At 31.5% G+C, this 67953-nt stretch overlaps 3 protein-coding genes, 1 long non-coding RNA gene and 1 pseudogene across 11 annotated transcripts; 2 read left to right on the top strand and 3 right to left on the bottom strand.

Moving 5' to 3' along the window:
* The first annotated feature begins 10714 nt into the window (after positions 1-10714).
* Positions 10715-11065, top strand: LOC107907578 (uncharacterized). Its single transcript, XM_016834969.1, has one exon. It carries the CDS (start codon positions 10715-10717, stop codon positions 11063-11065), a length of 351 nt encoding a protein of 116 aa, XP_016690458.1.
* Positions 11066-15398: 4333 nt separating this feature from the next.
* On the top strand, positions 15399-18039 carry LOC107913002 (probable glutathione peroxidase 4; annotated as a pseudogene).
* A 4759-nt stretch (positions 18040-22798) lies between these two features.
* LOC107914457 (uncharacterized) lies at positions 22799-26005 on the bottom strand. Of its 2 annotated transcripts, XR_005917502.1 has the most exons (3): positions 24699-25902; positions 23474-24571; positions 22799-23268 (listed from the first exon to the last, which is right to left on the bottom strand). It is a non-coding gene; the product is annotated as an uncharacterized lncRNA (long non-coding RNA). The 2 variants fall into 2 exon arrangements; XR_001688879.2 differs by having other exon boundaries at positions 22799-24571; positions 24699-26005.
* Positions 26006-26751: 746 nt separating this feature from the next.
* LOC107914464 (54S ribosomal protein L51, mitochondrial) lies at positions 26752-29468 on the bottom strand. Of its 7 annotated transcripts, none has more exons than XR_001688882.2 (5): positions 29110-29468; positions 28045-28099; positions 27919-27950; positions 27206-27311; positions 26752-27107 (listed from the first exon to the last, which is right to left on the bottom strand). XR_001688882.2 is itself a non-coding variant. In XM_016843385.2 (4 exons), the coding sequence occupies exons 2-4, from the start codon at positions 28090-28092 to the stop codon at positions 26935-26937; spliced, it is 327 nt and encodes a 108-aa protein (XP_016698874.1). In that variant the 5' UTR covers positions 28093-28099; positions 29110-29468; the 3' UTR covers positions 26752-26934. The 7 variants fall into 7 exon arrangements, 2 of the variants coding, with proteins under 2 accessions (XP_016698874.1, XP_040955769.1); XR_005917501.1 differs by having other exon boundaries at positions 28045-28048; positions 29110-29443; XR_005917500.1 differs by lacking the exon at positions 27919-27950 and having other exon boundaries at positions 28045-28048; positions 29110-29443.
* A 19048-nt stretch (positions 29469-48516) lies between these two features.
* Positions 48517-53692, bottom strand: LOC107914479 (DUF21 domain-containing protein At4g14240). The gene is made up of 13 exons (XM_016843406.2): positions 53219-53692; positions 52923-52999; positions 52714-52797; positions 52522-52635; positions 51984-52067; positions 51833-51904; positions 51162-51229; positions 50664-50751; positions 50454-50527; positions 50006-50378; positions 49691-49737; positions 49466-49547; positions 48517-49083 (listed from the first exon to the last, which is right to left on the bottom strand). Exons 1-13 carry the CDS (start codon positions 53463-53465, stop codon positions 48967-48969), a joined length of 1527 nt encoding a protein of 508 aa, XP_016698895.1. The 5' UTR covers positions 53466-53692; the 3' UTR covers positions 48517-48966.
* Positions 53693-67953: the final 14261 nt, after the last annotated feature.

The raw sequence follows: 67953 nt of genomic DNA, 5'->3' as shown, positions 1-67953 counted from the left end.
TTAAGAGTAAGGTTTCCTATTTTTTCCACGACAAAATCATTGAAACTTCAATTTTGAACAATAGTATATATATTGAAATGGTGGCTTTTAGAAAAGCTTCATTAAATGGTATACCACACTGCTATAATTAAAGTCAATAATCGAGTAGAATGATCACAAGTAATAAGAAAAGAAAATTAAAAACACACAGATTTTACGTGGAAAACTCTCCTGGAAAAAACCACAGACAGAGGAGGAGAAAATTCACTAATGTTGAAAATCGAATGATGCAAGAGGAGTTTTGACTACATTTATTTCAGGGTTGAAAAACCTCGTTTTAATCAAAGTTCAATAATAGAAGTATAGTTCTATACGACCCTCGGCCTCTTGGCCCCACAGATCCCCTTATTTTGTCACTGTATTTATTTATTCAACAAGTGACGTGATACGGGTCACACAAACTCTAAGACACACAAAAGGTGCATAGGGCATACCCAATCCCAAGGCAAAATTTAAAGGGTAAATTATATTGACAATCACTCAATTGTTCATAAGTTTCTTTTTTGGTCACTCAATTATGAAAAGTTACAAAATGCTCACCTAACTATTTGATTTTTTTAAAGTGCACATTCAATAGCTAACATTAAGATGATGCGTTAGCTTTTAAAACTGGCATAATAGTAACTTTAACCCTAAACATTTACACATTTTGTCTATCTAGTCTTGATTCTAAAAATTCAACCCTCAACATTTATACATTGTGTAATTTAGTCTTTTTGTCGTTCCATTTTTCTTTGTGACCTTTTCACCTAAAAATCGAAAAAAAAATTATCTAAGCTTGATAAAAAATATACCAAAAATAGAAACACCCAAAATTTCAATATAACAATTTTTATGTTTTTTTATTCTTTTAAAATTAACCCTCAATATAACAAAGAAAAGCTAAAGTGGACAAAAAAAATCAAATTACATCATATGTATATGTTGAGAGTTAAACTTTTTAGAATCAAAATTAAATTGGCACATGTATAAATATCAAGGGTTAAAGTTGCTATTATGCCAATTTTATAAAAAATCGAATAATTGAGTGACTATGACAAAAAAGAAATTTGCTAATAATTGGGTGACTATTAGTGTAATTTCCCCAATTCTAATCTGTGAAAAAGTTCACCCTCCAACTACAAGTTGTTGAATTCTTGTTTGAAACATCAAAGTGTAAGAGGTCAGTTTTGCTAGTTGGTATTGATATTTTATCACGAGTATTAATTCTCAGGGTGAAATTATTGATACATGTTCTGTAGTACCAATATTTTCCGATAGATTGGTTTTTAGTACGAGAAACAGTAAGCTAGTTTGGTATCGATTTTCCAAGCAGTATCGATACCAGTTGAGAGATTTATCGATACTTCCTTCAATACCTACATAACAATTTTGGGAAATTTTGCTAAACGGTCCTAATGCAAGTTTAGTACTTATTTTATGATTATTTAATGTATGTATGACATGTTTTATCAATAAAAAGTAAATGTATGACTTACAATTCATGTGAATTCTATGTTAACTAAGGAAAAAAAATATGCATGTGTAATAACATGACGATTTGAGATGAACATGATGGGAGACGATGGTGTATTGTCCTAGTATTCAGGCTCGGCGACCGGGATGAGTATAGGTGTTGGAAAAACTAGTTTGAAAAACGCAGAGGAAAATAAATTTAGGGAAAAACTATAGTTTTAATTTTTTTTCCAAAATAAGATCTTGGTTGCAATATCTAAAGTACTAAACACTTAATCAAAATTGTACCTTTTCAATTCGTCTAGGATTAGCACTTTGGCCGAGTAGTGTTCTTTGCTATCCTCAAGCTCACTTCTGCCGAGTGTGGGCTTGCTTCGAATTAGAAAATTTTCATAAAAATTACCAGTAGAGTAATTTTACAATTTCTCTAAACTTTTGGGTCAAGTTGTAAATCAGAAAAATATCTCTAGAAATTTTCTAGAATAATCTCTTCAGAGAATTTTCTTTCTACAACTTTCTCTTGAATTCAAGTGTGTGTAAATAATGATCCAAGGCTCTTTTTATATAGGGAGAGTTTAGAGAGTTCAATTATTATTAAACTGAATCACTTTAATATTAAATTAATATAATATTTATTAAAATAAATATTAGATTAAATTTAACATTAAATGTTATTAAAATAATAGAATGTTTATCTACAAGATAAATATTAAATTAAATTTAATATTAAGACAATCACTTTAATATTAGATTAAGAAACTATTATTAAGATAAGCATTAAATTAAATTTAATATTCAATTATTAAAATAATAATATTTTTTGGAATAATTAATCTGAAATCAATTTCTCTGGTAGAATCTCAGTAGGAGTGTAACCCTTCCACTACTCAACCACTAACAACCAACCGTCGCTGGCCACTGGTATGTCGTCGTCGTAGCCACCGATACCGCCGTGTCCGGTGGTGCAGGTGCGATACCCTTACGGCACCCCAAGCCAGTTCAATTTGGGTCAATGATGACCCGATCGATCTGGTTTAGCCACCGGTTGGACCGTAGGCCTTGTTTCACATATCGAGCCTTATTCAACCAATTTTTGGGTCTTGATCTCGGTTTTGGGCTCCTGTGCCCAATTTACGATCTCAGGTCCAATTTTTAAGTTTAATTACCCATTGAGCCAATTATCTAACTTGAAAATTAATTTGCAAAAATATCATATTAATTTTAAATAATTTGATTAATTTAATTTTACTTCATCAAAATTAATTTTTCCAAAAATCACTTAGATTTTCCAATTTAATTTTTCAAGAAAACTCTTTAATCAAATTCTCTAGTTTAATAATTCTCATGACCACCTAATTTAATTCCGCATCGAATAAATCAACTTAATTAAATTATTTCCAAAGTTGTAGAATTTTCTTTTGATTCAAATGCAGTCCGATTAAGCTTTTGTTGAGCTAGCAGAGGGACCAAATCAAACATATACAATTAGACTCTAGTGATTGCAATTATGTCCAGAAGTATCGTTTCGATAATTCGCAATTTCTCAATCATGGAGTCAATCCACAAAAAGTACCATGATTGAAAACTCCTTATTGTTACTCTTTACGAAAGCAATTCATCCGACTGCTTTGTCCAATGATCTCGTCATGTGTGTGTTACCCTCACATGATATCCTTAATTCCTTTGAGTTAAATCCGTTCACTCAATACAATCCTATTTTATTTTATTGTCACCATAGTGTCTTCTTAACGATTAATATGACCACTGTCAATAAATGATTGTAATAAATTGTTCATTCGAGAACAAGCAACCATGGCCACATTCCATATTTATCTATCCACACAATGCCAATGAGAGGATATCATTAACTATTTCATTGCGTTATGAATTCCACTATTGCTAGTAAAGCCATGCCATACACAAATCATGTACCCAACATATTGGCTATGGGTTTCATCATCTTTAGAGCATAAGCTTCCACTTATATCAAAGCACGTGAGTTGCATACGCATGGTCAATAACTAACTCAAATTTAGGTAAATCACACCATGAATGTCACAAGTGAATTAATTCACAAACGGATTCAGAATTAATTCATCTTGGGTCCAGTCCAATATATCATTCTATCAATGAATACATCCATGTCTCTACTCGTGGAGTCAACTACTCCGATAGTCAAGACAAGCCATCTCCCCTATTGGAATTGTAGACGGCATAATAATCCATCTTAGTATTTGAATCAAATGCTCACTTTGATTCTTTTACGGGATTACGTGTAACGTCCTTATCCCGTAACCGTCGCCGAAATAGGTAAGGGGCATTGCAGGACCTTTAATTCAGTTCGGAACAGTAAAACATTGAACATTTACTAAATACCATCTCAAACATACTAAATTCAATGTCAATTTCATATATCAATTTCATATCCAAACATATGTTCACATCTCATTTCAATACACTATAAAATATACCATAACCTTGTTATACCAAATCAAAATCTTACCGAATTCACAAGTGTACACATACCAAAATGACATTTCATTTGGTCATACATATGTCTCATTTAGGCCAAAATATCATTTATCAAAATCACCGCAAAATGAGCATAACACATAATGCTTCCACACCAAACCAAACATTTCCAATTCAAGCCATATCACATGGCTTGATCAAACCCCAAAATTCATACCACATTCACCAACATAAAAGACCATATAATTCAACCCATAAACTAACTTATACATGCCATATTTACATTATTTACATAAGGTCCAATAGTACCAAATATCGTCTGGATAGTGTGATAGCAAATATCCGACCTCGTCCAAAATCGAGCTAGCTTTTGAAATCTATAGGACATAAGAAAATGAACTAAATAAGTATTAAGCTTAGTAAGCCTGTATTAAACTTACCAATTTAACATTAAACATTAAAGCAATTAAAATCAATTCATTTGTCCACAAAGCCTATTCACACCACCATTCGCATGTTAGTCATTTCACATCTATATATTCATCCATTCATAAAGATGAAACCAAACATATAACATTCTTTTAACATCCAAATTCATTCCTCAATTCTTATAAATCATATATCATAAAAATCAATCCAAGGCATATAGCTAAATATATCATGCTGTCCTTATAATTCATATATTCATAAAACAAATAATTCATGTAAATCAGGTATTTCATATAACATATTAATCATGTAAATCATATAAAATTTATATGAATTTGTTCCTATTCGTATAACATGTAATTCATCAGTAATAATAGAAATTTATATGTATCAACAGTAACCTATACATATCAACAGTAATTCATCCATACAATCAAGCCACACAAGTGTTGAATGGTTTAAGCATTCAAAACCCTATTCTTTTCTTTATTTTCGATTCAAAAAGATGAGAAAATAATGAACCATTTTGTTATGGTTTATTATAATTAACTTAAATATATAATTACCACTTTAACATTAATGAAATAAATGCATAATTCACATATTTTAAGGTCATTTATGACCAACACCACTATCATTGGTCCAATAACATAATAAGGATCTGACATTCAACTTATCATAGCAAATAAATACTCTTAACTTATAGCATGTTACTTTTGCATTTTATGCGATTAAGTCCTTTTACCAAATTAAGCATTTAAACGGTAAAATTTCTTAACGAAATTTTTATACTATCATTCTATCATGCTCTAAAATCTATTAAAATAGTAAAATAAATATTTTGATTTGGTTAAGTGGTCCCGAAACCACTGTTCCGAACAGACTCAGAAACTGGCTGTTACATTACGGACTCATTTATATTATCTATTGAAGTAAGTTGTCTTTATCGCAATGTAAATGTTCTTTACAATGCCACTTATCTTCAGTTTGAACTTTGGACAATTAATGAGCTAATATTTGTTTGTCACAATTTGAAAGACAAAAAAATATAACAGACATAATAGTGAAATGTGAAATTAACTTTATTTATTTATTCATCGTTCAAATAAATAGAAAACAGTTACATGTTTACTACAATATGGGAGTGGAATAAATGTGTCATGTTTCGCTTTCCAATATTCTCAACGTGTTTATTAAAACTCCCAGTCACAAGTGTCTTAGTAAACGGATCCACAATGTTATTTTCAGAAGCTACTTTCATTACATCTACAATTCCTTCTACTATTGTCTCTCGTATCAAGCCTCTCGTATCAAGTGATACTTTCAATGAATGTGTTTCGTTCTCTTGTGACTTCTCATTTCCTTGGTATTTGCTATTGCAACACTATTATCATAATACAGTGTTATAGCTTTTTCCATACCAGGAATAACTTCAAATTCGGTGAAGAACTTTCGAAGCCATATTGCTTCTTTCGTTGCCTCAGAAGCAACCACATACTCGGCCTCTATAGTAGAGTCAGTAATGCAAGTTTGTTTTACACTTCTCCATACTATGGCTCCGCGGCCTAGAATGAATACATTTCCCGACGTTGATTTACTCGAATCTTTATAGGTTAAGAAGTCTAAGTCTGTATATCCAACAGAAGTAAGGTCCTCCCTAGAATACACAAGCATATAACCCCTGGTTCTTTTAAGATACCTTAATATATGTTTTACAACTTGTCAATGCCAAAGACCTGGATTTGCCTAATATAGACTAGCCATTTCTATTGTGAAATAGATATCTAAACGTGTACAAAGCATCACATACATAAGACATCCTAGTATTCAAGCTAGGCGACCGGATCGGGTATAGGATGTTACACTAAATTAAGCAATTTCTTTACTTAGCACCTTGATCCATAGAAATCCCTAAATTATGTTAATATCTCTTTCGAGCATAAAAGCAATTGACTCTAGGTTGATTAATTGAAATTTCTTTCTAATTAAAACCTCTATTATTGCATTAACTCAATTTATGGATTCCACTATTAGATTTGACTCTAATCTAGTAGATTTATATCGTTCTATTTCTAGTATTGCATGCAACTCCATTCAATTACGCAAGATCTACTCTTAAATAGGTTCTATTCAACCACCGATTTAAGCACATCAAATCTGGATTAGTAATCTAAAAATATTAAACCAAGAATTAAGCACACATAATTAAGAACAATAAACTAAGTATTTATTGCGTAAAATTAAAATTAAAAGACAAAATTCATCATAGGGTTTATCTCCGTTAGGTGTTTAGAAAATTAGTCCATGCTTAAAAATAAAAACATCTAATATACAGTATAATCGAAAGAAATACAGAAACTCATGACAACTTCTTAAGAAATCAACTGGGAATCTTCAATCTTGACAGAAATCTGCTTTAACGTTGGCTTCATTGGTGTTTTCCAAATTGTTTTCTTGAATATTTTGTAACGACTCTCTTCTATCTTTTTCTTTTGTCATGTATGTCTTAAAATACCTGAAAAACCTAAAAATTGTGATTTTTCGAAGTTTGGTGTGAAATCTCATAAAATTGACATGTCCTACCACATGCCTGTGTGGGTCACACGACCGCGTAGTTTGGCCTATGGAATTGGTTAGCTCGTGTGACACCTATTGCTTGCTCCAACATTCTGATTTTCACTCTTTTTACTCTCAAGTACTCTGTTAAGCATCAAAACAAGAATTTAAAAGGATTAGAAGTATAAAATTCAAAGTTAACATCGAATAATCATTCAAAAACATGTTAAGAATAAAGTCAAAAAATATTACTTTTAACACTTATCAGCAACATTCTCTGCAGGGCTTAGACTCAAGGCATCAACTTCTTATAAGTACATTGAAAAAGAAAAACATAAGGCTATTTGATAAAACAAACTACAAAGCGAGAATGAGCAGTTGATGTTGCAGATATAATTTTCTTACGAGGCATTATTGCAGATTTAAATAGTAACAACCTTATGATTGGGGTCTTGGTTAGATTTGGAGGAGGGAGTTCTGGGGAACCCCTATTTGGAGAGCTAGTTGTTGGGGGTAGGACTATTGACTGATAAACGGATTGATCATTACATGACATATTGTGCACATTCATGAAAAGTGCATAACGTATCGACTGAATTGATTATGATTGATTGTTAATGGCTGCTTGCTTGAGTAGCAAACCCGTTTTACCGTATTGAATTGAGTGATATGCGGCACTGTTTATCATTGTACTAAATTGTTTGATACGTGAAATTGTTAGATATTACTATACAGTTTCGAATTTTGAATTGGTTTATTGTAAAAGCACTCACACTGAACTTTCATAGCTCACTCCTCTTATTTTCCTTCTTTTCAGATAACCCAACAGACTAAGACACGGACTCAACATACGAAGGGTCTCGGCTTGTTCTCACCAATGAATTATTATTGCGATTATCATTTTATTAAAAACCATGGTATGGGTCAAATACTTTCAATTACATTAATTAGGATTCATGTTATTAATAGGAATTTATATAGATTGAATGGTTCATAGTTAACATTATTCATTAATAATGATTTTAGAATGTTGTTAATTTATTTATTTTCCGCTGCTGAGTTAATGTTAGTTTTTAACTAATTAATATGAGATATTCACTATTATAAAACAAGTTTAGAATTGACAATAGATTTGAAAAAATACATGATCATAGGTGATTAATGTGACCGCTTTGGCTAATACGAGCAACTCAGTCCAATTCAAATACCATAATAGAGATGGACTTAGTTATCCTCAAGACCCAATTACGATATCTAAATTCAAGCAGCTAAAGACAAAGCTCAACTTATTCATTCAAGACTTTATCACGAAAAAAATTTGAGAAAAAAAGTTGAAGCTTCAAGACAATGGATTTTGGAGCAATGATGAATTAGAATGGACTAATTTTGTGCGCGGGCCTAAACTTTCAATCTATTATGACAACCCATGTGGAAAATGTTAACAAGTTTAGGCACTTCACTTCAAGGATCCCAATCGATCCCACAAGCCTAGACGTTTCATATTGGATTCAGGTTTTAGGCTTAATTTTTATTATATATGATCTCAATATTGTATTTATCAGCTCTTATTATTTTATTTTGAATTTTTTATAATTATTAAGTATTTTAAGTTATTTAGGAGTTTTATGTCAACAAGAAAGTTCAGTTTAAAACTACTTCTTGTTTAGATTAAATTAGAATTTTAGCATACTTGAGAATTTTATTTAGATTTATTTAGCTAGTCTATATATAGGCCTTTGCATTGTACACAAATCATGCAATTCATTATTATTCAACTTCTCTTTTGAGTTAATAAATTCTCTTTAAATTTTCTTTTTTTAAGAATTTCTCTTGAGTTTCTTTTAAAAAAGGTTTAAAAATATTTTCAAATTGTGGGGATCATCTTCAAACTTTTTCTTGTCAAGTTTTCTTTCTTAGAGGGGAAATTAGAGTCGCTTGAAGGGAGTAGTAGATTCTTCTTGTTTCCAAGACTTCTTAGGACTTCTACACGCCACATGCTATCTTTTCCATCTATATTCTTTACTGTTCTATTCTTTGAGTTATTATTCTATTTTATTTATCTTAGTTATTTTAATTATTTTTTATCTAACTTGGATTTGATTGTGTTTCAGGTTGTTTCAAAATTCAAATTTCTTATCGAACGTCTAGAGCCCTAAGTCAAATCCGTGACTTGGACAAACTTTACGATCCGCTTTCGCATTCATCCACATTATCTGTATCATTTGGTATCAGATTTGGGCATTTTAGGTGTTCTTTGTGTTCTTATAAAATAGATTTCTAGCAAACAGCCTCAGAACAAAATTTTTTACCCAGACAATTTTTAGAAAAAAAAATTATTTTAGTGGGTAAACGTTTTTAAAATGATATAAAATTTTACATAATATTTCTTGGAACTATTTTAGAATATTAAAAAATATTTCCCACGAAAAAAGTGATCGAAAAAGTGAAAAATTAGAAAAATACGAAAAAAAATAAAAATAAAAATAAAAAATATTTTGTGGGTTGAATTTTGTGCCAAAAATTTCCAGATCAAATATAAAATATTTTAGGAGGCTTCAATTTAAATTTCGTGATTTTTGAAAATCAAGAATACCTCGAACGAAATTTATCAAGTTGCTTCGCAATTTTTTGGGTTTCAAGGGTTTTAATTGACTCTTAGCCTTAGGTTTTCATTTTTTTTTGCTTTTTATTTTTCCTTTACGCATTCTAACACTTTATTATTTCTTATGTTAGTAGGTTAAAGCATGTTGCACATTCCTTCCTCCGTGCAACACAATTCTTTGGTGTCTAACCGATTTTGGACTCTTACTGCTATTAGGTTTGCTTTGTTAGTTGATTCTAATACATTCTGATTGATTGATATAGACACTTTTTAAAAGACTCACAAGATTAATTCTTACCTCATTAAGAATTTAATTTTATTTCTGATTACATAAAGGTGAGGTTTGCTTAATTTTTATTTTGAGTGTTGTGTTTTTCCAGGCTTTCACAATGACTCGTGCCACTCGTAACCGTAAAAACCATGATGAGATACCATCCGATGACAAAGAATAAGATGTTACATTTGAGAATATTGTGGGGATGGTAAATTTTCAACATCAACAATTGAATGAGGTACGTGATACATTTGAGGCCAATTTGACTAAGTGTCAAACGGAACTACAAGCCAATTTGACTAAGTGTCAAACGAAACTACAAGAGAACATAAATCAACTTTCCAATTAGCTTACCGATCAATTTCATATGCTAACTCAAGTTGTTGCTTGTTTGGAGACTTCTTCGAACTTGATGGTCTCGTGCTCGTCATAGTGGTGATGATAAGGACAATGAAAAACTTTGTATTCGTTCTAATATTGGTAGACGATGATATCATTACATTGATGAAACTTTGGGTATTCCTAATCGAGGCCAACCTTTTGTAGCTAAACCAAAGTTCAACATTCCACCATTCCGAGGGAAGAATGATCCAGATGCATATTATGATTGGGAGGCTAAAATTGAGATCATGTTTTGTTGTTATAAATGTTCGGAGGAGGAGAAAGTTCCATTGGCTACATTGTCATTTTTGGATTATGCATTGAGTTGGTGGACTCAACTTGTCTTAAACCACTAAAGGAATTGTGAATGAGATGTTGATTCATGGGACTAGTTGACACAAATCATGAGAAAATATTTTATCCCACCTCACTATTATAGGGATATTAAATGGCAACTTCAACACCTTATTCAAGGTAATCGATCTGTTGATTAACACTTTTAGGATATGAAGATGCTTATGCAAAGAACAAATGTACAAGAAGATGATGAGACTACCATGGTATGGTTCGTATATGGCTTGAACATTTCGATAGCCGATGCTCTTAATCTTCAAACCTATATTGATCTTGAGGATCTGGTACACAAGGCCATTGAGATTGAGCAACAATTTCAAAAACGTCAATCTCGTCCATTTGGTGCATCACAATATTATAGAAGTACGAGTTCTAATTCTACTTTCAAGAATTCAAAACCTCCTTATACTACTAATAAATTGGTGCCAAAACATGATGAGACTAAACCTTATGAGTGGAAAAGTGAGGCTCCTACAAAACCTTCTTCTACATCTTCTAAGTAGTCCATTTCTATTACTTCTTTACCAAAACAACAAAAAGCTCATAAAATTGAATGTTTTAAGTGCAAAGGGCGTGGGCACTATAGTCGTGATTGTGCCAACATGAGACTTTTGTTGATAAAAGAAGATGGTGAGTATACCTCTGATTCAGATGAAACAAATACAGATATGCCCGAATTAATTGATGATGTCGATGATAGAGGTGAGTTTTATGGTGAATAAGAGTTGGTGGAACCACTAACTCATTCTCGTTGTCTAGTTGTAAGGCGCACCCTCAACATCCAATTGAGGGATGATCATGATCTTCAAAGGAGTAATATATTCCATTCGATGGGTTTGATTAAAGGTAAACTTTGCTCATTTATCATTGATAGTGGAAGTTGTGCTAACGTTATGAGCAGCTACCTTGTGGATTCACTTGCTTTGCCATTGTAACAACCCGATTTTGACCCTAATCGGAATAGTAGTTTCGGGACCAGAAATCTAAGTTCAAAAAATATTTTAATATTTTTTATGTGTTAATTATGTGTGAATTTAGATGTGTGAAAGTTTCGTGAATTTATTTTATTGTTTGTGTGCTTAATTTGAAAAAAAAGGCTTAATCTCGTAAAATGAAAATTTGATGGTTAAATAAGAAAGTACTTAATTGTTGTTGACTTTATAAAATGGAGGCTTTATGTGGCAATTAGACCATTTTATTGGTAGTGGGTGGCAATGGTCAAGAATGACCTTGAATTATATGTTATATATATTTTATATTAAAGGTTAAGTTAGTAAACTAATAAATTGTTAATATATATGTTATAATAAAATTAAACAAAGCCATGGTTATTATTTTTCTTCCTTAGCCGAAACTAAACAAGAGAAAAAGAAAGAAAACATAGTTCCATTCGGCAATATTGAAGCTTGATTGAGGTTAGTTCTTTGTTCGGTTTTTGATAATTTTTACGTTTTTTAGATCGTTGCCTTGTGTTCTTCAAAACCCATGTTTCAATTTTGTGAATTGATGATGATTTTGGAATATGCCATTGATGAATGTTTGAGTTTTATGATGTTAGTTGATGAAATATGAAATATAGGTGTTAGATTAATATGTTTTGTCTTTGAATTTTTGGTGAAATTGAATAAATAGGGTTAAATTGTGAAAATAAATTTTTGAGGGACTAAAACATGAAATAAAAGAAATGTGTGGACTTGTATGAAGTATATGAACATTCGGCCCTAGCATAGTGTGGGAAAATTTTGTGTATTTTGTGTTTTATGCAATAGGGACTAAATTGTAAAAAGTGTAAATGTCAGGGGTAAAATGGTAATTTGCCTATTTATGTGTTTTTGGACTAAATTGAATGTAATAATATTTAAACTAGCTCATTTTAAATATATTTAGATCAAGAACCAAAGAAATCGGAGTTTGATCGGGAAAAAGCTAAAGTCGTCGACTAATTGCTCGATTTTGATTTTTACACTGTCCGAGGTAAGTCTATTAGCAATTTAATATTTTTAAATCAGTATATATATATGTATATTTATTGTATTCTTAATGAGCTGTGATAAAAAATACATAGATTGAATTTAATTAAAGTATGAATGATATATATATACATATTGTTCGAATATATATATGAATACACATATATAAGTTCTTGAATTTAATTGAAGTATGGAAGTTATAAATTTATATATATGAAGTCCCAACATATATATGTATATATTTGTATGATTTTTTGTAAGATGTGAAAAACATACATGGAAATGTATGAGGTTAAACATAGTTGTATGTACATATATAAATTCTTGAAATGAATTTAAGATATGAACTATATATATATATATATGAATGTGTGTGGTTCGAATGGATATAAATGTATATACAATTACTTGAGTTGAGTTGAAAGTATGAATTTTAAGTACTGATATAATTCGACTATGGTTTGCCAATTTCTTGAAGTGAGATTAATGTTACATGAATTATACATAGATGTTTTGAACATGTGTATTGCTAGTAAGAGTTATATGAGAAATTATTTTCGTATTTGTGATATTCAGGTTCTGTGCCTAGCAGGCTTAATGCCGGTGAATTTTTCAGACTTAATGTCTAGCAGGCTTAATGCTGGTGAACTTTATAGACTTAATGTCTAGCAGGCTTCATGCCGGTGTTCTGAGTCAAGCTTCAAGCTTAACAGACTATATGTTGGTGAATCATTTTGAATAAGTGATATTTTTATCTCAATTGAAATTAGATGATCACGTTGATAAACTGTAATAAAAAAATGTGGTTGTGAGTATTCGATTCTATATTTTGATGTGTATGTGCATTCGGCTAAAAGTATTTGATAGGTACATATGGGTGATATATATATATACCTTGAATGAGTATATGCATTTGAATATAAGAGTTTGATAAATATATGTATGCATTTGGACAAATGCGTTGATGTGAATACAAGTTAAGTTAAATATATTTGTGGGTAACATATATACATTCGGTTATATGTTCTTGATGAATATAAATATTTGGTTATAAGCATTCGAGGAGTATATATAAATATTTGATTATCAATAAAATGATTATAGTAAGTACATGTTTAAATAGTGAGCATAAGTGGTATTTGTGTTTAAAATAAATTGGCTTATAAAATTTTATGATTCTTTAATTTGATTGCTAATAACTTATTGAGCTATCAATGGCTTACTGTTTATGTTTGTTTCTGTTTATTTTCTTTGTTTTATAGATTTTTGAAGTTGATACGAGATCGGGGATCGTCAGAAAAGCTTATCACACTATCGATAGATAATGGTATTTTAAGTTGAAGTTCCTTTTGAGTCTATGGCATGTATAGTCTAAGACTAGTTGAATTTGTTATTTTGTTAATATATCTATATTAAAGCCATGTAATGTGGCTAAATTAGTTGTTTTAGTTGGTTTTGGTTTGATTGATAAATTACTCATATTGTGGTTGTGGTTTGGTATTATATGAGACTTGGTATATTGATGCATGGTTATGTGGTATGTTTGAGTTAGTTCTATATGATTATATATATAGGTATATATATAGTATACTTATAAATGGAAGTATTTATGCGAAATTTTGGAATTATTTTACTAACATATTCTAAGTAAATTAAATGAATGTTCAATTATATATATGTTTAAAATGTGCTATGAAATGCATTGTTATCTGGTAATAAAATGAAAAACTTTTTGTAAATAGTTTTTGTATAAATAATTTTGAACATGTACATACGGTTTTGGTATTTATAAATAAATTTGATTAAAAAAAATTGGTTTTGTGTCTATAATATTTTGAGATTAAAATGATGTTTGACTTTGCATTTTCGGTTGATGTATTTTATGAAGTAAAATATATTTATTTCTTTAAATCACTTTGTGAATTATGACTTTGTTTTAATTATACTCAATTGTGCTATATCTGTTCATACCTAGTAACCCTAATCTGACGACGGATATGGGTTAGGAGTGTTACAGCCATGTAGCAAACACCTTACACCATACCATCTTCAATGGCTTAACGAAGGTTCAGAAGTCCGTGTTGTCAAACAATGCTTGATCCCTTTTGAACTTGGGACTTACATTGATGAAGTTTGGTGTGATGTCATTCTCATGCATGTCGCCCACTTGTTACTTGGTAGGCCATATCAGTATAATCGTGATGTTATTCATCATGGTAAATTAAATTGATATTTCTTTGTTTTCCATTGGAAGAAGTACATTTTTGCCCATTTGAATCCGAAAGATGTTCACAATAATCAGATCAAGATAAAGTTCTATAAAGAAGTTATGGAAAGTAAGACACAAATAGCCAATAAATGAGCTTTTAAACGAGTTTGTTCGTGAACATAAATGAACCGAACACACCTATGTTCATGTTCGTTCGTTTATTAAACGAACATAAAAATTTTGTTCATGCTCACTTATTTAACTAAATAAACGAATATAAGCAAACGTTATATAAACGATTCACAAACAGTTAATTTACACCCTTACATAGATCTAAAAATTTAACGGAGAGAGAGATGTGAAAGGTTAATATTTGGGGGAAACAAAAAAATATGAATAATCCAACCGTGGAAATGGGGGGATAAAGAGCTGGCGTGGGGTTGTGAGTTTTAAATATCATTAAATGAGGATTTGCTTTCTGGCTGGCTGCTTCATAAAAAGTCGGCACTCCAGTTTTTCAACATTTAATTATACTTTATTTACGTACTATCAGTCCTACTAATACCAAGTTTTAAGACTTTTTAGATGCTTAAACGCGTTTTTCAATTATCTTATAAATGCTTTAAATTATTTGGTGATTGATTTTAAATTTGACTTTGGCAAAGAAAACTCTGCGTGATTATATGAATGTGAACACACCTTTCCCAAAATTCAATTTGCATCATCATCAACCTCAATAGTTATAACTAATGCCTGCAAAAACCCACAATTAACTTTACTTGTCAAACTCGACCATTTTTATTTTGTCATCACTACCAAAAATAGCTATCCTTTTCACTGCCAGAACCCACCTTTACTACCCCATCTCCTCCTTCCCTTTATTTAAATATCCAAAAGCTTCAAAAACCTTTTTCTTTCCATCTCAAACCGTGATGGGTGCGTCTGAATCAGTTCCTCAGAAATCAATCCATGAATTCACTGTCAAGGTTCTTCTCTACCCGTTACATTTCTTTGATAATTCCTCTTTCTTTTGATTGGGTTTTATGCTTTTGTTTGGTTGTTTGTGTTGCAGAATAGCAAAGGCCAGGACGTGGACCTTAGCACGTACAAAGGAAAGGTTCTCCTTGTGGTTAATGTTGCTTCTAAATGGTCCTTTTCTACCTTTCATATCTTCTCTTCTTTGAACTCGTCGTCTTTGTTTTCTTTCCCGATTCTAAATTGTTTACCTTTATGATTTTAAACAGTGGGTTTACGGATTCAAATTACACCCAGTTGACTGAGCTTTACAACAAATACAAGGACAAAGGTTGGTTTCTCTTTGCTTAGCTGTGTATTTCTTTTTTTTTAGTTGCTTAAAGCTTATGAAATCAGCAACCATGACTGCACAGTCTGCATAGCCAGTTCAAAGCTAACTCTTCATCTTTTCTTAACACTCGAAAGTTCAAACCTTAGCTAAAATTGGACGTTATTGCAAAAAGTTGCCGCTTCAAATTATGTCGAATGTAACTTTATTTTAACCCTTTAAGAAAGGGTACAAATTACATAAGGAAACAAATTAATTTTTATGCCAAAATCTACTTAAAAATCCCAATTGTGGAGTTCTAGTTTGGTTTAAATCGTAGAGGGTAGTTTGTAATAGGAACTAGCAGCCGGAACAGGACTGTGGAAGAAGAAAGGGAATGGGATTAGGGTTTTCTTTTTGAGGAAAAATTTGCATTGAAAATGGACTTTAAACTGAAATTACATGTGCAGACCTGTGGAGCCAGATGACATTTAATTCACAATGATGGAAACTTTGACGGTAGATCAATGATTCAGAACTCTGTTATTAGTTTAGTACTTGTGGAAGACCTTTCTTAAATTCAAGCATCCCTATAGAGGCTTCTATTATTACTCGACATTTATTTTTTCTTTTCCCTAGTGGCTTTGTACTTTTTCTCATAGCTCTGTAAACAAATACCTTTTCAATTATCAGTTTAGCCAATTTGATCATAAGAAAAAAATGGTCGAATTATAGTTTTGCTTTCGGTTTTCTTCCCTAGATATGTTAGGACTTGATGTTTTTTATTTTCTGATTGAAGGGTTGGAGATCTTGGCATTTCCTTGCAATCAGTTTTTGAAGCAAGAACCAGGTACCAGCCAAGAGGCAGAAGAGTTTGCTTGCAAAAGATACAAGGCTGAATATCCTATTTTCAAAAGGTAATGGGTTATATTTAGCATTGGATAATGGATCTCTTTTCTTAGAAGTAGCGCAAGATGTTTTTTCATTGAATGTGATCATTGATTGGGTTAATTGTGATTGTAGTTGTTGATTGGATTTTGCCTTTTTCGGATTAATTTAACAACTCTGTCGGGACTGCTACCATAAGAAGATAGAAATAGGTGGAACTATTGATAGAACTCTGCTTCTTCATGAATAATATATGAACTTATTTGAGACTTTTTGTACATGTTGATGTTCCTTGTGAATGTTTGTGATTGTTGTTGACTGGAATGGAGGTCAGCTCATTTGCTGAGTCTTTGTTTTCTATGTACATAAACTAGCTGCATTTGGTTTGCATTCATTGCATCTTCAATTCCAGGGGGACTTTGCATTTTAACTGGTTACTGTTTGCTGCTAAAAATTTTATATATATAGGTTCGTTGCAACGGGCCGAATACCGAACCTGTCTTCAAGTTCTTAAAAGCAAAGAAATCTGGTTTCTTGTGATCTAGGATAAAGTGGAACTTCACTAAGTTTTTAGTTGATAAGGATGGTAACGTCCTCTCTCGCTATAGCCCAACCACCACACCACTGGCCATAGAGGTATTCCCTACACCCTACTGGTACCATTTTATCCTTGTTTCTTTTTAATTTTTTGAGGAGGGGGAATTGAACCCGAAGGTGACCATGCACCAACCGAGTCAAATGCTCAACTGCGGTGCATGTGTGCGAGACATTAATTTCGTGTTGTGCTGCTTTGGTTGCTGTTGCAGGGTGACATCAAGAAAGCATTGGGAGTGGATACGTGAAAATATAGGAGGTGGAGGGAAAATGGAAACTAGAAACAATGTAAATAGGATGAAAGTGGTAGACGTGGCCCATAATAATGTGTACCACTGTGAGACCTCATGTGTAATGATAATTGCTGCTCGAGTTTGTAAAAAGTAGTAGTTTTACCACTGTGATAGTTTCTTTGCTGCATTTAAGCCTATTAATTTCCTCTTTGGAATTTCATTGTTGTTACTTATAAACTGTTTCAGAATCAGACCATTGTTACTTAGGTTTTGTGATTGTATGTGTTAATTATTTTAATTATTTTGTTTTTTGTTTTAAAATTTGTGACAATATTTTTAGTGGTTTAAAGACATTTTTTAGGATAAAAGTTTATTTGAACTTAAGTTATTCTAAGTTATTATTGAGGTAGATGAACACTCGAAGGTTATTACCTTACATTTAATTTAAAGACATATAAATAAATATTTTAATTTTAATATTTAAGTATTAATGTGTTCTAAAAATATGATGCTGAGAACTATTTTTAAAATTTTAAATTTATTTAATCTGTTTTATATTTTTATTTTGCTTTTGCGATGGTATTTTATATTATTTTTAAAACATTATTTAATTTGAACTTCTTAATAATATTTTTTGGTTTAAAAATATGATCTCTAAAAAATATGTTTGTAGGCTTTTTTTTACCTATTTAATATAAAAAATATATCTAAAATAGGTTTACCTTAAATTATTTATGGCAATGGTATGTCCAAGTTGAAGGAGGGTGGTGGATAGGCGGCACCATCACCTTTTTTTTGATAGTGTAAGGTTTCTGTTATTAAAAAATAATAATAATTTTTTAAGGGGAGGGTAACTTGTAGACGGCACCAAAAAATAAAAATACAACATGTATAACTCATACACACCACACAACCTGAGAAAGCTGGTCAAGCCTACCTGACAGGTGGCACCTGTAGTGATTGTGCCTACCTGATAGGCAGCACAGATCTGCTGTGATGGGATGGAATGAGCCCCCTGCTCTACTACGTCTGTGAGATAGGACGAGACCCTTAAGGGTCTCGTGAAAATGGGTTTTTGGGGACCTTATAATGAGCCCCCTGCTCTACTGCGTCTATGAGATAGGACGAGACCCTTAAGGGTCTCGTGAAAATGGGTTTTTGGGGACCTTATAATGGTCCCCCAATGTGAAAGAAAGAACAAAATAGATAAGAAGAAGAAGAGAACGGGAAAAAAAAAGGAGAGAAGAGTAGCAGAATAGGGAAGAAAATGAGAAGGGAAAAAAAAGAATGGTAGAGAAGATATAACAAGAGAAGGATAGGAAAAGCAAAGGAGAAAAGGAAAAACATTTGGGGCACGTTTGATTCGCTGAAATAGAATAGAGGTGTAATGGAATAGAGTTGTAATAGTAATTCAATTGTTTGGTTGAATGGAATGAAATAGAAGCGTAATAGTAATCCTGTGTTTGGTTGAGTGTAATAGAGGTGTAATAGCATAATGAAAAAACTAAAATGACTAGAATACCCTTAGCAGAAATTTATTTTGGTAAATGATTATTGTTATTGTTATTTAAATTTTAATAAGATTATTATTATCAATAATAAATAATTTAATCATATTTAAACATAATTATTATTAAATATATTTTAATTAAAATATATAATTTAATAAAATTCTTAATAATTAGCATAAATTTGTTTTGGTAAATTATTATTGTTATTGTTATTTAAATTTTAATAAGATTAATATCAATAATAAATAATTTAATCATATTTAAACATAATAATTATTAAATATATTATAATTAAAATATATAATTTAATAAAATTCTTAAAAATTAATATTCTTATATGAATTTACTCAAATCATAATATATGATACTGTAAAATATAAATTAACATAATTATTATTAAATATATTATAATTAAAATATATAATTTAATAAAATTCTTAATAAATAAAATTCTTCTATGAATTTACTCAAATCATAATATATGATCTATAAAAGAAAATTTCAAATAATTAATATTAAGTATGATTTAATTAAATATATGATTTAATAAAATTTAAAATTATTATAACTAATATGATTATAGTTTATGAATTTGTATAATTTAAAATAATAATTATTACATATAATTTAATAATAATATATAATTTCATAAAATTCTTGATAATAAAAATTTTCTTATATGAATTTATACAATTTAAAATAATTAATATTAAATATAATTATATAGTGATATATAATTTCATAAAATTCTTAATAATAAAATGTTCTTATATGAATTTACTAAAATCAATATATAACTTGAGAATTATATTATGCATAAACATAATTAACTTATATTAAGAAAAGGTTAGATGAAAATGAAATTGTACATTAAAATCCATATGTTATATAGTTTTACAACATCAAAAAGTTTGAACATTGATATTTAATGGTAAGAAAGAAATCTCCTAACCCATTCCAATCGGGCAACTGAAGGTAAACTAAAGAAAACGATCATTTGAGTTGGATGGTCGGGAAGTTTACTCAATGCATCATACCGCTGATCGTCGGTTAAACCTTCAATTGACCATAAGGCTGAATATAAATTTGAAGCTCTCTCTTCCATATGTTGTTCTGACTTCTGCTGAACTACCACCTCGGAGGCAAAACTCCTACTGATTTGATCGCCAACGGCCTGGATTTTCTCCCCGAACAAAGTGGCAGCCTCATTAAATGAAGAAAACACATTATCACGAGCATCAGATTTCTTCTTTCTCTTGTTTGAAGATAAGGAACCCCCTTGGTCTCGATCTCCTCGCGGATCCGTACCAGAAACATCCATGTCGTCTAAAGAGACGTCAGCTTCGCAGTCATAGAATGTGTTTCTCTCTTCATTCATCAGCTTGTTGGACAAATAATGAAACTTGAGATCATAAATAACAAAAATGGAATACGGAAAAAACCAAGCCCCTATACTGTACAGAAAAAGAAAAGCAAAATCTGCAAACAGTTTCCTGTTTATTCTTTCTCCAACTCATACCAAAGATCAATATACACAATAATCTGGATGAAATAAGCAACAATGAATAAAATAAAATAGCAATTTCAACAGAAATTAATCGGTCACAACCCCGTACCAACAATCCAACAGTCAATACTTCCAAGCAAAATCAATCATTAAGAGCTCTAAATTGAACTATCCCAAGCATAATTATCAACGCGGCGACTAGAACATGGGCGCTCAATGCCTTGCTAACACAACCAAGGTCTCATTCCCTTCTAAAACAGAAACTACTGCTACCAAAAAGGCTTAAAAACAACAACGCAACCAGCTTCACATGATGTAGTCTAATAGAGTTCCCAATACTACCCCAGAGTCAGTAGTTCGAAATTTACACAAGATTTCCCTTGCATAACATCATCAAATTAATGCCAAAGCCAGAGAGGATTCATGATTTGATATTATATACATGGAAAGCATAACCAATACATAAATAACTTGTAGGAACTAAAACAGGTGACGATTAGGCTTAAAAAAGTAAAGAGAAAAGCATGCAGAGGGGTTATTTACAATTGGGAAAAACATTGGCAGATTAATTTAGGTCAGAATTGGCAGATTAATTTAGGTCAGAATTTAAAACTCACCCGATATTGGATCCTACGTGATGACCCGAAAAACGCTTCACTCTTTCTTCAATGGATTAAGCTAGAATTTCCAATTTTGTGAATATATTGAAGAGAAAAAGAGAGGGTTTTGGTGTGCGGAGCAGATAGTGTTGGGAGGAAATGGGGAAGGGAAATTTGATGCCGAGACGAGAAGAAACGATGACGACAGATTAATCAACGGAATCAGTGGGAAATGGGAGGAGAAAATGATTAGGACGGAAGAGGAGAGGGTCGGGTAGGGAGGGAGGGTAAAACAGAGAGATGGGGAGGGAGGCCGGGCGTAATGGCTAATACAACGATTTGGGAAAGGATTGTAAAACACGGGAATTTGGGGATTAGGGGCGTAATGTAATACGCGCGTAATCGGGGCGTAATGGATTGGGTAATACGGCGAACCAAACACGCTGTAATAGTATTCTTATGTTTGGTTGAATGGAATGATGTGGTAATAGCATAAGGAAAAAAACTAAAATAACTAGAATACCCTTAGTAGAGTTTTTTTAGGTAGATGATTATTGTAATTGTTATTAAATTTTAATAAGATTATTATTATAAAGAATAAATAACTTAATCATATTTTAACATAAATATTATTAAATATAATTTAATAAAAAATATATAATTATTCTTATATGAATTTACTAAAATCATAATATATAATAATATATAAATAATATATAATCTACTTTATTATTTTTAAACTGTAATACATATTTAATGTTCTAAAATATCATTAGTGAAACAAATAATTACAATTAAAAAAATATTAGAAGTAATAAATAACTTGAGAATTATATTTTGCATAAACATAATATTCATATATTAACAAAAGGTTACATAATTTCTTTAGTTTATATGTCATAATCCATATGTTATAGCAACTTGAAATTCATTTCTTTATTAATCACCCAAAAAGAAAAGAATGTGTTTTTGTGGATTTGATTAATTGATGACTGACATTTAATAAATTTTTTTTCAAAAATACCCATTGATTAATATAGTGTGTTAAATAACAAACGGTATTTTATTGACATATATCTACCTATTTCTTCTCTAGATTACTTACCACTATAGCCCCCTTTTTTTTATTGTAAAAAACCGTCAATGTTGCCAAATGAAACTATATATGTATTTTATATATCATCGAAAACAACACTATCATCATTTAACACATTAGAATTTACTAATATATTGATAAAAGTAAAATTGAAATTTCAAAGATTTTAAACATCCATATTTGAGCTATACGTGCCGGAGTTGGTTTGAGTTACCGTAAATTTTGAAGTTAATTATTGCAGGTTTATAATAATTAATTTTGATGAAAACTATTGTTAGATTTTTAATAAGAGCTGATTATTTAATATATTGATAATAAATTATTTTTTATAAAATAAAAACACGTAATTATAAATTCTCAATCTCGTTTATGAAATTACAAATGGTGTTGACTCGAAAGAGAGGTTTAAATAAATTACAAATATATTACTTCGAAGCCTAGTAGATTTGATATAATTTAGGACAAATGCAATGATAGATAAACATATATGGAAGCAACCAATTGAAAAAAAAAATGATAGACAAGGCTAGCAACTCACAATGTCAAAGGACGCAAGCATCAAACACTCTGCAGTCTTTAGGATTTTGTGCATTTCAGTAAGGAGAAAATCTTAAAGAGGGTAAAAAAATGTCTCGAGTGGTTTCATTCTCCCATTCTACCTCTTCCCACCAATCTTTTCTCCCTTCGATAGTGATATGGTTCCCTTTTGCACTGTCAGAATTGAGAGGAAGTTTCTTCAATTTTGAGCAATCACCCCATACGCCAAAATGTTTTAGAAATGGGAAGGGTAGGACATCCCAGTATATGCTCTTCAATTCTGGTAGAACACATAACTTGAGCATTTCAAGCTTCAGAAACACACTTGCATCTCTCCATGCTTATCTATACTATAGTGATTCAGGACAAGTTTGACTCTATTGTATTTTTGTATCATTAAGCACATGTTAAGATCAGATAAGTCATCAAAATAAACAAGAAAACCATATTGCAGCAAGCACAACCTATTCTAGGGCAGTGACTACCTTTTGTTTTGGCAGTTACCGGCTCCTCTATGATGTACCAAGTCCTGGTTCGGAGCCAGACACCACAATCTCCTCTCTAGTAATTTCTCAAGGTTAAATAAACCATATTCCGGGACATCTAACGTGACTACCATAACTAATCAGACTAACAAGATAACATGGAAAAATAAACAATAGTTTAGAATCTAATACAATATTGGAAAGAAATATCAGACACATAATTACATAACCAAAAGCTCACTAGGAGTAGTCGGGTCCTATGTTACACGAATTTGGGTGAGTATCGCATGTGGGTAAACTAATAAACTGGACTCTGCAAATGCTATGCATTAATTATGTTGCTGAGACTCCCTATTTTTCTTAAAGTACTTGTGTCTAACACTCATGTTTGACAAATAGAGAGAAGATACGACCTTTAAGGATCCTCCAAATACATGAAAAAACTTTTAAAAAATCCATACATACTCGTAACCAACACTCGTATCTGAGTACAAGTATAGATGCATTTGTATTTTATCCCTCTTATGGTTTCCACCCTCAAAAACCAAATATGCATTTGTACAGTGTCTGCGTAAATCCAAATTCTACAAGAGAATACTAGTAAACTGGTATCTTAAGGCTTCCACCCTCAAAAACCAGCATATATGGAAGTGTTTTCTCCGACCACAATATTCGACTAGAAGTAGTGTTGATAATAATAAGCGAAACACAAACGAGTTTAAATTTTAAACTATCTTGAAGCAATATTAGGGCATCATTTATAACCAAAAACAAGAACATATATTAACTTCATCCCCAGAAAATGTATCAAGTAACTAAGTGTCAACCAACAATAGCCTTGTCCATCCTTGTTCAAAATTTGAAGCAACTCCTCAAAAATAAACTAGAGAAAAACTAAAGCATTCATCCTTGTTTAAAATTTAATGCAACTTCATAATCATAAACTAAAAACAGCTAAAGCATTCAATGTAATGACACCCCTCGAGAGTAATGTTCTCGTAAAAGTTTTCCTAAAAAGAGAAGGCTTCATCCAAAACAACCTTGTAATACCTCAAGCAAAAGCTGCTGCAACCTTCTTCCTCGGTGCTGCTTCAGTACCTAGATCATGATCCAACACCGAAATTGAAAATAGAAACAAACTCCAAAGATATGCTTTGAACAAAAAAGAATGAAAAGAAGCTTAAAATTATAAACCCGTCAGCAAAAAGAATTAACAACTCATTACCTTCTCTGAAACCAGTCTTGAACCTGCGAGGGACATGGCATAGATACCTGATCCTACCGATTCCAGTGGTCTTTCTTCTGATTGCCTTCACACTCAAGTTATCTGAATCCCACAATAAAGTAATTCCCCTTAGATTTAAGGACCAACACCAAATTACAATCCAATCGTATCATATAAACACATCAAAACGCATGTTCATTCAAAGTACTTGAAGTATTACTAATGGTATAAGCACATTTCATGTAACATTACAACTAACAAATCTATGGTTCAGGAAGAAAAAACATTGATTCGAACTACAAGTCCATAGTTTTATATAGAAACATCTTAAAATTTCAATCACACCATTTTTCCCACCATATTTAGGAAATTGAATTCTTATCTGAATAAACGCATTCAAAGTGAAACCCAAATAGATATTCATGTCAAAGATATTAGCTTTGATATATAAGCACATAAAGAAAGAAACCCCACTAGTCAATCCGAGAAATCTAGTTGCAAATTACACTTAGGAACAAAGTTAACAACAAAAACGAAAAACACAATAAATGATCTTGATAACAAAGAAAAAGCGGACGAGGCACTTTCATGTCCTCTTACGAGCAGCAGAGAAAGCACAGGCAGAGCAACGGCTCTTCTAGATATGGAAGCTACGGCAGCCACAACTAACGCAGAGAGTGTGGGTCTTGTTCCTTCTTTTACCAAAACTCCCTGTTCCATTTCCGTGCACACTACCACTTTTTTTAATTTCATTTTCAAAAATACAAGTAGATCAAGGGGTGGAAAAAGAGAAATAAACAAAGATAATCCATGAAGAAAATAAAATAAATGAACGAGAAGAACTGATGGAAGGGAAAAGAAAGGGAAACGTGGGAGAATCGGAAGCTTGATGAGGGCAGAAAATGGAATGGAAAATATGAAACGCGGGCGGAATCCTAATCGGCGCTGAGTGGGCGTAATGGCTATTACGGGTAATGGAGGTAATAGGGGCGGAACCGATTAGGGTTGTAATAACATTACAGCCAACCAAACGCCCGCTTGGTTGTGGGCTCGCGGAATAGGGGGAATGCATGCCTATTCCCCCAACCAAACGCCCCCTTGGGTTCTTAGTTTAGGGTTAGTTTGGGGTTTTGAAAAAAGGGTTTGTGAAATCTGTTTAGGGTTTTTAAAAAAAGAAGTAAGGGTAAGTTTGGTTCACTACAATGGAATAGAGCTGTAATGGAATGGAGCTGTAATAGTAATTCAATTGTTTGGTCGAATGGAATGAAATAAAGTTGTAATAGTATTCTTGTGTTTGGTTGAATAGAATGATGTTGTAATAGCATAAGGAAAAAAATTAAAATGACTAGAATACCCTTAACAGAAATTTTTTTTAGGTAGATGATTATTGTTATTGTTATTAAATTTTAATAAGGTTATTATTAACAATGATTTAATTAAAATAATAAATAATTTAACCATATTTTAACATTATTATTAAATATAAGTTAATAAAATTTTATATAATTTAATAAAATTCTTAATATAATTATTATTATATGAATTTACTAAAATCATAATATATAATACTATAAAAAAATATAATCTACTTTATTATTTTTAAACTGCAATACATATTTAATATGTTAAAATATCATTAGTGAAACAAATAATTTAATTATTCTACAATAAAAAAACAAAATATTAGAAGTAATAAATAACTTGGGAATTATATTTGACATCCAAACATAATATTCATATATTAACAAAGTTACATGATTTCATTAGTTTATATGTCATAAACCATATGTTATTAAGCATATGTCATAATTTATTAAGCATCTGTTGCAACAGGCAATTGTTCTTGAGACGTTATCTTGAACCTATCATAGGCCTGAATTTGATCCTGAATTTAGTGATAGATGTAATAATAGTCCTAAAGAGTTAGTTGAAGAGGAAATTTTTAGCTTGCCTAGAGTTTCCTCTCTTGTTCATATATTGTTTCATTAGACAAATTATTAGAAGTTCAAAACCTGAGAAGGTTGAATGCTATGATGTTTGGAAGAGGTACAGATGCTCTAAAATTATTAAATATTTGGGTCCAATCATCTATTACAACATCATTCGCCTTTGTTCATTACACAACAATTTCATTCACCTCCAAAGAGTGAATGTTTTAGCAAAGTTGCCATCATTACTACATAGAACAATAAAGAAACATACAGAAAAATTGTGAAGAACTTGGTACTACTGTGTCTCAAAATTTCACATCAGTTGTCCATGTACCTTGCACACTAGGGTGTTTAGTTACATGCCTTGTCGTCAATTTCACCACCTTTCTTCCCAATGCGTTTCTTAGCCTGGTTGCATAAAGAAGGATATCTTCAGGAGTCATATTCTTCACGCATACCACCCGTTCGTTTTTGTTCTCTGAGAAATTGGCAAGATACATGTTTTGAGACATCGTTAAAAACATCGCATACGTGAATGCATCATGTCTGAAACTCATCCAAGAAAGAGTAACTTACTGTAAAAGCCTTTCAAATGTGGATGCTGCCCATGAATGAGTTCATTAACCACCTCCAGCTGAGGGTTTTTCTCTTTAAAAGTTGGTAACTCTGACTCCATAAATGCCTTGGCATAACCATGTCAAAATTACCATGAGTTTGAAGAATTCAGAATCCATTTAAAGGAGAGAATTCATATTTGTACATGCTTCTTGTTATTATTAATTATAACAGAGTTGAACTTGAGACTACCATGGTATATGAGTCAAAAATGAAATGTTAACAAAGTATGACCTTTTCATTTACCTTACTTGAATAATACCTCAAGTTGAAATGCAAATCTTAAGTAACTGTTTTATTTAGACAGGATAATATTATTACCAGACTGTCACTCAAGGCCAAAACAACATTTGAGAAAATATATCATTGGTAAGCAATGACGTTTTCTCCATCACATATATCAATATGATAATGGTACAAAACCAAGAGTAGATTGGCCTAAACAAACAAATAATTAACTGCAGTTGGATCATTGCAATAAACCGCATCAACATGTTGGCAGAAGCAGCTTGCTATTAAATTAAAACCAAGGAACCAGATATCTATTGGTTATGCTACTCCACTCTCTCTCCATCACTCAGCTATAACAATAAAAGAACTATCTGCTACATTTATTTTTTTCCATGAATAATATGTATTGTATCAAAATTTCAATTTTCATAATCTTTTGCTACCTTTATTTCCTCACATGCACTGCACGTCTCACCTATAAGATTGGTAAGGAACATTACACATATGAACAAGAACGCACACATACACGCACAAAAGAAAGAAACATTAAGAATAGACAGATAACTTACCATTCTTTGATCAATCATAGAGCATCCATTAGCACAGATCATAATCATTTGCTAACTGTTTAAGGTTCACAATCATCACATTGATTACATACAATATCAGCTCTCAAATAGTTATAATCACCATGCTCAATTAACGCATTCATTTAACAATGACTCAGCCTAGTCTGATCTCAGCAGATCATCATCAAAGATATTCTTTTCACCTTTGCACAAAAAGAGATCATCTTGAATTCAATGCAAAACAATGATACATTCTCAAACAGATATATTTTTATTATCCTTCTCATCGAGTGCTAACAAAAGTTTATTAAAATTCCAAAATCAAACATTATAAAATAAGACAACCAACCAAATACTAAAATCAATGACAGAGTCAATCAGATAATACCAGAAAATAGAAAACAACTCCTTATATAACAAAATTAGCATAAATAGAGAAGGAACTAAATAAACAATCAAGCAACAACCTTTTTCCTGTATTTGCAGAAAATAAAAAATTTCTTGGAGAGGGAGAAGAAACACTGGGAGAAGGAAGAGAAGAAAACCCATTAATCTTAAGCGAGAAAGAATGGTTTTTGGGGATGAGTTTGGAAGAAAGAGAGGGAAGGAAGCATTTAGAGGGATTGTTTAGAGGGAAGAAAGAATGGTTTTTGGGGATGGTTTTTGAGGAATTGTTTGGAGGTCACGAAAATAGTAGTTTGGGAGGCAAAAGAGGAGAGATTGCGAAGGAGGAGATGGAAGCGTTGATTGTGGGAAGGAAGACGCAACATCACTCAAATATTCATATGCTTGCTTGGCTACCTGCCTGTTTTTCCCTCACCGGAGTTGAAGGAAGGAAGGGAGTGGCTGTCGGTGAGGCTGAGTCTGAGCATTTTTTAGGCGAGAAATTGATGGGGGTAAAATTGATTTTCTTAAACAACGAATCAGCATTCGGTGGAGAGGAGAGGGAATAGAAATGCTAATTAAGCAAACAATCAATTAAAAAAAGAAGAAGAACATGATCAAAAAGCACAGAGGAGAAACGTTAAAAGAAGGAAAAATCAAATAAGGAAAAAACGCCATTACCTGAAATATGGGAACAGAAGGAGAGAAAGTTACAGATCTGTGGGAGAAGATGAAGGAGAATATCTGAAATATGGGAGGAGAGTTTGAGGGCAGAAATTGTGTAGAGAGTTTGACGGCAGATGAAGGAGAAGATGAAGGAGGGCAAATTTTGGAAAATGGGAAAAAGAGAGCCTAAAGAATAGCTATTCAGTTATGTGGGCAATAAATGGCTATTACAACCTTTAGTTGTAATAAGGCCTGAATGGAATCAGGCTGTAATCCTTTTACAGGCAACCAAACGTTGGTTTGGTGGTGGGCCCACTGAATTGGGGGAATGCATTCCTATTCCCCCAACCAAACATGTTGTAAAGGGAATTTTGTAGAGGGTTAAAAAAAGGAGATATTTTTTAGTATTTATACATTTTTTTTGTTTAGTTTAGGGTTTTTCATAGGTTATAAATGTTATTTTTCTGTTTTTTTTTTGTTTATTTTAGAAATGTTATAATTCATATTCTGATTTTTTTTGTAAGGTATTATTTCGGTAAGAAATGAAGGTTGTTTGATTTATTTTAGAAAGTGTGCACATATGTTTATGTTTGATTTTTTACTTCTTATGTTTTTTTATGTTTTTTATTAGATTCAAATAACAACATTAGTCCCATTAGGTTTATTTTGTTGAGATAATTTATATTGTTTTAACATAATTTTTTTTATTTTTTTATATAGGTAAAAAATGAGACCATTGAATTGGAATTGATGAGATGTTTCTGTTATATTTTTTAATGAGCATTTTTTTTGTTTATTATTAGATGCACATAACAACATATAGTCCAATTAGGTTTATTTTATTTTGATAGTTTCCATTATTTTAACATAATTTTTTTGTTGTTTATGTAGGTAAAAGATAAGACCATTGAGTTGGAATTTATAAGATATTTTTATTTTGTTAATTACTGAACCAATATAAATAAGTTTTTTATATACTGCAATAGTATAGCAAAAAATGTGATGTGGGCAAAACTGTTTAGTATTTTTGTAATGAAATTTTTGTATTGTATTTATTGTAATAACTATTGTATTAAATTTAGGTATTTTGATAATTATTTAAAATGGACTACCTTAGAAATTAATTATCGAAATGTGCTATTCGCAATTCCGTGTTAGGGTATTACATTTCTATATTTTAATAATATTTTTTATTAGTGGCATAAAAATGTCCAAATACAAATTAAATATCGAAATGTGTTTTTGCAACAAACTAATTGAACTCTTTGTTTTAAAATTGCAGATAACCAAATGAGTTCTTTGATTAACGATAATGATCACATATCAAACATGGTTAATAAAATGGTAATAAAATTGTTATTTGTTACTCATGAGTTCCCTTATAAAAAGTTTCATATCATTTACGAAATTAAATTAAGTTATATTAAATATTTCTATAATTTAATAGTGTCAGAGCCCGTACCGCGTATTGAGGGTCGTATGAATGGCTTAAGATATCCTCCGGATGAATGAATAATGCCATACTTGCAATCAACCGAATCCGGATCAGTGACATTGATCCAGACGTTTGATTTCGATACGACTTAATATCTGCTTTGGTCGAGCGATGGCCCCCGAAGACCCACACTTTTCATTTGTCATGTGGGGAGTGTTCCATCACTTTAGAGGATGTTGCACTACAACTCGGGCTCCCAATCGATGAGAGTGCAGTAATAGGCATAAAAACGATCTCTGAGTCGGTCGCCCTTTATTATAACCTACTTGGAGTCTCTCTCGGTGATGTTGAGTCAAAATTTACGGGTTTAAGGTTTTCATGGTTGAAGGCCAATTTCAAACATTTACCGATTAATGCCACTGAGCGGGAGGTGATGTGCGCTGCTCAAGCGTACATTATGCACATTATAAGGGGTATACTCTTGTTGGATGCAACAACAACAATGTCTATTTGATGTGCTTACCCCTGTTAACTGATTTGCATAATGTACGTTCGTATAGTTGGGGTTCTGCAGTACTAGCTATGTTGTATCGTGAGCTTTTTCGAAAGACAAAGCCTTTTACCGTGGACATAGGTGAATGCTTCATATTGCTGCAGTCTTGAGCTCTTTACTGGATTCCATTCTTGGCATCAGTTAGTCACCAAGCATATGTATTTTCACTCGTGAATAGGTGACAAAATTTACTCATTATAGTAATTATTTGACATTTTTTCTAATGATATTATTCTAACAAGTTATTTGTTTTCAAATATGGAGTACCAATCAGGATACCGGGAGGTCATACACGGTTCCGATATACCGTCTGATGATTGAAAAATGTATCGGGAAAGGGGTAAGCTATTCCAATATTCGTGACATGAAATTACTTTATATATCTTACTCGAACCGTGTTAGAATTTAACCATATTGTTAATTATGCGGTTCATTTGGATGCCCTATTCCTTCCCAGAAATTACGGTTGTTATTCTCTCGTTTGCCCACATCCACTCACACCTGTGGTGCATTATTATCAATTTTTAGACATTGGAGTGGTATAACGGGGATCGAGTACTCCGACAATTCAGTTGCATACAATATATCCTAACACCACCAACGCAATTGGGGAAGATCCATGAAATTAACAAGAAAGGAAAATAAGGAAATAATTGGGTGGTAGTGCATCAATAATATATTGCAATGTAGGACAACTAGATGGGTTGGAGACCTCAAATAGATCTTTCTCTCAATTTGTCAATCGTTAGAGTACATATAGTGGTACTTCGATATGGGGAAACTGTATTTATTTGGTGGGCAATCGATTGTAGTCCCCCTGCACATGCGCCAACTTAGGCAATCCGCCCATCCTCTTTTACATACGTCTCCTTCACTCGAGCCAAAGCCCTCGCCTGAACCCGAGCCTACACCCAACCCCAAGTGGTCTTATACACAGTTTGGGGATAGTTATCATCTAGACTTGGGGGTCGATAACTATTTCCTAGGCTCATCAGCCCACAAATATCATTTAGAATCTCCTGGATCCAATTCTGGTATACTTGATTTGAGATCAACGACGACGTTTGATATCTTCAGCTTATTACCACTGCAGTACTCCACTCCTCCCAAGTAAACATTTGGGGCATATAATTTTTCTACTATGTTTAGCACACCTTCAAGTTTGGGTGAGGAGAGCGTTGATCGCCACAAGCACCCACAACGTGAACGCTGCCCATAACAAAAATTTACCCCTAGGACCACACCATCAAACCATCAATTTTGGGGGTTTTTGTAATTTCAATAGTCAAGTTTGTATTTATTTAATTGTAGTAAAATATAAATGCAAAAATACAAACTTTATAATTTTAAATGACATGTGTTGGAACAAACTTGGAACATATAAATTATCGACTTACATACAGGCAAAACATACATGCAGAAATTAGATTCATTGCACCAAACTTGGAACCAACTATGTAATTTAAATTAGATTCATTTTAACAAACTTGGAACCAACTTTGTAATTTAAATTAGATTCATTGGAACAAACTTTGTAATATAAATTAGATACATTGGAGTACATTAGCTCAATTCCTACTCGATCGCGACGATTGTCTAATATGGTAAGTTCTCTATGGGCATTTACTTCGATTATGCCCAGCTAATCTACATACGCTACAAAATTTCCCATTGATTTTCTCCCTAATATCTATTTCATTATGGATTCTGGTTGATTGGGGATGATCTTTCAGATTCCTACGCAACTCTTTATTTAGGACAAACTCGTTGGAGGCACCTCTCATATAGACAGGTTAGGAGGACGGGGAACTCATTCTTCCAGACACGCAACGTGTGCTCGAGAGTGTACACATCATTGATAAACTATTCGGTATTGAGCGAGACGTGAGCATAGGCTGCCACGACATGCGCATAGGGATAATGACATGTCTAACCTCTTGCAATCACACCATTTGTTTCAGAGATCAACTCCGTAGGACCTATGTGATATACTGGGTCGACGATCGATGGTCTCCGTAACTTGAAATGTTTCAAAATTTTGTGAATAAATTTCTACATTCATCAACCTCGCCCTTCGATGGTTCACAACCATTGCATCCCTAACATCTTCGACAAACACGTGTCCCACCTCTATCTGGTTGACTTGTTGTTTCCCTATTTTTGGCATCAATGTAGCCAACCTGTAGAACGTAGTCGAGAATACAAATGAAATCGAAAGATGTTATGTTTTCCTCAACATGGAGTTAACCGCCCCTAATAGGTTGGTGGTCATATAACCATATCAAAACTCGTCGTCAAAACTTTAATTCTATTTCCACGGCTCCATGGCACCTAATCATTGTCGGAAAGGTATATTCGGTTTACCTTTCCTGTCACTCTCAAGTCTGGTCATCATTTGCTGGAAAAGGTGACTCTAGCTCATACATTGTGTATATATTAAGAAAAGATAAGTTACAATCTCGAATTAAAACATTAACACATATATTGAAAAGATAAGGTCATCCTTTACCCATTTTCACAATTTGTCTTCGCTAGTCTGGATTCTTATACTCTCGGTGGAAGCTACTCGCGATGTGATGGATACAGTAAATAGATTTTCATGGTACACCAGAACTCCTAATGGCAGCAATTATTACCTTTCCTCTATCGGAGATGATACAAATATTATCGTCACTAACAACATACCTTCGTAGGTTCGTGAGGAAGAATTCCCATGATTTCATATTCTTCTTGTCCACAATGCAAACGCTATCAGGATCACGTTCTTGTTCCTGTCTTACGCAACCATAATAAGTAGGATCTCCATCTACTTACACAAATGACTTACAGTGGGGAAATGCTCACATGCATGGATCAAACATCCAGAACATCCAGTGGAAATTTCTTTTTCTCGATTGTAGTTGGTCATTGGGACCGTAATAAGGCCGTGTCTCCAAATCAATTACAGTCCCTGGTACGTACTCCTACATAGCGGCTATCTATCCCTGTAGCTCATTGTACGATGCATCCCAATCTCCGTACAACTGCTCCATTGCTATATATTTAGCTATCCATACTTTTCGGTATGATACTCGATATTAAAATCATACTTGCATTTCGACAATCAGTACCGAAACTTTAATGGTCGGCATATCATTCATCATTAGCATGATGCATATGCAGATAGTTTTAGAATTAAGTTTTCGGTAATCTTCTGTCATACATGTTAAAGTGCATGTGTGAGGCCCAACAAATTTTCTTATCTCCCACATATGTAACTTCTGGAAAAATACAGCTCATACCCGCCAATTGCAGCCTTCTGTCGACCTCCAACACTCTCCAATATATAATGTTGGTTTAGACACAACAACTTTGTAGTCTACCGACACATTCATGTTATATTGCTTAATGAAAAATATGCATTCTTCCTTACTTTTTAATTTCTGACCCACGAATAACTCCTCAGGTTCGAAATCTATAGCCAACTGGTGAGCAAGTAGCATATCAGGGTACTCTAGAAACTCGGTTGCATGAGTCGCATCTGGCTCCATGTGTTACATGTGTGCCCCAAGACTATTGCGTATCACAATATGTTGAATATGGTTCTCGACTAAAGACACATTAACATTTCCATCATCATTCGCGCCTTCGTCGTTAATATGATCTAGGACCTTGTCCACATCGAGAACACTATCACTATCGACCTCATGATCAGAAGGGTCACTACTATCGTATCCATCATCACCAACCACATTAGTCTCGGGTGCAGCATTAAGATCAATGTTGATCCCGCATACAATCAATTGACTATCAACGTACGATATCAGAACCACCATACACGGCTCTTGAGCTCCATGTTCTTCACCTAATGAAATGGGATTTTCAACTGGCTCCACATCAGCTACCTTAGCAAATAATTGAATCAAAGCATTTTGGTCGCTCCGATTCCCACAATAAAGAGCGACTATTGTCTCTACGTCTTCATGATCTACAAGTTCCATCTCAGTAAATTTGATGGGATTTTTCGAAACTGGAAACTTGTAGAAATATTTTGAAATCTTTCACCTACAATGTCTAACAATTTTTGCATTGATCATTTCTTTCATATCATCAACCGAGACATTTTTATTAAATCTCATTACTATTTTTTGGCAATATTCAAATATATATCCAATTGTTGTTGTCAAAATTACTTCATTGAAATAAACGTATACGAAAAATTGATTATCCATCTTCAATACTAAATCTGTTAAAAAAGAAATAAAAATTCTCAATACAATTTCGAACAGCAAAAATATTATTGTAAAAAAAATTAATTTTATATCTATTACCCTTTTGTGAACTTTTTTCTTCTCTATTTACTCTTCTTCTACAAAAAAAAAATCTTTTGCTACTCTTGAATCTTTAAAATTTACTTCAAATTTTCTTACGGAGGATCCGTTAAATAGGCCAATTGGTGCCACCTACGTGAAATGCATCATTGGTGCCGCCTATGGGAAGGGCACTAGTAGTGTCACCTATGGCATGGGCACGACTAGTGCTGCCTATGCCATATGCACTACTAAATATACGTATATATGTGCTAGACCCGTATTTAACCTAGTTGAATATACCATGAGTGGTGCTGCCTATCAACTAGCCTTCACCTATATAATATTATTTTTTTGTTAAACGTTGACTGACATGTGTCAAAAAAAGGAGGTGGTGCTGCCTATCCACCACCTTCCTCCAACTTGGGCATACCATTGTTGTAAAAAATTTGAGGGGAAACCTATTTTAGATTTTATTTTATTTTTATATTAAATAGGTAAAAAAACCATGTTTATAACTTTAAAATTTTATTTTTTAAAAGTTTTTTATAATATTTAATCTCTTTTTAAAAAAAAAATACATTTTCTGATTTGTTTTTAAATATTTTAATTCTTAAATCTATTTTAGAGTTATATTTCGCTTTTCACATTATTTTAGATTAAATTTTTAAAAATTTTATTTAATATTTAAATATCTACTTTTTTACCTACATAATACAAAAAAAATTAAATACTTAAATGATATGTCAATACCATTATTTACGAAAATGGAATGTTTGAAACAATACCAAGGGGTGGAGGAAGGGAGATGGGCGACACCCAATTTTTTCCTGACACAATCATTAAAATATCACTACAAAATGATGTGTTCTTAAAAAAATTATTTTTTAAGTGTGGAGCCGGGAGAGATGGGCGGCACCAATATTTTATGGCGCAAAAATATGGTCTAGTTGTTGAAGGTAAGAGAGAGTTGACATTGGCGGGAGTGGAGGGTGAGAGAGAAGCGGCAATGGATCTAAGCCTATTTAAAAGCAGTGTTTTCTTAACGTTTTCAAAAGGATAAGAGTAGAAGGGAAACAAATTTGGTTGTAAAAGGAGAGAAAACAAAGAAGAATTCAAGGTTAGTATATATATGATTTTTTTCAGTATATTTTTTTTGAAATAAAATATTTAAAAATTTAATTATTTTTTTATAGATTTATTATTGAAGATGGATAATCAATTTTTCATATGTGTTTATTTCGATGGAGTAATTTTGACAACAACAGTTGAATGTATATTTGAATGTCACCAACAAATAGTAATGAGGTTTAATAAAAATATCTCGGTTGATGATATGAAAGAAATGATCAGTCAAAAATGGTTAGACGTTGTGGGAGGAGGATTTTAAGACTATTCTAAAAATTTTCAATTCAGACAGATCCGATAAAATTCACTAGATGGAACTTGAAGACGATGAAGACGTGGAGACTGTTAGAGTATGCCCAAAGATCAATCATGAGATGGTTGTAATAACATACTTGATTTATCATGTTTATTAATATAAGGCGTTACCATTATTATTTCAGTTTCTTTTCTGTGTGTATAAATAAACTATTTTATAATAATGTCCTGAGAATAATATGATTATTCTTAAAAGGTCCTTAGTCAAGTATTATTGTTGGCTAGGACAACAATAATGCATTAAGACTAACATGTAGTTGATTGATGATAAAGAGTTGTCATTGATATGGAATGTCAAAATCGATGCATGAATATGTGTGTTAGAGAACAACATATTGGATTGACCCGTTATGAGTATGTTTCTTGGATTATTGTGTAATTGTCACAACATTACTCATAGTGATTAATATGTATATGATCCTCAGACTTGAGATCACCATAATCCCAACATCGTGAGTTGTATATTTTGATACAGTCAAACGTACACCGTAACTGGTTGTCCTATAAAGGCTGATGTTGGATATACCACGATCTGTGTAGAGGGATATGGTTGATCGATATAGGATAAGTCCCTCCTACATAATGGGAGTAATATCTTAGGCCACTTGATTGAGTGAGACTAGAAATGTATGGCCATGCTCAAATAAGCTGATATGAGATGTCATACTTATTTGTATATCATAGCCTACTTAAGATATCAAGGAACATGAAATGGACTATGCAAGTGTGACTATTCCATGACTTGTGTCCAATCCAGAGATAAATGACTTAAGGATTATTGCATGAAAGGTTAATCTTAAAAAGGTTATGTCGAATCATGATTTCTTGTGACTTAGGTAGCAATGATGCATTGCTAGGTGCCACTCATTGTTTGTAACATTGGAATCGTTTTAGTATTACTGCTAACGTTACAAGAACCTACAGGGTCACACCCTATAGTTGAAATGAACAGAATAAAACATAGTTGGTATTGTGTTTGGTTGTCGCTTGAATTAAATTAATCATAGAATTAATTTAATAGGGTAATCAAATATTGAATACATTATATGTACAAGGTTGTTGTACGCATAATGAGAACATGAATATGGTTCATATATAAATTCAAATAAATATATAGTTTACCGAAATCATTATTATAATTAATGTAATTATAATTTTCGGTTTAAAAACATTGTTATATTTATTTAATTTATAGAAACCCTAAAAATAGATATAAAATCTCGTTTTTCTTTGCTTGGTGGGTCTAGCAGTCGTCAAAGCAAAGTCTTCTCCAAAACAATTTTGGGGATTCCTTCTGTTCATTTTCAATTGGGTGGATTACGTAGAGGCCGGAGTCATGATAGATTGCGGCTTGTTCGATAGTAGATCAGATTACTCGTTGCCGAGGCGTCTCTGTCTACTCAAAATAAAGATTCGGTAATTTTGAAACCTTTATTTCACCTTGATTCGTTCCTCACACATGGATCCATGGTTAGGATCGCCGGATGTTTTATTTTTCGGCTGCGCCGTAAGGGTGCCGGCGTCCCAACAGAGACAATGGTCGCACTTTATTGCTAGTATTGGAGTCATCAAACTGATCTGATTCAGTTGTTTGCTGAGTTGGCTAATGTGCAGCCAGCTGAAGATTCCACTCCATTAGGTGAAGAACGTGGAGTTCAAGATTTATGTACGGTGGTTTCGATTGCGTACATTGATAGGTGATCGACTGTAGGCGGTATCAACATTGATCTTAATGCTCTACCTGCGTCTGAGAACCTTAACCTGTGTCCCCGCTTACAAATACATCTGGTGGTGATTGAGACTGATGCGGATGGTGATGATGTATATGATAATAATGGTTCTTTTAATCACGATGTTGAATATTATAGTGATCTCGATCTAGATGAGGTCTCGGATGATATCAATAACGAAGATGCGAATGACGATGGAAATGTTAATGTGTCTTCAGTTGGGAATCCGAATCAAGGCATTGTGATACGCAATGATCCTAGGGCACACATGTCGAATATAGATCCCGGTGCGGTACATTTGTTTGAGTTCTTGATGTACCTTGATATACTACCTGCTCATCGGTTGGCTGCAGATTTTGAACGTGAGGGGTTGTTCATAGGCCAAAAATTCTCAATCAAGAAAGAGTGTGCATTTGCCATTAAATGGTATAGCATGAATGTGTCGGTTGGCTACAAAGTCGCTGTGTCTAAACCAACATTGTATATTGGGGAGTGTTCGAGGTCGACAGAAGGCTGCAATTGGCGGTTACGAGTCGCATTTATCCAAAGGTCGCATATGTAGGAGATTCAAAATTTTGTTGGGCCTCACGCATTTATCAATCGTATTTGATGTGTGATTCGTTTTTGTGATCAAAGAAGCCATTTCAATATCTGCAGTTTCACGCAAAAAATTTAATCATCACCTTAGCAAATAACGAAAATGAGTTGTGTACTGTTTTGATATCTTTTAAAGAATTACTAATATTTTACACATATAAACAATTCAATAACAATGTAATTTGGGATACACAAATGTAAGTCTATTGTCTACTTTCTCAAAACCATCTCTTTTTCTTTTATCCAAATAACAAAATTTTTATTATGTAACATATATTCAACATTTGTAAAATGTAGTTCTTTTAACACAATAATAAAAAATTAAATACCAAAATGGATCACCGTAAAAATTTCAAGCAAACAATCCATTTCGGTATTTATTTTTGTAGCAAACGATCCATTTTGGTAATTCATTTGTATCAAACGTACCATTTTGATAAATAATCTCTTGAACATACCATTTGAGTTATTAATTTTTTTTGTATTTTTGGAATAATTAATCCAACAAATAAATACATATTAATTACAAATAAATATTTGAAAAGTCACATTCTTGGACATAATAATTGTCTTTAAAAATAATAAAATAAAACTTTCTAAAATTTCAACACAATGGGACCATGTATTAAGTACAAAAAAACAAAAAATTAATGGTAAAATAAAAACTATCAACAAAACAAACTATTGTTATTTACATTTAAAAAAAATATCAACAAAATTAATGTCTTTATACCTAATCCTTTTCTTGAAAACACCCTCTCTACAAAATAAACTATCAACAAAAACTAAACTAATTTACATTTAAATTAAAAAATAAAAACAAATATTAAGAAAAAAAATTAGAAACATACATGTCTTTCTTTCAAACACACCTTTTCTACAAAAAAAAAAACCCCAAAAAAATCAACACAACCATTTATGAAAAAAAAATACATACAAACTTTCTTTCTCCTTCACAGTCCTACCAAGTAAAACTAATTTTTTTTAGTTCTTCCAATACAACCACAAAAGGTGGTCCATGCAACTCATATATATATATATGCATGCATAAACTAAAAAAAAAAAAAAACACATCTGATTTGGGCTTAAGGCCCTGTGACGGAGTGGTCACTTCAGCTGGTGGTGCCTCCCATGGACACCCCTCCATAGCCCTCCACCCCTGTGCACCAAGTCCCGATCCCATTAATTACCAGCACCAACACAAATTTTTTTTATTTTTTTAATTATATTTATTATTTTATTAAACCATGTAATAAACCGTATTTCTATTTTTTTAATATTAGTGCCACCTATCTCTTTCCTTTTAACTTTAAAAAATATTTTAAAGAAAAAAACATATCATTTTGTAATGATATTTTAATTATTGTATCAGAAAAAAATAGGTACCGCTTATCTCTCTCTTTCCGCTCTTGATACTGTTACAAATATACCTGTTTGGTAAATAATGGTATGTATTTAATCTTTTTCATTTGTATTATATAGGTAGAAAAAGCCTTAAATATCTTTAGTATTTTTTTTATTGAAAAGGAAAAGGACAAAAAGCTTTAGAATGAAATCAGCCTAGGTTAAGCATGATGAACGGTATCTACTTGTGAAAGTAGTGGAACAGCTTCAGGAGGTTCTCTCAAATGCACGGTACCAATGTCCAAATTAGTTCCCCACCCAGTCAACGCATCAGCACATTTATTATAAGATGATAAAAGTATTTATATTAAGAATTAAATTGTATTTTATCTTTTATTTACAAACCCGTCAAGCCAAGTATCACTGCCGTCTCTAATGGCTCCTCCAGCATAGGCAAGAGACGACGGTCCCTTGCGAGCACCATTGGTATCGACTTTTAACCAACAAATAGAGGCAAACAATGTATCCCAGGTGTGGCCATCCGTCGCCAAATATGTAGGCTGCGTGAGATTCACAAACAGCCAATTCCTAACCTCCAAATGCAAAAACTCTTCTAGTTTACCTCGTTTAACTTAGTAAAAGCGCTCATTGCAGGAAAGCAATATCCTGAGACGCTTTCTACCTCTCTCAAGGTTGGTGAGTAATTTATAATTCTAACACCAAGCCGTAAAACTTTTATATTAAGAGTTAAATAGCATTTTATCTCTTTTATTTAAAAAATAAGTAAATTAGTCCTATTAGATTAAAGAGTAAATTAATCATTCTATTAAAAATTTCATTTATTTCTACGGTTAAAAATCAATTCCCGTACGTCAACATGAAATATACATGATATGCCACATGTTACTGTATGGTTAGTCCGTTAGCTACGACACTTTTAATAGAAATGATTAATTTACTCTTTAATCCAACGTACAAAAACTAATTTACTCATTTTATTAAATAAAAAGAACAAAATACAATATGACTCTTGATATAAGAACCTTCATGATATTTTTAACAACACCGACCAAAGAAACAAACATTGAGGACCCTGGAAACCCCGTGTATGCTTCCAACAAGTGATAATATACACATATATCTATAATATACAAAAATAGAAGGTATAAATGTTATTTTAAATGTCTTTAGTTATTATCTTTAAATTTGTAGTTATTTCATATGAATGCATATTTATTTATAAACAGGCGATAATATACATATATATCAACATATGAACTAACAAAGTTTTAATATCGAAATAGAGGTGTTTATGGGTTGAATTGAGTCGGGTCTATATTGTGATATTAGCACACTTTATGTTTGTTCAAGTCCGGTTAGACTTGAAATATTACTTTCAAGTTTAGCCCAAATCTACCCATATTTGGAAATAGCTACCTCAATCTCGTTTTAAATCTATCCTTATTTTTGAAAAATATTATTTTTAATTTAATTTTTTTGTGAATTTTTTATTAAATCTTAAACATAGATAACTTAAAATATCTTTCAATGTTTACATTATAATATTATGTATTTAATTTAACTTTATATAAATTTCATACTATATAAAAAGTATATATATATTAAAAAGTAAAAAAAATAAGTTAGACTCAAGCCTTTAATGATAGAGCCTAGACTCAACTCATTTTATATGAGTCAAATATTTTTGTCCAAACTTATTTTTCAGACGTTATACTTTTGCTCAAACACTCTCATATTTCGTGTGAACCTTTATATTTGTGCAAGTAATCTGGCCTTTAAGCAGGTCCATCTCCAAAAAAGAAATTACAAAAAGCACATAATTAACAACTAGAATTTATCACAAATGTGAAAATATAATATACTATATATAAATTTAAATTTAAAAAATAAATTTCATATATAATAATGGGCAATTTAGTTTTCCACAAAAACAAATGAATAATTTCAATTGAGAAAATGATTTTTAAGTAGTTAGTTTAAGAGTATTGAATAAATTTAATTTATTTTTATAAAATGTCAATTATTTTTATATTTTAAAAAACCGTATTTTTACTAATTGAGCTAGTGTGATACTAAATTTAATCAAAAATTTTATTATGGAAAAGAATCTACTTACACCATATTTAATTTTTTTTTATTTCTTTATTTCTTAACCAGGCATAGAATCAACAGTTTACCGGTTGACTTATCAAGAAACTCAGTCTGCATGGGTAAATTTGAAGAAAAATGCTATTTTTAAAATATAATTAGTGATTTATGCTGATTTTTTCAATATTTGGTAAAATAAGTTGATTTAAGAATAAATGTGAGTCCAATTATTAAAAAAACGCATTGACGTACTTCCAAGCAAGTCTTGCTAATTAAGCGGAATTTGTTTGATACCAATTAAAAACATTTGGAATGCACCTGACACTCTTTCCCGCACATGTACTGCTCAGTAAAATCTACCCGACAACTAGGATTTTTTTCATTGAATTTTACAGCAACATTCTCATACATTAAAACCCCACTTTTCTTTCGCTTTCTCACCTGTCCATATATTTCCTAATCATCACCACCATTGCTGCCATAGCTTGGGACTTTAATCATTCCATATTTGCATATCTGTCACAAATTATATCCACCCAAAAACCAAAATTAATAAATAAAAATTGTCACCTGATTTTTATTTTTTTGCCTTTCTCCTTTGAATCGGATAAGCTCATAAAAAGAAAACCCCTTTTTTGTTTATCCTCTCCAGATCTTTAGCACCAACAATAGCACACCCCCCCCCCCAATCATCTCTCATTTTCGAAGAGCAAACGTGGCGTTGGTCATGCCCACTAGCCAGAAAAGAAAATGGCAGAACCGGACCCTATATGTTCACCAAAGTGGTCACATAAGAGGGGTTGTGAAGTTGCTGGGAATGAATGAGTAGTCAAAGCCTTATTGCCCTCCCTTGAGGATAAGTAGGACGGCAATTTATGAAACATGAGGTGTATGTAAAACTTGCTTTGAAACGGCCGGCATGTCGGGTTGACTGGACTTTATATCGGTTGGCCTTACCACGACACGGCACACGTGATACCCCACGATGTGCAAAGAGTTTTTATTATGGTTTGGCCCCATTCATCAGCTTTTACATGCTATACTACTACTACTACTATAATCCAAGTTGAATTTCAAATTTCTACCTACTTGATTTTTGTTTTACCCGAGAGTTGCAAGAGTTCGTTTTAGTTGGCACATTGATCACCTCTTTTATGCTATTCATTTCTTAAAAGCCAAACATGGAAATATATTTTGGATCACAAATTTTTTCACCCGTTTATGATTTACGATTAACTCATCTTCTTCTCATTGAAAGATTAATCTCACTTTCAAATTGAATCTCATCACTTTTTAAAAAAAAATAAGAGGTTAAGGTTGTCCAAGAATCGAAATCAAGATGGGTGTTTAATTGAAAACTTGAATACAAATTTACCGTGCACATTAGGAAACAAAAAACTAAGTGCTTGAATGATCAGTTATCGAACTAACTGAAATTTTAAAATGCTTAACCATTAATTGAAACTTGATTGATTTAATTGGTTTTAGATTTAAGTGAACTAAAATTATAGTGTTATGATTTTTGAGTTCTTTAATTTTTAGATATTTTATGTTTTTTTTAACTTCTAATTCTTTTTTTCTTTCACCACTATATACAATTTACATTTAAATTTCTTGGATGTATTGAAATTATAAATAATATCTTGTTTTTTAATAATTTCAATTAAAAAAATACGCTATTTTTTTTATTCTTTCATTTTCTTTGTTCGTCTGTCTATTTATTTCATGATTCTTTATTAATTGTTTTTCTCCATAAGTTTTATTTAACAATATTACACACATTAAAATATCCTCAAATCACGTAGAGACTTATCCTTAGCCACTGGCCACTTGAGCAAGGGTCCTTAACTATTAAATTTCTTCTTTTTTTTCCCTTCACCATGCCTTACCCCTTTCAAGCAACAACCAATGCAATAGCCAGTTACTCATTGTCGATTGCCTTCTAGAGCTACTGCTATTTTAGTCTTTAATTGATGCCTGCGCATTATGAGTAATCATTATGTAAAGAAATTTATATAATCCTTACGTGGTGTGTTTTTCTCCTTTGCTGATTGATTTTTGATAAAATTATTTTATGAAAAATATTATTACTTTAAGGTTTCTTTTAAACTAAAATTCTTTTATTAAATTATAGTATGTATGATATTTGGATGATTAGAATTTTTTATGATTCAATTATTATTAAATATACTTGAAATTATTGTATTATATCTTTTAAATTGAATTTATAAATATTTGATTAGAGCATCATAAGATTTTATAACATATATGTGGTATTGAAATTTGGTACAATGTGTATCGGATAACTTTCAAGCATCATACACGAAAATTTTGATTTTATTTATTAAATTATTTTTTACTATTAGATTATAAATGTTATTACAAAAATAAAATTGTTTTACTACTTGTTATAGTGCTTGTGATAATAGTCAGGGTGATAATAATGATATTAAAGAATCTCAAGTATATTTTACTATGTTTTATTTATTATATTACCTTTATTATAATTGGAGACAAATCGTGACAACATGAATAGATAGATTTTAATTTAAAATTCACGTATGTTTGCGATGGTGATTATGAAATAAAGAATTATTTGGGGCGTTTATAAGTTCGTCCTATTAAATCTATTACATTCCCCAAAGTGAACGCAAAAGAAAATATAAACCAATAATATTCCAATATTTGGTAGTACAAAATTAGTCAAAAGCTCCAAAAGAGCTAATATGTTAATATCTTGTGATGGTTAATCTATTGATTTTAAAAGATATTTATAATTAATCTCATATTGAGCTTGCGAATGAAGAAAAAATTATATTTCATATGAATCAATGGAGGATTGATTTATTAATTACTCTTATTATTGAATTGAATTGATTGTGACTATTTTTGTGATCTTTTGTCATCATCCCTATTAAGAGGTTGAAAGCAAAATATTTGACTATAAAAGATCTACTTATGAGCAATAGAATATGGTAATTCCATCTAAATCTTGTTATGGTTGGATGCACCTAAAGTTGCAAGTTTTTTTTTAAACTATGAGTAAACTCTACAATATTCAGAATAAGTTCTCAATTAAAATTACGTGGACAAATATTACTGATGAGAACTTGTAAGAGAGAAAACTTATGTATGAAAAATCATTGGTTATGCACCTATTGTACACCTGAAAAATACTTTTATACTTATTTTTTTATATATTTGAAGATTTTGGCATATTCCCTGAGGTGAATATTGCATATAATTGTTTAAAAATTATATTTATTTTGTTGACTTAGTAGCATTATAAACTTCACATTGATTTAGACATTTCCAATAGTAAATGTCACAATAGTACTTATATGTAGATACAAAGTAAAAGGAATGATAGTAAAATTATCAATTTGTCACAATTTATATTGACATTATTAGTTCAATTGAAATACATGTTAAAGTAAATCAGAAGTTTACTGATAAAAATGCATTTACTACTTGGCGTGACCAGTTAGACCCTCCTCGATCATATATGATGCGAAAATTAATTGAGGATTCATATAGACATTCATTAAAGAATCAAAAGATTCTTTAATTTAAAGAATTTTCATTTGTTGCTTATTCTCAATGAAAATTAATTCTTAAAAACTTACTAGCTAAAGTTGAGATTTAATGTCTTGCATTTTTGAAATTAATATGGGATCATTTATCCACCATGTGGATGATTTTGATATTATATGATTCCTAATATATGCATCTACAAAATAATCACATATGTGTTATCAACTTGCAACATGTCGTTTGCAAGATTGCTTGTTTAAATAATTAATTTCAAATATGCAATTAAGACAATTCATCTTGCTAATACTGATGAGTTTATATCTCAATCTTTTATTGATTGAGTTTGAAATTTTTTTTGTAAAAGTTTGTTATTTATGCACATAATGGTTTAGATAAATTATTGATTGAACGCATCTTATTAATGTTTAAACCATTACTTATGAGAACTAGACTTTCTATTTCAACATGAGATTATGTTGATTTACATGTTATACACATCAAGTCAATAAGTTACAAATACTCTTCATTACAATTGGTTTTTAGTCAAGAGCTAAATATTTCTCATCTTTGAATTTTTGTATGTGCATATATGTTCCAATTGCTCCATCACAATGCATAAAGATGAGTGAATCCTCAAAAAAAGTTGAGAATATATATTAATTACAAGTCTCCTTATATTATTAGATGTTTTAAATGTATTGGAGATTCAATTATGATATGATTTGTAATTACTATTTTGATTCGATAGTTTTCTTAACATTAGGGGAGACTAATAATAATTTGTAATGAGTTAGGGTGAGAGTAATTTGAACTAGAAGTTCAACAAGAATAACTCGACAAGTTTGGAGAAGTTTCATAGATATTCCAATTGATAAAAAAAAATACACTATTTCTTTTACTCTCCCATTTTTTTTATTTTTTATTTTCTGTCTATTCATTTTATAACAATTAATTTATTTAATTAAACGCGAATTAATCAATTATTGCAATTTCAAAAAATATGATATCTTACATACTTATTTTACGTTCATATTCAAAGTTCTTAACTTGCTTGCTCAACTCTACCAAATAGAATAATGCTTATTGTATCATTATTAAAAATTGTATAATAAATAGCATTGTGCATGCATTAGCCTTCAATTATGCTAATTTTATCAGCAATTTTGTGGATTACAAATAGTCTCAAACCCCTGTCATATAACATTTGAATAGTCTTTAAAGCTGTTGTTATCAGTTCATGTTGGAACAAGAAAACATTATTTAATAACCTTACAATGATTGATGCAGTATATTCTATTCGCTTCTGATTTTTTGTCCCCCAAAATTTAAATAATAACTATGAAATCCTTATCCTGTCTACGGACAAGGGGTTTTCCTTTTTTAAATTAAGCTATTTTTCCATCTCTTTCTCATGTATGTATTTCAGTATTTTATTCAATAGTTATTGATATATGATTAGCATGTATACATAACAAAGTACACCATATTATGCTCAGAAAATTTGCTTGTATCAATCTACAAACACATAAACAGCAAAATAAATATCATATTAAAAACCCTAAACATGTATATTAAAGTTATCATGTTAATCATGTATTAATTGTGATTATTATATCATATTTTCTCGTGTTATAATTATTATATTGCATTTTCGGAGTCGAGAGATGGACCCAAGATAAAGTCCTTTTCAGGATAGTTTGGCAAAGCCGACACACTTTAAACTGCAATGCTTAGTACATTGTATCCTTATTTGAAAGAGTGGGACAAACACCAATGACTCAAGCAGGGGGCCAATGTTACTTACCCACCACATGTTTGCTTCACTCATATCTTCAACTGCTTTCTTCCTATAAAATGGATTCAAAATTTTCCACAGCCTCAAAACAACTTCAGGTTTCAGGTTCATCTTCCTCTCCTTTTTTTTTCTTTTTGAAAATTCAGTTTTCGGGTTGTAATGGGAGAAAGCTCGTTCTCGACGAGGAGTATGAAGGGTCGTTCATGGCAAAGGTGTTCAAAGCAAATTAGAGAGCAGAGGGCAAGGCTTTATATTGTATGGAGATGTACTGTGTTGCTACTGTGCTGGCACGATTAGTTTTCGGGTTTAGAGTTCAAGGCTTGGATCCACTCCAGTTCAATCTATAATCTAATTCAATTAGGCTCTGCGAGATTCAGAGGCTTCAAAGTAAATGTATAGTTTAGAAGCAGAAATCACACTTTCAATTGGGAAGTGGAGACTTTTTTCTTTTGCTTTTTCTAGTATTTTAGGTGGTTGACAATGAGAAATCAAATGAAGATGGTATTTTGTTTGATTGATGAATGATGCTTGAATTTTATATGATTTATAGATGAAAAAGCTGATAAGTTAACTTTTCCTATGTTAATTTGCAGTTGCAGAAATCCCAAATTTATATCACAAAAATCATGCAGTGCACGATACATTCATATGCCACCATAGCAGATGATACATTAGTAGCATTTTTACATCATCAAGATGCTCTAAACATGAAAAGGATGAGTTTGACACTGAGCAAAATGCTCTAACCAAAAAACTGTTCGTAAAATTTTTTCATCAAGGCGTTTAAAAGTAAAATTATCCTAAGAAAGCACCATTGTTACCTACCATATCTAAGATTCATGCCTAACATAGCTTGTTTTCTAGTGGAATTTTTAACTACCATTAACAAAATTTGCCCTGATTTTTATTTTTACAGTAAACAACCCTAGTTTTCTCACTTTGAACTACATGCACAAGCTGCAATATACCCAACCTAATTTGAGAATTTACAATAGATGACAATGAGAGTAAAATGCACAAATTTGATTCTCTGCTTTGCGTGGTTAAGATCGTTCGATACTGCTGGGAAGACATTCCCCTGGGTTAGCCAGAGATCTCCCTGTTTGTGAATCGTCATCCATTGATTTCCTTGTCATTTTCCCTTGCTTGCTTTGGACACCCTGAAGGATATGAAAAAGTAAATTGATGATTAAACAAAGTTTTCCATCAGACATCAGATATCAGCTCATAGCTGTAAGCAGAGAGTGGGTCATGATACTAGTGAACATTCTGTAGGTCTTTAAAGTCCAGAAAGCTTATATCTGGCAATGTCTCTGATAGGACAAAGTATTGTGTCAATCAATTTCTTGTCGGTGAGACCTATGTGTAAACATGCACTTCCAATAAAGAGGTTTGGTGAAATCTAAAAAGGTTTAGGAGATAGAATAGATGGAGGATGCCCAAAAGTTTCCTTTCTATGCCCTATTTTTAATCATGGTTACTCCGCTAATGGTCTAACGATGCAGGCAAGAGAAACATGATATTAAGAAGTAAACATCTTACTGAAGGCTTTTGACCAATCAATCTACGATTGGATGGAGCACGTGCTACAGATGAAGCAGCGGCAGCAGCAACCACTCGTATCCTTGAAAAAATATGGGGAAAAAGATTATTTTCAAAATTCAATGAAGCAATTAGCATATTCTTCAACATTCAGTGAAGCAATTAGCCAAACTGAAGAGTGTTAAGTGAAAACAAAAAAAATATGAAACCCAAACAGCATTGTACCTTTTATGTACGTCAATATATACATCGGTCTCATCAACAATTTCCTCCTACAATATAGAAAGGGTTTAGTAAGTACCAACTATCCAGTTTGTCTAATTTATTTAAAGAGAAACTATATGAAAATTCCATGATAAAACACATTTTCAAAAAAATTAGTTGCAAACCACCAACCTTTAATAAAATGAAGTTAGAAGATAATGGGGGTCAAAAAAAGAATTTAGTTGGCATGTTATAATATCTAGAACTATGGGGCATGGCTCAGCCAAGAATGTTACAGAAAGTGACAGACAGATGAAAGCAACTGAAACAGCATACTTGGAGAAGTTCTTCAAAAACATCTTCGAGTGTAATGATACCAATGACTTCCCCGTCTTCAGTATCCTCTGAAAACTGTTGCAAGCTATTGGCTGTGACACCATTAGCTACAGGAGTTGCCTTGAAAGTGGTAGGCCTTGAAGGTTTCTCAACATCAACAACAACACTATCTGGTTTAGTGTCATATTTGGTCAGCAAAGGGGTGGTTAGTTGAGAATTTCCATTGGTAACTTTGTGCTTGTCAAATTTCTGTCCATCAACAAAAAATTGAGGGTCTTCGGTCTTTCCTTTAACCTTCACTACAGCTGCCATATGACTGCTGCCCTTTTGAAATTCATTGAGGATATCATACAAAGGCATATGTGCTGGGACCCTGAGATATTCGTGAATGAGAATTCATACTTCACATATGGAGAGAAACATTAAAAAAGGGAGTACAAGTCTAGACCTAGGCATTCTCCTGATGGAAACAGCACTGACTGGAGTCTCGGTCTCTGGTCGTACCGTGAGAAGACTTTTCACCTAAACCTCATAACAAAGGAAAATTCATATGAATTTCTGGACAGAAAACATAGCTTCATATTGAACTGGCAACCATTAATAAGAAGCTTTCAACATAAAGAAAACAATTGGAAAGCCAATGGGTAACTGAACACACCAGTAACAACCCGATGATATTTTTTGGATTCCCAGCATAGACAGGGATACGACTATGACCTCGTGCAAGAATTTTGCCAATTGATTCCCTGCAACAAAGACAGATAAAATCTTTTTATAACCTAACTTAAAGAACATGGATGATCCTTTTAAGGTCAATCATGTTCAAGTAGTACAGTGTCATGCTCCACATCAGGAAGGCTCTTAAGCTATGCCTATAAGTGTGATATTCCAAATTCTAGATGAACAAGAAAATTTCTCCACCTATCACAAAATCCATCACTCATCTGAAAATTCATTTCCATGTAAACTCTCATTAAACTTCTGAAAAGCATAGTTTGTATCTGACCACTATAAAATACAAATTAAATTCAACCCTTTCCTCAAAATCGCAGTTAGAAGGTTTCTCAATTTTTTTTCCCAGAATAACAAAACTATTTGTATCCCCTCTAATTTGTTTCAATGGCAAGATGAAGAAGCCCATCCAGCTGAAACTCACCAATCCAATTTCGAATTAACATCCAAGGAAAATGTTGATTCAATGGGTGTCATAGCCTCCTCTGCAGTCTGCATGTCCAAGAAACATCATGATTGCAACCATTTTACAAAAGACAGTTGCAATATCAGCTTTAAAGCTATCTAAAAGTGGAAAATTGGAAATAAAACTAATAGACGTCAAAAAGACCAAGCACTTCAAAAAGGGAGAGAGAGAGAGAGAGGAAGCAGCTTTACATCCCTTAGAAGATTATCACAACCTAGCAGATTAAAACCTAAGCATTCTGGAAACTATATCTTCAATTCAAATAAAAAAAATAAGAACCAGAGCCATAGTTCTGGGATGTTTCCAAAACATTAAAGGCAGCAGTTCACCGTCCAAATATAAGATCATGAGGTGTATGCTTCGAATCTATATAATACTGAAACAACATATCTTACCATTTGACTATTAGAACTAATTAAGTTTAATGAGAGCGTTTGTATGTTTATAAAACTGCTTTTGTGTAGATATGGTCCAGATTTGAGTACAATTTTTCATTGTGTATTGTCAAAACAAATATTCATCTTCCAGAAAATGAAACATCTTAATACTGGAAGTATCTGTCATAGATAGAAATGTAAAGACAAAGGTGATTTTTACTCATGAAATACTATTCCAATAATAGCATTTACCTTTTCAGTTAAATCCAGTGCACCACTAATGATGGTTGTCTCATCATGTGTTAGTTCACCACCTTTGCCAGCCTATTAAGGACAGAAATGACAAGCCACCAAATACTTAACTTGGTTAAGCAATATTATCTAGTCTGGTTTAAGCAGTTACCTCTTGGCTGTGGATGGAGACTAGGGCTTTTAACTGAGCCCGTCTAAACAAAGCATCACTATGGCCAAGCACAGCATCCAGAACCTGAAGCCATACCAATGAATGTAGGAGTACAATTAGAAAAGCACATTTCAGAAGTTTGTGGTATTAAAACCTCTAACAGAAGTTAATATCCAAGAAAACCACAGCTCTCAAGAAATATCATATATCTAAGGTTATTACAATTTCCAAATTGTACGATTGTCTGAATGGAGTCAAAAAGTATCAAGACTTGGTCATCATATACCCAAGGTGCCAAGGCACATTGAGCATTACTCAATACATCAGAAGTTGTTTCTTTGCTCAATGCAAAACCTCCTAAAAGACCCACTAATACTTTGACTCTTATTGAACTAAATGCCTTTGAATAACCAAAAACAAAAGCTTGCTATGTGATATACGTAGAACAAACTACAAACACAAAAGGAAACTACCCGTTTGTCTAAATAGTGCTAGTGTATTCACAATTTTTAACCCAGGAATTTCAACAGGACACTACCTTTCCAATAGGGTAAGCGATGGGATAACAAATTATCATCAGAATACGCACGAGCCACACAAAATTTGCACCAACAGAGAGTCCATATCTTGAACATATCGCTTGTGGAATAATCTGATCCAAAACAGGGATTACATTTCGAAAGGCTTAAATAGCTGAGATTGAAACAACAAAAAACACAATATATAAGACCTCTCCAAAAGCCAGAACAAAAGTAACAGACAGCAACACTGCAACAAAGGGGTGAAAAATTTTATCAAGGGTTATAGGAAGAGCCTGCAAAAACACAAATCAAGAGTATAAGGAAAATTCAAGGAAATGCAGTAGCTTCTTAAATACAAATATATATATATGGCCATTAAAACCGTTAATAATTTTAATAACAACATGTAAATGCTCACCTCCATGGCACAAGCGTTACAGAGAAGCAGAGTTACAAGAAGCTGATGCTGCTTTTTAAGAACTGGTAAGATAACAGCTGCAGACATATAATTATGTAAATAAATGATAATCATAGGGGACAAAAGAAGGGCAAAAAAAAAACAGGGTTTTTTTCTCTAGTGTATGATATCAGAATTCTATAAATTGAAACAGTAAACTCAGCATATTTAATTACTTGGAACTGTTACTAATTGTACTGTTACCATTGACTAGTAAAAGAAAAGGGGAAAATCGAAATGGGAATTTAGTAATTTACCAGCTTGCTTCTTCTCGGTGATAGTGCCGCTTCTCTGAAGAATTTCGAGGTCAACGAGGCCCAGAGACATCAAGCCCAAGGTAAGGCCGGACATTATGCCGGCGAAGAGCACAAGCAAGCAGGAAACTCCCGCAAAGACGAACCACTCAAAAGAGCCGAAAGGGATGTCATCAGGTTCGAAGACGATGTGGTTGGATGACGACGCCATGATTATACGAGCTCCGGCTATGGCGTTCCCCAACAACATTTCCTAATCAGTCTAGTGGGAGGTTGTTGGGGGGTTTGGTCGGTATGGTGCGGTGCAACGCGTGCGAAGGAGAAAAGGACAACGCTTGTGATTTGTGAATAGAAGCCGAAGAAGTGGACAGCAGTCAAATCATATAGTTGAGCTTGGGCTCTCTACGATGAAAAATCTTCCGTCTCCATCTCCATTTTCTTTCACCCACTATTTAACTGCGTGAACCAAATGAAATGTAGACATGCCGCCTACGTTACATGTTGATTTTCCACCAAAAATTCATGCTGTTTTGTTTGCAAAAGCCCATGTCAGGTTAATGGTGGGTCATACTCCAATCCAATATTATCTTATGGGTTGGCCCAAATGCTGCCTTGGGAACAACATTCTCTTCTGCTTATTCTACCAGGACTAGTTGTACAAGGTACAATAATAAATAAAGAGTTTTTGCCGGGTGAAATGAATGATTCTACCAACCTCACATGCTATTTTTTCTTTTTCTTAAAGAAGAATCACACCAGTAAACCAGAAACAAATAAATATCCTTCCATAGCAGTTGCCATGGGAGAGTTGGCTTGGTTCCCATAGTAAGGCTTTGGTGAGCAATGTAGTCGGATCTCCTTCGCGAAGAATGTGCACCACTGTCGCTTGAAGCTCACATGCGAATGAGATAAACAACAAACTTTACCGTTCTCTCTTGAAGCTTGAGAGCCTCACTTCTTGAGTACAAATCTGTACGTAGAAGTCGGTGCGGGGCTACAGTGCAGGCAAAAGCTTTGATCTTAAGATATAAAAGTATTCATTTAAGCGAGGATTTTCAAAATTCATTAGCTAATTTCCCTTTTTTTTAAATCATTTGTAATCTCAATAACCAATTTCATTAGCTAAATTCCCATTATTAAATAAAAGCTTAAACTTCAAAATTCATTATTATTTAATTTTTTTATATATTTTTTAAATTTATTTTATTAAAACCATTTATAATATTTTTTACAAAAATAATGATAGGGATGTTGAATATTTTTATATTATTTATTTTTAATATAATTATTCTTCTTTTATAATTTATAAAATTTTAATAACTTAATTTTTCTTAAACCAATTACCTAGCAATTACAAATGAATTGATGAATTGTTAACATTTGGAAAATATCAACAATATTAAAATTCTTCCAAACATATTCTCAGTTTTTTTTTAAGTTATAAAAATTTAAGTTAATCTAATGATAAAATTACAATTTCACCTCCTAAACTTTAAAATTCAATTTTGATCCTTCCGAAAAGGAAAAATTTTGACATCCCTTGCTTGATGTTGCAACTCCTATATACTGTCTTCAAGGTCGCGACACCACACCATAGGAGTCATGACTCTAGCATAAAACAATTTGTAAATTTTACTTTTTAGCCCTCCAATGGTCACGAATTATCAAAAAAGCTTTTGTAAGCTTGGATAAGCCCTGGAGTAGATTATATATATATATATATAATATGATGATGTAATGAACATATTAGTGAATATAAAGCATTGAATTGATAGATATTGTGATTGTAATTACTTTGAAAACAACTGTGACATCCTGTAACTCAGACTCAACGATCAAATTAAGTATTATGTGTTACATTTAGTAATTTGATCCCTTGTAAATATTTAATACATATATAATTTAATCCATCCTAAACAAAGTAAAACTAATTCTTATCTATTACATTCCAACCAACCAATCAAACTAAAAAAACCACTTTTATTTTAAGGAACATAATATTTATTATATCTCTATCTTATTCCCACCAAATTCATTTTTTATTCATGCTCTATTTCATTTACTGAATTAAACCTAAATTTCCTATATACATATTTTAGTACATATATATTTCTTACATTATTCAAATGAAAGACTGGGAAAAAGTGAATTTTGCCCTGACCCCACTTCAGAATTTTGTAAAAAATATTTACCTTCCATTTGCAATAATAATAATAATAACAATAATAATAATAATCTAAACCCACAAACTCAGATTTTTTTTTTGCCATCCCTATTAGGAATTGCAATGGATCCAATATCTTTTTTTTTCTTGGAGAATCTATAAATTTGTCTAAAAAATACTTGTCCTTTTTGGAGTATCTATAAATTTATCTAAAAATTTGAATCCATTAATTATTCATGTATTATTCTCCGAGTATGAATTAAATATTATTATTCATTAAATATTAAAATTTGCGAGAAATTTGAATTTAACAATTTCAATCATATGTCGAATATCCAAATTCACAAAAACTCGAATTCAAATTCATGAAATAATATAAAATTAAACAAAAAAATTAATTTTAAATAATTTTTTTATTCATAATTAATAATAAATAAATGTCAATTAATAAAATTAGTTAAATAATAATTCAAACAAATCCAACATAACAATCCCACAACAACTTAAATATAAAAATTCCAAACAAATTAAAAGTTTGATGACAATCCCAAATAACTTAATTACTTACCCCTAATCATATAAGGCTAATTGTTTAAGGTTACGTATCATTAATGTAAAAATGTACATTATAATATCATAATTGTATATAAGATTACATATCATTAATAATCAACCCCAATTATATAATGCTAAAAAAGTTAGTTACACATTTCGGGTTGATGCTTACATATCATTAATGTGAAAATGTACATTACATTAACATAGTTGTATATAAAGATACATAAAATTAATAATTTACCTTAATTATATAATGTGAATTGTATATGTTATAATCTACCACAAAATTAGTTACACATTTAATGATTAGGTTGCGTATCATTAATAAAGGAATGCACACCATAATATCATAATTGTATAATAATTATTACACATTCGTAATTTAATTGTATAATAATTGATCTATTATATAGAGTTAAATGTTATGTATATTTTTTATAATATAATACCTACTAAATATAATTATGTGAAATAAATTCATATTATAATATATTTTTGAATTACATAAATATTATTTTATTTTTTGTTTAAAATAAGTAAACTAATTGAGTTGATCAAATAATAAAGGGGATAAACACAAATTTAAATATTTAGATTATCTCATCTCATTGTTCGATTAAGTTTATACAATACAAAAGAATATGATTTAAGAGAAGTCAACAAGATTTAAAAAAAAATGTTAAAAGATATATTTTTTAATAAAAATTATTATATATAATTTTATAATTAATTACTATGATTATTTTTTGAAAATATTTTTATTATGTTTTAATATGTTATTTCTTAATTTATGTAAACAGTAATTAATGTTTAAGGCAAGTATTGATAGTTAAAACATGACTTTAACCCGTAGATTCAATCGGAATCCAATTCGATGGCATTTAATTTGCATCCATTTCAAATTTGCAATATCTGAATTGACAATGTTTACATAAACATTAAAAATGAAAAGGTTAAAATATGTCATAATTCTTTGTACTCTTCAAAAATTTAGAATTTAATCATTGTACTTTTATTTATAAAAATTTAGTCATTCTATTTTTCAAATTTCAAATCTATTTATTAACACTGTTAAATTTGAAATTAATAAAAAAACCTCACTTGATAGTAATGTAATTTAAAAGATGACGTTGTAATAAATTTGAATTTAATAATTGGACTTAAATTTTAAAATCTAAAAAGTAAAAAAACTAAAATTTTAAAAATAAAAGTAAAATAACTAAATTTCAAATTTAAGACGAAATGAAAAATTCATTCGACGACAAATCCAACTATTGGTGCTTAGACCCAGAAATTCGGCCTGCCTAACCTACGGGGCCTAGGAAGGCCCAAATAGACACAAGACAAGCATGGGAGAAGTTGAGATACAGTTGGGTGAGATGATTACTTAGACCCCAAGGTCCTGTAATGAAAATTTAGGTTTCCAAAGTTAGCATCATAGATCCTCTGGATAGCCCCCCGTAAGTATGTCGACCACCACTAGTTTCTGTCTTCTACTAAACAGAAAGAAAAACAAAAATAGTTCCAATTTCCCACTTCTTGGCATCCATCTGTGGTGCCAGATGCAATGCAGCCCCCTTAATTGCCTCGAAATGGTCATGTTTTTAATCATTGTATGTGCCCTAATAACATAGGGATAGTTGCTATAGATCTTGGTATTTAGCTTTAACATATAATCATGAATTTATTATTATTATTGCGGCTATTTTTTTTCTCATTCGTGATTTGAAATCATCTTGTTTGATTACCATCGATCAAATATACATTATCATTTGATGTCCTATAATCCTTTAAATTACTATCCTATTCTAAAACAATACCTCCAACTAGATTGTATGATTTAAGTAATTAATTGAAATTAAAATTTTAATTTTACAATTAATTCTCAATTAAAATATTCTTTTATATATTTAATATTGTATTAAAATAAATTTGGAATTAAATTAAATAAATTAAAAAATTTGGTATTAAAATTATTTTTTGACACAACTTATTTTTAAATAGAGTTATAACTAATAATTTTAAATTAAATTATAAATATTTTAAATACTAATTTAGTAATATGATAGAAAATAAAGGGTATTCTCATCGGTTCAAAAGTTTTTCTAAAATCGTACCATTTTTTATATATTATAGATAATTCAAAAATAAAATAATGAATGAAGTAATAAAATATATTTATATGTATACAATTACTATGTAAATTATATAAATAATTCTTAAAAAGAATCAAATTATGTCAAAAAAATAAATATAGAAATAAAATCTTAAATTTGAGCGTAGTATAAGTACTAAAACTAAAATTTGACCATTGGTTTATAATAAAAAAAAGTAAAGGGATTAAAATTGAAATTGGACCATCCTCTTATAATGGGGGTGAGAGAAAGAGAGAAGCATAACATGTGTCCCTCGTGGGCCAGTTTGTTAACATACCACCGAGCCATTTTTTATTAACATAATGACACCGAGCCTTTATTGCAGCCCACGCCATCGAATCAGCAGCTTTATTTTTGGTACCAACAATTAAGAATTGTTTTCCCTTACTTGTTGCATCAAAAACTAAATCACAAGCTTCTGATAAAAAACGAACGGTTCTAATCAGATTTGTAATATCAATACCCTTACGTTTTGCAAAGATATATGGCGCCATTCTAGGATTCCATTTCCTAGTACCATGACCAAAATGAAATACCAAATTATGTTAAAAATTAAATGTAAAGATTAAATCTTAATTTTGAGCATAGTATAAAGATCTAAATTGAAATTTGATTATTATTATATAAAATAAAAAAGTAAAAAGATTGTAGTTGCAAATTTTATATTCTAAAATGTCCTGTTGGAATGCCCTAAGGCCTTCCTTTCCTATTTACTCTGCAGACATAAATTTAAATTCTGAGCATATTTTAAGGATTAAAACTAAAATTATATCATTGTTAAAATCTCAAAAAAAGAATATAGAAAACCTTTGTTTTTTAGACGGATGTCAAAAGGAGGAATGGTTTGGACGTACTTTTATATGTACGGTATAGAATTTAGTAATTTTTGTTTACCTTATGTTACATTTTAGTTACTTATGTTTGAAATGTTATGTTTTAGTCACTTATGTTATCGCGTTGTAATATTTTAGTTACTGAGCCGTTAATTGTTATTAATGGTGTAACGGTAAGCTGTTATGACAGTTAAATCATCATTTCAAACAAAAATTTGATGTTAATTTATACAATCGATTCCTATATTTTTTTGTTTTGAGCAATTTAATTTTTTTCTTTTATGTTCTTTTAAATTTCTTTTTTTTTTCTTTCTCTTTTGCTTCTCCCTCTTTTTTCCTCCCTTCTCTATTTCTTTTAACGTAGTTTTTCATTTGTCAAAACTAGTCTTTATACTTTTATTTTTTTGAACAGTTTAATTTTTTTCGAGTGAGGCAAGCTTGTGGACTAGTTTTAACAAATGGAAAATATAGAAAAACTACGTTAAAAGAAATGAAGAAAGGAGGAAAACAAAGGGAGAGGCGGAAGGGAATGGAAAAAAAAAGGAAAGTTAAAAGAATATAAAAGAAAAAGAATTAAATTACTCAAAATAAAAAAATGTAAGGACTATAGAATTTAACCTAAAATTTTCGTTTGAAATGATGATTTAATGTGGCACGTTAGCTTACCGTTACACCATTAATGACAATTAACGGCTCAGTGACTAAAATGTTACAACACGATAACGTAAGTGACTAAAACTTAACATTTCAAACATTAGCGACTAAAATGTAACTTGAGGCAAACAAAAGTGATTATTTTGGTAGTTTACCCTTAATATATTTTTCTACATTTAATACTTTAACGATCCAACCATCATATTTTATATTTCATTTATATTGATCATGCATGTCAAATTTTATGTAAATTAAAAATTTCTAACTATTTGTCTTAGGTAAAAAAAAATTCAACCATGCAATAAATATTAATACATATATATATCTTTTTGTATCTTTTATTATGATAAAGATATTAGATTTACATCATGACAAGTACAATTATATTGATAAATTCAAAAGTTAGACCACTAAAATTTTAATCATAATAAAAGATACAAAAAGATGTAAAATTATTTTAATTTTAGACTGATGTAAATGGATCTTTCCCTATATATATAAACACAATTTATATACAACGATTTCACACTTTAATAACTTGTCAACATTAAATGATTTTTATTTATTTCTTAATACTTATTTGTTAAAAATTAAGGTAATTTATGTTTGCATAAGAAAAGAGGTTAACATCTTAATTTTAAAGAATTGGTTAAAAAAAATCTTACGATAAACAATTATTTTCAAAATACATAATAATAAATAAATCTTTAATAATTGACTAATAAATTATTATATAAAAATAGTTAAACCAATAATATAAAATAATGCAAATAATTCATTGTTAATGATATTGTGAAGTTATGTCTCGCATTTTTTTTGGCTTTTCTTCTACCATTTAAACTTTGTTTTCTAGTTAAACTCTGTTTTTAGTTTCTCACTTAAATTTTGATTAGTGTAGGTTATTTTAATATTATTTGACTTACAAATTATACTATAAATAGACACTTTTCTACCATAGAATAAATAACCCATTACACATTTAGGTATTAGCTTTTACAAGTTTTCAAAAAATTTTGTGCTTATGTTTTAAGGGTTCTTATTTTTGGGTTTCGAGATTTATTTTTATCTCCATATTTGTTCTCTTTGTTTTTTTTTCGTTATAATGAAATTATCTTTGCTCGTGGTTTTTTCCCCTTTGAGGGGTTTTTCCACGTAAAATATTTGTATTCAATCTTTACAATTTCTTCGTTATTTTACTTGTTCGTTGCTTAATCGGGTTTATCCCTAACAAACTGGTATCAGAGCTAGTTCGATTTCTGTATTTAACCTGTTCAGATAAGGCAGCAACAAGGTTTGATATTAATAAATTCGATGGCATCACAAATTTCAATATGTGGCAAGTTTAGATGATGACAATTCTGATTTAGATCGATCTTGAAAAGATCCTTACAGAGAAAAAACTTGCAGACATGAATAAATCAGAATGGGATAGGTTAGATAAAAAAAACTCTATCCATGATTCAATTAAGTCTAACAAATAATGTGTTGCAGAAGGTTCTGATGGAGAAAACGACATTCACCTTATGGAAAAGGTTAGAAACTCTCTACGCGACAAAGTCTCTAGCTAGCCAATTAGTGTTGAAACAACGTTTATACACGTTTTGCATGGACGAAAGTGAGCACCTTAAAGGTCAAAATATTCAATTTACTACTCTTTTGAATGATTTAGAAAATGTTGATGTTCAAATTGACGATGAAGATCAGGCTGTGCTATTATTGTGCTATTTACCCCCTTCATACAAGTCTTTTATGGAGACCCTGATTTATGGCAGAGATAATCTCTCATTTGAGAATGTGAAGGGTCATCTGTTGAGCAAAAACAAACTTGACAATGAGTTTGGTTCGGATAGAAAGTCAGATAGGCAAGCCTTGGTTTTGGTAGCATCAAGGAAGCGAGACAAGAGATGTCGCTATTGTAAGAAGTTAGGTCACGTTAAGGCAGATTGTTACAAACTGCGAAATAAAAGAGCTGCTGAGAGCAACGAGGAATATTTAGTTGGTGATAATTCGGCCAATGACAAGGGTGATGATTTCTTGTTGGTGTTAACAAATGAAAGCTTTGAGCTTACGTCCGAGTGGATCCTGGATTCGAGGTGTTCTTTCCACATGTGTCCCAACAAGGGTTGGTTCTCCACATACAATTCAGTTGATGGTGGATTCATGTGCATGGGGAACGATTCACCTAGTAAGGTAATTGATATTGGTATTTTTCAGATCAGGATGTACGACAGGACAATCAGGATACTATCAAATGTCAGGTATGTACATGATTTAAAGAGAAATCTCATCTCTTTGAGAAATTTTGGACTTGAAGGGTTGTAGAATTAACATCGAGTCAAGCGACATTAAGGTATCTTGTGGGGCTCTTATTTTGATGAAAGGTAGAAAGATTGACAACCTTTATATTTTGAAAGGATCAACGGTGACTGGTGAAACAGGACGCTCCTCGTCTATTAAGGAGTCAAAGTCGACTTGTTTGAAGTGGAGGCAACTTGGTCATAGAAGGGAAAAAATATGACCATTTCGTACAAGGGAGGTTCTCTTTTGGGTGCAGGTTTGAAAAGATATGGCACTGCATTCGTGAAAATTAGACCCGGGTTTAGTTTTGATTTGGCAATGCACAAGTCGAAGACTAGAAGTTTTCTAGCTTCAAAGTACTAAGCACAACTTTGACTCAGTTAATATCCTGCATAGTTTGAGATAAGCCCGTGGAGGGCTTTGGCAAAAAAGGCATTGTGGGAATACAAGTCAATCTGGGGATTTGTGGAGCTATGCCTCGCATTTTTCCACTTTTCTTCTCCTAGTTAAACTCTGTTTTCAATTTCCCACTTAAACTCTGATTAGTGTAGATTATTTTAATATTATTTGACCTATGAATTTAGCCTACAAATAGACACTTTTCTATCCTAGAATAAATAACCCATTACACATTTATGTATTAACTTTTACAAGCTTTCAGAGAATTTTGTGTTTATGTTTTGAGGGTATTTATTTTTAGGTTTTGGGGTTTAATTTTATCTCCATCTTTGTACTTTTTGTTTTTTTATCGTTATAGTGAAATTATCTTTACTCGTGGTTTTTTCCCTTTTTGAAAGGTTTTTCACTTAAAATATTTGTGTTCGATCTTTTCAATTTCTTCATTATTTTACTTGTTCGTTGCTTAATCAAATTTATCACCAACAGATATAATACTTTTAAAAGAATCATGGCATGGTAAAATGACTAATAGTAAACATACAATTAATTCTTTTCAGAATGCATAAAATTATGTAATGATTATTCCTTAAAATTAAGAGATATAGTAAAAAATTAGATATTAAACATTAAAACATAAATTTTATTGCGTAAGATTTTTTGTTTTAGTTCAAGATTGCAATAATTTTCATAAAATAATTATATAAATCGATATAAATTGAATGTAGATAGTAGTGTTGATACACAATGTAGATAGTTTTTCTTTTGTTGAATTTAGTTTTTATTTCAAATGTGATTTTTTTTTGTAAAGATTTCAAATGTAATTTATTAATGTTATTGAATTTAGTTAAAATTTTGTGAATTCTAATTACTAATGTTTTTTCATGTATAGGATGTTGTATAATTCGATTAACTTTGTTATTGTAATTTTTTTTTGTTAATCATGTATTTGGCTGCTTATATTAGTTTTATCAAGAAAATATTTTTTTTTTCTAAAATGGACACAATAAATGAGAAAAAATCTAATATTTATACCCCCCGTTGATGTTAAATTTCCATAATAAGTCCCCCTGCCCAAATCAATTTATTAATAGGTTTCTCTGCTTTTTTATTTTACACTCTTAGTTCTCTGTATTTCACATATCTCAAATTTTAATTTTATTAATTATTACTATTTTTAAAGAAATTAATTTCATCTAATTTTTACAATAATTTTAAAACTAATAGTTTAATACAATATGTTATAATATTTTAATTAAAATTGTATTTTAAATATATTAAACAAATTATTAAATATTAATATTAAAAAGTTTTATTGAATCTTAATATTTTAAAATAGAATTATTTAAAAATAAAAAGAATCATTCTACATTCAATTAATTTTAATTTAGGCAATTTTAAACCCTAAATGCATTAAACTATTTTTTAAAGAATTAAATGCTTTAAACTATTATAAAAAGAATGTTTTTCCTAAAAATATCTATACACACATTTAACTTTAAATGAATAATACTGTCCATAATTTTTAAATTTCTATAAAGTGCAATATTTAATTATTTTAGTAAATATACATATTTTCCACAGTTAACTTTAAATTATTAATGATAAAAAAACCATTTATTTTTATATCAAATTAATACTCTTAAAATATTACTAAATCATTACAGATGGTTAGTTCTATTTTATATCAAAATAATAAATATAATTTTTTAAAACTATAATAATATTTTTATTTTTACTCTAAATTTTTTTATTCTCATCTTCGGGTAATAAGTACAACTTGGTTGCGTCTTGAAGAGGGTTATGTTAAACTTACTACTGATGGTGCTGTGCTCTCTTTAAGGGCCTGTGCCTCTCTTGGAGGCGCTATTAGAGACACTAATGGGGTGTGGCAATGTGGTTTCTCAATGACGATTGGAGAAGGTACAATGTTTCAGGTGGAAGCAAGGGCGGCGCTTGAAGGGCTTCATTTAGCATGGGACAAAGGATTTCGGAAGTTGAAGTTTGAGTATGACAACACTTAGTTGATTGAGATTATTCTTGCTAGTGGTGCTGCGGATAGCAGGCTGACGGAACTTAGACTAATACATGACATGCTTATTCGACCTTGGGAGGTTCGTGTCAGACATATTCCTCAGGCGTAGAATATAGTGGTAGATCATTTGACCAAAATTATAGATCCAGAGCTATTGCGTTTTCATCTATTGGAGGAACCCTGGTTTTGGTTAGAGAGATGTTTATGGTGGATTCTGTTGAACAAAACATGTTAGCGAACAAAAAAGTTAAATATAATTATTTATATTAAATGCAAGATCTGAAGAAATAATATAAACAAATATTTATTTTTATGTCAAAAAGAAAACATCATACCTAAAAACAAAACAAATTAAATAAATATTTATATCTATTTAAAACATCAAATCTGGAAAAACAATTAAATAAACCAGATCTTTAAAAACGAGAAATCGAATAAGGGAATCGAGTTTTACTAGATGTTGAGGCTTGTTTTCACAGTTTCCTTAAGACAGATTCGGCCGCTCCTACGGTACTTGGAGAAACGTTGGTCATCTGTCTCCCAGGATACAACAACAAAATGATTGCGTCAATAAGACCTCTGCAGTGATCAACAAACAAATGTCTTCTTCTATCACTGAAATGTTTGAAATTTTGGAGAGGAAAAAGAAAATAATTTTGAGAGTGGAATGAATTCATTGTGGTTGTGTCTGAAAAATTCTGTAGAATTCTTTAGGCTTTTATAGGCATTCAATATGGTGAAATTTTGGAAATTTCCATGAATAAAGATACAAAATCTGCATTAAAGGAGCATTTAAACCAATTTGAATAAAATCAAATCAAATTGATTGTAATAAAATAAAATCAAGATATATGTTCTTTACAGATAGTGGATTTGTTTCTGTCTTTTGTTGAATCTTTTTCAAGGCTCGATAGATAGTTTGATAAGCCAATGATTTCTTTCAGTGTTTCAGAATACAGTTAACCAACATACATGTTAACTAATCGATTATTTCTTTTTATAAGGGCTAAAATAATTTATTTTAGCTTTTTGACCCAATATTGTAGGGTGGATTTTCGTGTTGGGTTAAAATATCCGCAATCCCATTTTGGGCCCGACATTTTTCGCCCATGTCATGCGGGTGTGCCCTAACCTCGATGGGTTTGGATCTGCACCCCTCTGCGCGCGAGGCAAGGTTTCAAACTTAGTCGTTCAATAGCCTCTCAAGTGGGTTCTCATATATATACACATCTCACACTTGATATTTAACCATTGTGGGATCTAAGTTTTTCTTTTCCTCAACAAATATTCACAAGTAGCTTACTTTGAGCATCAATTTCTCATTCATCTCTCAACCATTTTGAGCATATGATAAACCACTGTAAAGGTTTCATGGAGTAGAATATAAAAACATAATTTTATGATTCAACTCTCCACCTTTATCAATCGAGAATATGCCTTAAAGTTTTCAAATATTACAAAATTTCCAACATATTCTAATCTGTCCGCATTGAACTAGAATTTCCTTGTGTTTCGCTTTTGTTGTTTTATTTACTAAAAAAAACTATAATAATATTTTATGCTACATACTTTCACATTATAATTAATTTAAAATTTGAATTATATACATTATCAATTCATGCATCACATAAAAATGCAAACTAATTATAATATCTACAATTCAATATATAAACAACTTATTTTATTAGGCACATTTGGTTGAAAGTTCTTAACTCAATCTATAATTAAGTTATTTGATTAGAAGTTTGGTGTATAAAACTCTACATTTACTATAGTAATGTAAGATTACAATTTTATATTTTCTTATTTAGATTTAAAAAATTATAGAGTTAATAATTTTATATTCCCAACTATATTAAGATTTAGTAATATAAATAATAATCTCCCTATCACATCTTTTTTAGGTAATATAAGATTTTGAGGATATTGCTGATTTTATGACAGTTTTATTTTATTTTATTTATAACATTAGTCCATTTTAATTTATTCTTTTACTTTTGTCTTCTTATTCTATCATTTTGTGATAATTTAATCAATTCTAAATTATATAAAACTAAGGAATTAATTAAATTAAATTGAATAATCTTTTAAAATTAAAATAGAACTCTAATTTAATGCCTTAATCAAATATTGCTGGTGGAATCTAATTTAGATTTCAACATACTTACAATTATGTATGCAAATGTATTAATTCACTAAAAAGGAAACACAAACATTTATCTAGCATTACAAATTCATATGATAATGATATCTGTTGAGTAATGTTTTCTCATATATCATTAAGGGAAACACATGGGGTATTTATATTAGTTCCTACTACTACTATTACAGCTCACAATAGGGCCCACTGTTTTTTCTCGGCCTTTGGGCCGATGGTACTGACATTCTCTAGGCATCCCTTGGCTTATTAGACGCCTGCCTGTGGAGCACGCAGTCCTTTATGATCCTAGGACTGACTCCCCCAATGAACCTTGCACCTGCTAGTCACGAGCAGGGTTCTATTGCAGGACTCGCGATCCCTTCCACAAACACAACTCACAACCTTGTCCCTGCGAGGCTTACACGAGTTCTCCTCTCACGACTTCATTTCTGCGAGGTTTATGTGAGCTCCCCTTGCGGGCACCTCGTGTGAGCTATAGATTGTTAGAATTTGGGAACCTCCAGCCCAAATGACCGATAGGATCTAGATTTAACCCGGATGGACCTGACCCGGAAGAAGAATGTTCGCCTACAGGTATAGTTAATTGAGGACCTCACGAGAAGGTTAGATGTTCGTAAAGATAGCTCGCACGAGGAGCCCGCAAGGGGAGCTCGGGTAAGCCTCGTAGGAATGATGTCGCGAGAGGAAAGCTTGCATAAGCCTCGCAGGAACAAGGTCGAGAGCTGTGTTCGTGGAGGAGATCGCGAGCCCTATAATGGAACCCTGCTCGTGACTGGAAGGTGAGAGGTTCATTGTGGGGGTCAGTCCTAGGATCAGAAAGGACAGCGTGCTCCACAGCAGACGTCTAATAAGCCAATACCATCGGCCCAAAGGCTGAGATAAAATAGTAGGCCCTATTGTGAGCTGTAATAGTAGCAGTAGGAGCTTGTATAAATACCCCATGTGTTTCTCTTAATGATATATGAGAAAACATTGCTCAACAATTGGTGTGGTGAGGGTGGACTACTTCCGACCGATAGATTCTTTCCAGTTTGATTCAGTTCTTTTCAATTTAAAGCATAAAAAATGACTCACCCTAACGAGACTTTTCCATTTATCCTCTCATTCAGTCAGATAGGAGCATCGGACTCTGACCTCCGACATTAAGGGATAGACTTGTTTGCCGCCTAGTTCGCTGACAGACCCAAAAACCTTGACAACATAGTCTATCGGAGGCCTTCTCCTTCCCTGGACCTTAATTTCTCATCAGGTCAGGAAATGCCCTATTCTCTCAACTAAGAACCACCCTCGCCGCAGCTTCTAGCCCTCTAGAAACAGATGAAGTTCACGAGGAACCAGATAGTGGCACAAGAAGCAAGGTTTGTATAACACCAAGCCTTTCAACAGGAGTTGCTAAGGCAGAATGAGGAACTGCTAGAAAGGCACATGCTGATAGCCTAGGATCTTAGGGAAATGCCACCCAAGATGAAGCTCTGAGCAACCA

This window comes from Gossypium hirsutum, chromosome D08, assembly GCF_007990345.1.
Source record: "Gossypium hirsutum isolate 1008001.06 chromosome D08, Gossypium_hirsutum_v2.1, whole genome shotgun sequence".
Classification (NCBI taxonomy): Eukaryota; Viridiplantae; Streptophyta; class Magnoliopsida; order Malvales; family Malvaceae; genus Gossypium; species Gossypium hirsutum.
Note: the sequence above shows the minus strand (reverse complement) of the source record. Positions and strands in the feature narration are given on the sequence as shown.

What these genes read in the sequence shown, in the direction of transcription:
- LOC107907578 (XM_016834969.1), top strand. Translation starts at nt 10,715, where the DNA reads ATGAAGATGCTTATGCAAAGAACAAATGTACAAGAAGATGATGAGACT.
- LOC107914464 (XM_016843385.2), bottom strand. Translation starts at nt 28,092, where the DNA reads ATGATTATGATCTGTGCTAATGGATGCTCTATGATTGATCAAAGAATG. An exon ending in CTATGATTGATCAAAGAATG is followed by an intron (nt 27,312 to 28,044) that starts GTAAGTTATCTG and finishes GGTTATGCCAAG; the next exon opens with GCATTTATGGAGTCAGAGTT. An exon ending in ACATTTGAAAGGCTTTTACA is followed by an intron (nt 27,108 to 27,205) that starts GTAAGTTACTCT and finishes CCAATTTCTCAG; the next exon opens with AGAACAAAAACGAACGGGTG.
- LOC107914479 (XM_016843406.2), bottom strand. Translation starts at nt 53,465, where the DNA reads ATGTTGTTGGGGAACGCCATAGCCGGAGCTCGTATAATCATGGCGTCG. An exon ending in TCTCCATCCACAGCCAAGAG is followed by an intron (nt 51,905 to 51,983) that starts GTAACTGCTTAA and finishes TGTCCTTAATAG; the next exon opens with GCTGGCAAAGGTGGTGAACT. An exon ending in ATATCATCGGGTTGTTACTG is followed by an intron (nt 50,528 to 50,663) that starts GTGTGTTCAGTT and finishes TATGAGGTTTAG; the next exon opens with GTGAAAAGTCTTCTCACGGT.